Source organism: Pollicipes pollicipes, unplaced genomic scaffold (genome assembly GCF_011947565.3).
Source record: "Pollicipes pollicipes isolate AB1234 unplaced genomic scaffold, Ppol_2.1 Scaffold_3087;HRSCAF=3621_pilon_pilon_pilon, whole genome shotgun sequence".
Lineage (NCBI taxonomy): Eukaryota > Metazoa > Arthropoda > Thecostraca > Pollicipedomorpha > Pollicipedidae > Pollicipes > Pollicipes pollicipes.
The window spans coordinates 45,488,129-45,549,076 of NW_023596225.1; the positions used below are offsets into that span (position 1 = coordinate 45,488,129).

Here is a 60,948-nt window from a genome sequence, read left to right on the forward strand (position 1 = left end):
CGCCAAAATTCACTGTGGGCAAATGCTTGTGGTGTAATACGAAATGCCTGCCCATTTTGCTCTTGAAGTCATGTCGTGTGAAGGAAGGGTCGTCAGGCTGAATTACCAACACGTCAAAAACATTCGATATTGTGATTGATGACATGGTGACTAGATACTACCTCGTTAGATGCCACAAGACATAAAATACTTACATGTGCAAAAAAAACGTTTTCAGATAATAGCACCGCTGAATCTGCTGCGCCCACGAGAAGATTGCCCGCAGCTCGCAGACGCGTCGGTATTTTGAAGTTTATGCGCCAAGAAAGTCAACGTTCATGATCATGTATAGAGGTGGGCTACACGGATTGTCTTCATCCCAGCAGGCATCGATAAGCATGCCCAGGTTGCCCTAATGACCCAGTGACCTATGACCCACTTGCGAGACGTGTGCACGTCATCCGGCTAGATGCTTGCCCGCGAATGATGAATCACATCCTGCCAGTGCGCTGTGGCGAAAACTCGTCGCCAGGCCGTGTTCCACGGGCTACAGAACAAAGGCGCTACGTTGACAAAAGTACAAATGAGAAGACATCACAGAGCGTCGCGTAGAAAAATGTTTGATCAAATTGCCGGAACGAGCAGCTACCCCACCGTAACTGTCATGGTTCTCTTTTGCCATACAGCTTTCCCTTCATGATGCCTTCGACTGCGCTCAGTTCAACGCGCTTATCTTCGGAACTGATCGTGACATCTCGCAACTGGCCCGCACCAGTCTCCAGCGTCATGTGCCGCATGAGCAATTACCGCTGTTCACCTGACGCGCGATCACGAGCCACTGTTCACCCATCGTGCGGTCATCAGCCGTTGTTCGCCCATTGTGCGGTCATCAGCCGTTGTTCGCCCATTTGCGGTCATCAGCCGCTGTTCGCCCATCGTGCTGTCATCAGGCGTTGTTCGCCCATCGTGCGGTCATCAGTTGTTCGCCCATCGTGCGGTCATCAGCCGCTGTTCGCCCATCGCGCGGTCATCAGGCGTTGTTCACCCCGCGTTCGGTGATGAATCGTTGTTCAACCAACGCCCAAAGTATGTGACAGCCAGTCTGGAGTAATGGTGCTGGAGGACAGCTTCCAGAACCGAAGACCAACGGGTTTCAGACTTGAACTCAACACGTCAAGAATGGAAGGTTGTTGTGTGAACAACGGACGTGTTATATTTCGATTTCCTTCACAGCTACATCATAAATATTTCATGTTTAAGCCTTGCAACAAGTTATTACAAAGTTAAAAAGCACATTCATCATCAAGTTACTTATCATGACCTGGCCACTCACTCTGGGTTCTCGGCACCCATTTCACACGAGACACGACTGGTCAACGTCACTGCCACTGTCTGCTAAAATCCTTTACTTCTTGCTGCGCACAATTCGGTACGGCGTAGTGACAGCGAACGGCGGCACTCATCACTTTTATGAATTTCAGCTACAACACCACGAAACCTGCATGACGACAATAACCGACATGCACTGTTACCGGCATTTCGGATCCTTCAGCAGGAAACCGCGCAGCTCTCACCGAAACGAAATGGTAAAAAAAAATGTAAAAATACGAAAGCGGCCGTCAGTCTGAGGCGCACTCTCCTAGACCTGCTGCGAATGTGAAGTAGAATGTCTTCCGGCCGGGATCAAGGCGCGCAAGAGGCCGGGCCGCTGGAAGGGCTGGAGCCGCTACTGCTCGTCCTTGTCCTTGGCGCCGTGCTTCAGGATGCGCGTGAACTCGACGTAGTCGAACATGCCGCCCTTGATCGGCGCCTCCTTGTACATCTCGTCCACCTGCCAGGCCGGCGAGTCGGAGACGAAGGTCACGGCAGGGATTACCATTCAGCACACGCGGTGAGTATGGCCGTAACGAAACAGCAAGGTTATCACGACAGCCAGGCCTTTGTGAAGCGTGCCATTGGACATGTTGGTAACAATACCATCTGGTAGCAGAGAGCTATACAAACTCAGACAGTGTGCATACAATCAGTTTACATACGATAAGTAAACAATAGTTCGCCAGCCAAAAAGCAGATACCCTGATGAAACAGCCAGCCGAACAAACGATTACATTCACCCGGCTGAGATTGCATTGCTTAATTTATCGAAAAGTGGCATCAGCTACAAGACCACAGACAAAATCATATATATATATATATATATATATATATACACATATATTCAAAGGATCAGTGGCCGCCCAATAGGTAGATGATGAGATTTTTCTCAACAAAGGCACACAAAACCCTATTTGATCATACGTGGCACAGTGGTCAGCATCACTGTGAAGTGGCTGGCACAGCACCTTGGCGACGGCGTCCACTCACGTCGTCGTCGGTGAAGCGGTCACCCATGCTGGTTAGCAGCTCGCGCAGCCGGTCCTCCGAGATGACGCCGGCGTTGTCCTCGTCGAAGCAGCCGAAGGCGTTCTTGATGACTTCCTCGGGGTCGGTGCCCTGCAGCCGCTCTCCGAATAGGGTGAGGAACATGGTGAAGTTGATGGGGCCGGGCGCCTCTCCCATCATGCCCTCCAGGTAGTCGTCGGTCGGGTCCTTGCCTGCCGGCGGAGGGGCATGAACACGTGACAGCGGCCACTGAGCAGGCAGGTATGAGCAGGCCATTCTGGTCTGGGTCTGGGTCTGGTATTGAAACAATGAGCACTGCATGGCATGAATCTAATGATTATGAGCCCTGCAAAGTATGGAGCTGATGGTGATGAGCACTGCACAACACAGATCTAATGATGATGTGCAATGCACAGAACAGATCTGCTCAAGATGAACAATGCACAGTATGGATCTGATGATGGCAAGCATTGCAGAGTACAGATGTGATGATGAAACGCATTACAGGGTACATATACAATGTGGATCTGATGATATGAGAACTGCAAAGTATGGATCTGATGATGATGAACACCGAGCAGCTAAGCTGTTTTGATGCATTATAAACAACAGATGATTCACTGGCTGACCGGGACATGTTTAGCGTTGGATCAATAACTGCCAAACCTGGGAGATGGTTGAATGCTAAATCAGGCTGATACCACAGAAACCTAATGTTTTCACATTTTGAAAAGATGCGCATTTACAGTACCATCTCCCTCAGTGGATGAAATGAAACATCACCCCACCCACAGGAGGGTGCCACTGCCCACGCTCATACCCAGTGAAGCCAACATATCATGAAGGTCTTCCTTATCAACGAAGCCATCTCTGTTCTGATCAATCATGTTGAAAGCCTCCTTGAACTCCTGGATCTGGGCCTGGCCGAACATGGCGAACACATTGGAGGTGGCGCGCTGGGCGCGCTTCTTGGTGACCCCGCGGCGGGTGGCGGCACGGCGCGAAGACATGGTGGCTGACAACAGAGGTGTGAAAGGTCAAATTGGTGCAAGGCCATACAAATATACATACATACATATGTATGTGTGCAAGGTTATACATACAATTCCACTTTGTGGGACAGTGATCTGCCCAAGACCTGTTTTCAGCTAGTCCATGGGATCCACAAAGCGAATGGCTTCAAGAAATTAATGTGTAACATCTAACGTACACAGTGCAAGTATTGTCTGACTATGGCAGCCCGTTTCAGAATACAGACTAATTAAAAGTTTCAACTTGAAATGGATGTGGTATATGGCAGGGTAGGAGCCATGCTGTTTCCTGTTGAAACAATCACAATATTGTTGCACAGTTTCAAAAACTCAATAAAAAATTTCAGCCCTCTTTTAAAAACATGCAACTCTTCCCCCTCCCTCCTATGCTTTGATGCATGGTCCTTAGGGCATCAGGCAGCTGTTTGAGCCTATTAACAGCTATTATTTCTTGCTTGATATTATGACAGTGGTGCATGTAGAAATCCTTAGATGGAACATTGTGGCAAAAATTTTCAGTGAATTATGACAAAGAAATCTATCAAACCCAGTTAAACTAAAAAACCTTCTTCTTAAAAGTAACTGAACAAAAACCATAAAATGGTAAATTTAGCAACAGGATAAATGCAACACTTAGTCAATGCAATACCCATGCAACAGTGGTTATCTCTGTTTCCTTTTAATCATATTGTTTAAAGGGAGATCTATACATCTCAAACTGTAGTATATCCCAGCTAAAATGCACCCAGTTATTGATGATACAGTGGCAGCACTGGCAAATGCTGTGTCAAAAATGTTTTGAATGATTGGTGGACATAAGTGATAACAGTGGTCATCTTTGATTAGAAAAATGAGAAAAAAAATTGAGCATTGTGGCAAAAGCAATGGTGGCTGGTGCCAGGTGCCAAACCAGCCTATGCACAGGTGCAATTCCTTCACCACTCATTTCTAACAGCAATAAGAACATGAAGTGCACAACCCTGCATGCAGGAGGCTGAGTTCCATGTGACCATTCTACCATTATCACACATGATTATCTCAGATTTGACAGTGCTGACAATGCTTAATAACTTGACAACAGATTTATATTCATACACAAATGTGTGTTTGTAGCATTCAGGTGTTGAGGATAGCAGCATAAATCTTAACATGACTTTCTGCACCACTCCAGACGCTGCATTAAAACAAGATGACCTTAGACCAACTGCATCTCTATCATTGGCCTTTGAGTACTAAATGGAGGATACAAAGCCCAGCAAGAGAAAAATATTTAAGAACATAATTAGCCTGGCTCAGCCCATCTACCACATCTTCTAGAGCCTCATGCATGTACAAACATCAGCAGCATGCTCCCACAGCCTTCAGGTACAAGGATCATAACTCTTACAGGTTTTGCTGCCTAAGCAGGTAAGCATTTGCATGAAAACAATTTGATCAGGCTTGTTTTTCCTAAAAAAACAAGCAAAATCTCACTATTGCCTGTAAAAGATACATTCACTACACTGGATGCTCATACAAAATTGGTGCACTTAACATTATGCTTGTGTGTACCACACCCAGGCTGTGCCATATTGTCCTGGGTAAAATCCTTTAACATTAAAATGTTTATCAGGAGTATTTTTCCTTAAAACTGTCTGAAACATCACAGTTCCCTGAAACCTTTGCTCCCTCTGCAATGTAATTGATGGTGACCTGCTGAGTCAAAGGACTAAGATTTAAGATATGCATAATTTTAATTTTCCAGCAATTTGATGGCTATGTTGGACCAGCATCCTCTGCACACTCAATCATCTTGGAAACACAAGATTTCAGGCTGCACAAAGGTTGAGCTAAAGCGGGACAGAAACTGGGCCACAATATTGGCAATCTGCTGGTGATGACATGATACCAATTAGCCAATACCAACAAGAGAGAAGAAAACAAGCCCTGTAGGAGACAAAGATGGTGTGTTTACCAATTTCAATGTGTGGTGGTGGGTAGGTAAGAACTGAATACTTAAAGAATTGGATGTAAAGCCTAATGGGCAACAAACTTGACCATCACCTCTAGAGCAACGAAAAACTTCATGCTGTATGGACACAACTCAGAATCAAGATAAACCTACGTTACTGTTAGGCATGATGCAGCAACGGATAGAATGTAGCAAAAATGCATATAAGTATTGCGCACCAACCTGAAAATTGCGCTGTCGCTTATGACCCGAACTGGGAGCAACGAACCACGCCCAAACAATGGCAAGGCACTACGACAGCGCTTTTGTCGATTTCTTGAATGACTCAGGAGCGTCAGTTTGAACATCGCTCTCGAGCGCTTATCGATAATAATATGTGATTTTGTAATCGAAAATTTTATTGGATTTATCTATGAGCAGCACTTCATCAAAATACGATAAAACATATCAAACGAACCGAATATCTCCAATATCATTTACTTTATTCAAAAACCAAGTCGTTAGTTCGGAACCAAATAGACCTGGCACCAGTGCCATCCATAAAATACGTTGAATATTTTGGAGTCCTTTTCCCTTTATTTTCGGCATCACCCAAGGTTACGCACTACTTTATATGAAAGACATCGGTCTTTTTGTCACACTGGATCGGGTGAGACTCCATGAAGCTACTGTTCTTCCATACGAAACGTAATTTATTGATGGTCTACAAGGTCATTTTCATCGTGTTGATACGGCTAGCGAAAGCCCAATTACCTGACGCCAATTGGTGACTGTAGAAAAGGAAGATCAACCATTGGGTCACTTATTCCTGTGCTAGCAACATTCCTATGGCCGAATGGAGCCTTTATCCATAAGCTATCTGACATTAGAAACCTTTCAAAGAAGAAAGCTGTCTGCTCTCTCGGGGTGATCCTCCTGCCTGCGCTTCCGTCCGCCGTGCTGTCCTTGGTGAGGAGGCGGTCCGACCACGCGTGTTATAGGCAGGTGAGGCACGTGAACGCGCTTCTTGTGAATACTTAATGCGGATTGCTGTAGCTGCGTGATTTCTGATTCATTGCGAAAATATTGTGATGTTGGAAAACCTTTGATGACCTTTTGCCCTTTTAGACTACTACGGGAATGATTAGTGTGAAAGGTCACCTGTGTCAGTCAAGATGGATATTGTTGCTGTAGTAGATGCAGGTGACTTAACATCATTGCTTTCACGGGTCTACCACATTCACATCAAGGCCGTTTAGAGTTTGTCACCCCGCACAGTAACCCCATTCAAAGGAATTTCCCGGAAGTTGTTTGATATTTGGGAGGTGCCAAGGTGTTGAGATCTCTCAAACTTACCAACTGGCTCAGTGGTAGCCACTCTGACTGTTTGCTGTAACTGTAATTAACTGTAACTGCAACTCTTATAACTGTAACTGTCAGTATTTTTCAGTCTGTTCACCAGGTCATACTTAACCTTACCTTATGGTGATCAGGAACTAAAGGACCACTTGGCATGTCAGTTCTAATCTCTGAGCTTCCATTCAAGCAGTAGAGCAGTCTTGTTCAAGGAATGTTTTATGTGGTGTTATTCCTCCATGAGATATGCCTAGATTTAAACCGCCCACTGGCTGATGATACTGCTGTGTGTGGAAGTGCTCCAATCACTTATGTTTTGGGTGCTGTAATTCATATGTGCTCAGATTTTCTGAATTTGTATGTGCTCAGATTCATACAATGCTCTGAATGGCAAGGGTCAAGGTGGATGTTGTTCAGGAAAACAATGATGTTGGGGAATGACTGTGGACTGCCTTTGAAGGTTCAGAGGTCAGTGGGAGGTCCTTTCCAGACTGTGATTTCAGTACCATTTGGGTAGAAGGTCAGACAGTTGTGGGTTGCAAGTATCAGTATGCATTACTTTGCACATGCATTGATTCATTGAAAGGTCTGACCTGGAGATCTGGAGAAAGCAGCCAGTCAAGGTCCTTAGAACACATCAGTGCACCTCAGTATCATCCACCAGCATCTTGACCACACTTCATGCTGGATCTGGTGTAGTGCCAATGAAAAGATCAGACAGCATTGTTTCCCTGAGCATGGATACTTGAGGGATGCCACTGGCATCATCGTTCGGTCAGACCTTGAATGTTGCACCTGCAGTCTCTGCATCTAGTGGGTAAGGAAAGCCCTGATCCAGCGCTGTAGGTTATCCCTCACATTGTGAGCTTGGAGCTGGAAAATCAGTTGATTCAGGATGCATTATGGAATGTTTTGCTGAATTCGGCGTACGCTGCTCCCATTCCGCGGACGAATGACGTGTATATCACTACATTCCACTGCGGCACTCCGATTTTCTAAATGTTTGAGGCGTGTAAAGGAGTTCTCTGGGAAATGTGTTAAAAGACTGTCGGGGATGAAGGCTTTAAGAGTTTTGGACGAAACAGAGGTGAGGCTCACTGGACGGTAGATTCCTGGAGACTGCCGGTTACCTTTCTTGAAGGTTGGTAATAACGCACCAAACTCTCGCTCTTGGGGGAGTCCTCCGGATGCAGCGACCTTCGGAGCAGCATGCTCACTGGTACTACCAGGACGTCGGTGGACCCATGAAGAACTCCGGCTGTTCACTGTCCGACCCAGGGGTGCTAGATGCTTTCAGAGAGGCCAGTTTGTTCGCCACTGTCTTAAAAGAGATGGCTACGTGTTCTGGAAACGGTCCGTCGAAGCTGCAAGGCATCACAGGCACGACATCCGTGAAAGCTGAAGAAGAGTTTGCAAATATCAGTGGTCTCTCCCTCGTTGTTGTTGGTCAATGCCCTATCTTCGTCAAGAATGTCCCTTGTCCCGCATCTCGGATGTAGTCATGGGTTGGCGTGCCTCCAAAGGGCCGGGGGGTTTCTGCTGAGTTCTGTTGTCAGTTTCCTTTCGTATTCTTTCAGAAGGTTTTTGATTGTTTTCTAGGTGGTCAGGGTGACACCGCATAAACTGAGTGCGGCCCAGAACTTAGCGCGTCCGGGTGTATGCCAGCCGGTGCCCTCTCTGTCGCTTATGTCACTATGATCATGTCACTTACACACCTCTACGCGGTAATAAGACGCCTAGTACGTACACCTAGTATGCAAAGTATGCACACTGAGATGCGCCCAGCTGCTGAACGCCTCCGAGTCACGTTACCCCCAGACTCCGACTTGTTCTTACCCAATATTTATGACGTGGTGGCTGGTCCCCGGGACAGGACCACATGCACATTTCCAGCCTCAGGCAACCATAGTCGGCTTGGTGTTCAAAAGACGTCGCAAGTGTAGAATAATATAATCGAAAATCACCAAGTTATACCGCAGACAATCAGTTGTAGTATAACAGACACGCAGAAGTACCACATGTATCAAGGATGAACTCGAAAGAAACCGTAAAGATTTCAGTCCATGAAATGGTGCATCATGCAACTGTTTTACCTGGGGATAGGCACGCCGACGCTACCATTGAACTTGTACTGTAGAAGCGGTGTGCAAGCCGCGCTTATCATGCCATGCTGTTCTCATGCTGGTGAACACCTGCGGTATGGGACCGATCCTGACCACGGTCGTCAGTTGACCTTCAGAAGCCAGCGAGCATCAATGCGCAGCAATGCGCAATTTCGCAGCGATTAGATAGCGCCTGCTAGATTGGTGCCTGTTGGATTAGATAGATCCCTGGTTTTATCGGATATGGGTAAAATACTGGAAACTTCCAGAAGCATGTGCAAGACTCGCAACGTGAGTTTGTCCGAACGCTCGTGCCAGCCGAACTCTATGCGAGAAATCCCGCCGTCATCAAAACGTCTGGCCTAGGTCACGGATCGGGACCACGTTCTGACGTCCAGCCTTGATAACACTGGCGGAACCCCGTGCAGCCCTCGGCCTGGGCCGTCCCCAGCCGTGCGTTAGTTCGGGAATTCCCCGCCGGGTGCCGGGCCGCTCCCGACCGACCTCCGCCGGGCCGGCGCGGAGAAAGGGCGCCCGCCGCGCGCCGCTGGCTCCAAGGCCGACGCTGCAGCGGCCGCGGCGAAAGGCGTCCGCCGCCGTGACCTGGCCGGCCTGCATTGTCAGGGAGGGGACCACGCCCGCGGCACGGCGCGCCGCTGGTGCTGGTGCTGGTGCTGGTGCTGGTGCCGTGGCGTGGTCTGGTGCGGCTCTAGCCGGCTGGTGTATCCGCTCACAGTGGGCACTAGCGTCACTAAGCCTCTGACCATACTCTGCGTCAAGCAAAAACACACAAAAACGACTGGAGCTAGGCAGTTCGTGCTTGAGTGACTACTTAAGTTCGTTGCACTCTTATACAATCACGTTTCTGGCGACTCCACCCGTTGCGTAATCTGAGACGTAAAACTTCATGTCCGCGTCTGGCCGTTACATAAACCTAAGCCGGCGAGTTCGGTCACATGATAGTTTCCGTTGTCAGTGCAGCGAGCAAAACAGACATTGATTGGTGTGTCTCGCTCGTACGACATTCGTAGCCTGCGCTCTTGATTGTTGGCGTCGTTGAGTTGTTAGCGCGGTACATGGAACGGCCGGGCGGCCTACGTTCTACGGAAAGGTAACCAACTGGAACGGCTTGCTGGCTCGTCAGCGCCGCCAGCTTAGTCCGTGTAAGGTCAGCAGAATTGTTGGCCGCTGTATGGTAGCCTGCCGTGCACGAAGTTCTGAGAGTTGTCTGTACTCGATCTAGTAAAATAGCCCTACTTTTGTTTGAACCCGCCCTCGTGATTAGTTTTGGACGGCACTTTCAGTAAGCCTTAGCTTGGCTGACGGCGTGGCTCGTCTGGTCAGGTGATTACTGCATCAATGCTTCGAAGAGATCTCGTGAGTTCTGCGGCACCGCCACAGCTCGCCTGGGGCGATGTTTTTTCGTTGCAGTTTCAACTCATGATCCGACAGCCGCGAGTGTTCATGATAACAGACAGGCACTGCTCTGCTCTGCTCTGATAACAGACAGGCACTGCTCTGCTCTGCTCTGATAACAGACGGGCGCTATTCTGCTGTGCTCTGATAACAGACAGGCACTGCTCTGCTCTGCCCTGATAACAGACAGGCACTGCACTGCTCTGCTCTGGTAACAGACAGGCACTGTTCTGCTCTGCTCTGATAACAAACAGGCGCTGCTCTGCTCTGTTCTGATAACAGACAGGCGCTGCTCGGATGTGTCCTGTGATAAGCCGGCGTCTCCGGAGACACCTATGGTGAGTCGGTCTCTCGGGAGACGCACACCGATGGAAAGCCGGTGTCTCGGGATGTCCCGGGAGACGCCGATGATAAGTCGGTGTCTCGGGAGACGCCGGTGGAAAGCCGGTGTCCGGGAAGCGCCGATGGAAAGTCGACGCCTCTCGATTTCCATTATTGATGTTCAATAATGAGATCCAGGGGTGCGAACGGCAACCGCGAGGCCCTTAAGTAGGTCTTTCATTGCAGGCTCGCTCAAAGCTCTGTTGCCCCTCAAGGTTGACGTCAGCACCCACTCGCGTCGGAGTGGCATTGAACAGCGTGGGACGGCGGTGCTGGAGCACCTCAGTAAAACACCAGCCCTTTATTGACGAGCGTCCAAGGTCAAGGGCTGCTTTCCAGCCGCTCCCGGCTGCCGGGTCTCCTCAGCCCGTATCCCTCGGGTCCCTGAGTTCGTCCCCCTGCCCTCCCGGGCACCCGCAGCTGGAGAGCGCTGCTCTCCGCCCGGCTACTGCCGCCGCCGCTGACGTCATCACGAGCTGCTGGCGCTGCTGCTGACGTCATCAGCGGCGCCAGCACCGCCGCCGGCAGCACCTGAGCGCCGGCGGAGGCGGCGGCGGCGGCGGCGGCGGCGGTGAGCAGTGTGCGGCGGGCCGTGGCGTCGTGAGCACCGCCCCCTGTGCTGCCGCGAGGACGGGATCGGTGTGCGAACCTCGGATCGGGCCGCCTACCTGCCGACATGCTGCTCTCGTGAGTGAGACGGGGGTCAGTGGGGTGCTGGCCGAGTGCGAGCGACGGAGAGGTGGCGACGGAAGCGCGGCACTTTTGCGGCCAGGACGGACTGGAAGCCGTTTTGGTAGTGTGGACTCCTTTTTTTCTGGTGCCAGAGGGCAGGTACAATAGATGATTAGGTTGGATCTGTGGTTTTCCGGTTGGTTTCGTGGTAGCCGTGTTGCTGTGAAGGACGTTTAGAGGATGAGGCGGATATCTACCTTCCATAGGACACTGGCTATTCAGGGGCTAATTGGCCCTATTGTGTTCGTGCTGATTGAGATGGAGTGGCAGCAGTTGTCGGGTTATCCTGGCTGGCTTCCCATTCCTACGACACTGATCAGCTATCTCGCTCTCGTGCTGATTAAGACCAGGTTTTGACAACTTCCCGGGAGAGCCCGATACAGGTTTTCGTCCCAACAACATCGAAGATCCCAACATTGCAAAGCTAGTCGGTGCGTCCGGCAGCTCTTACACTCGCAGTATCCAAGTTTGGCCTTGAGCAGGGTCGTAAACGCACCACGTTCAGCTCGGTCGGGGCCGGGCGAATAGACGAGCAGTGAGGGGAGAAGTAGACGTTGCCACCTGCTGCTCTGCCGTAGCTGACTAGTTCCACATCATCACCTTATCGCTATCCAGTGACGCGATCTGGACATATCGGTGCGTGTGCACTGTGATGCATAGGGCTTCGGGCGGAGCAGTTTGTCCGGTATCGCTTGGCATGATAAACAACTTATTTCCGAGCCTCCGGCTTTCTCTGTGAAAAGCTCAGCGGGTGCGAACCGTCCCCACCCCCTGAGCTGGCCCAGTCGCTTTCCTCCCATCTGGTGTGCGTGGTTTCCACACCGTCTGATGTGTTTCATAATTCCTGGGAGCTTTGGCGAAAATGCCGTAATAGCTGGGTAGGGCTTCACTTTTACGGCACTTTTAGGCCGCGATGATTGATCATATTTGAGCGGATGCAGTGGCTTTGGAGTCCGCAGAGCGTCCGGAATTAGTCTTCGCTGCGGAGCCGGCTTTTTGTCACGGGCACAGCCGCTCTCTGCTCGAGCGGCTGTGGTGGAAAGTTGCGGAAAGCTCATTTTAAGGGGTAACAATGGTAGGTCGAATTCCAGCGCTGCTGTTCCCATCCTGTGGGGCTGAGGCCAGGTCTCCCCCGTGAACGCTCCGTGGCTTTGATGTCCCAGGTCTCCCTGACATACGCTGTGGAAAAGCAGCGGTCTCTGCGGCCTGCAGCGCACGCACGCGGGGCTCTCGGAGCCTGCCGCGGGCGCCGGGCCGTCAACGGTCTCCCGGCCGCCGTCACGCTTGCGCCGCTCCGGTGGGGCTTGGCCCTGGCGGTGCTGGGCCGTCAGCGGTCTCCCAGCCGGCCGGGGTCTCGCTGGCGCCGCTCCGGTGGAGCCTGGCCCGCGCGGTGCTGGGCCGTCAGCGGTCTCCCGGTCGCCGTCTCGCTCGCGCCGCTCCGGTGGGGCTTGGCCCTGGCGGTGTTGGGCCGTCAGCGGTCTCCCAGCCGGCCGGGGTCTCGCTGGCGCCGCTCCGGCGGAGCTTGGGCTGCGCGGTGCCGGGCCGTCAGCGGTCTCCCGGTCGCCGTCTCGCTCGCGCCGCTCCGGTGGAGCTTGGCCCCGGCGGTGCTGGGGTGCCGGTCGCGGCCGGCCGGGGTCTCGCTGGCACCGCTCTGGTGGAGCTTGGCCCTGGCGGCGCTGGGCCGTCAGCGGTCTCCCAGCCGGCCGGGGTCTCACTGGCGCCGCTCTGGTGGAGCTTGGCCCTGGCGGCGCTGGGCCGTCAGCGGTCTCCCAGCCGGCCGGGGTCTCGCTGGCACCGCTCTGGTGGAGCTTGGCCTTGGCGGCGCTGGGCCGTCAGCGGTCTCCCAGCCGGCTGGGGTCTCCCTGGCGCCGCTCTGGTGGAGCCTGGCCCGGGCGGTGCTGGGCGCGCCGGTCGCGGCCGGCGCTGTACTTTTCCCGTCGGCCGGCGAGCGTGGCCCGCGGGCTCGTGACAGGCGGAACCGACCGCCACCGCTCGGGTGGCGCGCGCCGTCTCGCAAGCCCGCTCTTAGGTGACGGGGGGGGGGAGGGGGAGGTGACTGCTCTTGGTGCTAGCGATAATTGCCAGACGTACAGCGCTGGGGTAGTGATGGAAACGAATCATTTCGAGCAAGGCGTCGTTCAAACCGTGCGGCCATATCTAAATCATGCAGCTGCAATTTATGGGCTGCTTTTCCCCATGATTTTCTTACGTCATTGGTCATGGTCACTAGTGCTTCGCCGTGGCTGGAGCCTTGGCTTAACTCGGATAGCGTGCATGTAGTCCAAGGCTGCCGCCATAGGTGGACTGTGTGCCGCTCACGACGACGACAAACGGGAGGCAGGAAGCGAAGGCCGCCCGTTGCTTGTCGGCCAATCAAGTCAAGGCTGCCGAAGGGCCGGCAGTGATCACTTGGCGTGGGGCGTGTTGCGTGCCGCGTTAATGGCTGGAAGGTCAGCACCACGCCCTGCGCCGTTGGTTGAAACTCGGCGGGCTTGTTTTTAATCGATAACGGTGTGCGTGATTCACATGTATGCCATTAGTGGGACATGATCAAAGCGGTTGCGAACTCGCTTTGAACGCGTCGGCTTGAAGTCTGGCACCGGCCTCATCACTGCCGTTTGTCATTTATGAGGTGTTAAAAAGGCAAAATGAAACGGCGATGCCGAAAATGTTTTAACTGTCACGCCTTTTTGGAATAAAAAACAAACCAAGAAATCTATAGCGGGTCTTCCCATACACTTGTGTGCAGCGAATGGGTCCGCCACTCCCACTACCTCCCTGCTTCGCCGGCCGTCATTATGTAACGCGGTCCGCCGTATTGGCACGGCCGCCGGGCGGTGCCGGCGCCGGCGCGTGCCAGCCTCTCCGTCCTTTCCGTCAGCTGTGGGAGAGCGCCGGGCCGAGAGCAGCGAGAGCAGAGCGTCCCCCCCTCTCAGAGGCCTCGCCTCCTCGTCCTCCCCGTCAGCTGTGGGAGGGCGCCGTGCCGAGAGCAGAGCCCCCCGTCTCCCCCCTCTCAGAGGCCTCGCCGTGCTAGCCTCCTCGTCCGCCCCGTCAGCTGTGGGAGGGCGCCGTGCCGAGAGCAGAGCCCCCCGTCTCCCCCCTCTCAGAGGCCTCGCCGTGCTAGCCTCCTCGTCCGCCCCGTCAGCTGTGGGAGGGCGCCGGGCCGAGAGCAGAGCCCCCCGTCTCCCCCCTCTCAGAGGCCTCGCCGTGCTAGCCTCTCCGTCCTCCCCGTCAGCTGTGGGAGGGCGCCGTGCCGAGAGCAGAGCCCCCCGTCTCCCCCCTCTCGCCGTGCTAGCCTCTCCGTCCTCCCCGTCAGCTGTGGGAGGGCGCCGTGCCGAGAGCGGAGAGAGGAGGTCTCGCCGTGCCAGCCTCCCCGTCCTCCCCGTGAGCTGTGGGAGATCAGTGGGTCAAGAGCGGCGAGAGCGGCCGCGGGCCTCGCCGGCTCTCGGCCCCGGGGGCGGCGAAAGTGGTGCGCTCAGCCGGCCGGCGCCGCGCTCGGCTCCGCCGCGCACGTGTGGAGGTCTGCCCTGTGACGGTCGGGCTCCGCCGGCGCGGAGGTGGCCCGCGCAGTGGCGGCAGAATCCTGAAAGGTGGTACCCCCCCCCCCTCCGCTCTCCGCGACGTCGATTTGGGGCTTTGTCGGCGTCGGGTGCCCCCCCCCCCCCCTCTCCCGTGTCGATTGGGGGCGTCCCATCGTCAGTTGTCTTGACAGCGTTGGCTGGGTCCTCGCCGGGTCGACTGGGGTTCTCCCGGTGGCTGCTGAGCTCCCCCTGGTGGCATTGGCGCCCGCAACATTTTTGGCGACGGCAGATTGATGTCGGGAATGTCAATACCTACTACTTCCAAACCCCCCCCCCCCCCCCACCCCGGTCCACGACGCACCGCTGTTAAAGGTTTTGGTGGACCGTTCCTAGCCAGCCTGGGCTCTTACGAAGTTGCTTCAAACCTTTGCTAAACATTCACCTGCCAAGATTAAACCATTCAATGAAGTGATTCACAAGCTGGCTGAAAGTCGACGCCTGTCTTAAGACCGCCCGGGGTAGGAGATGCGCGCGCCGTGGGCTGCGAGTGACTGGCGCGATGATTCGTTTTCACTGGTCCAGCTCCGCCCAGACGGGTTTTCGATGAAGTGTGCGAAGGCCAAGGGCGGTCTTGTCCCGTCCGGTGTCTACGCAGCTGTTCGTTTGAAGGCTCTTCCAGCCCCAGGCGGCGTCTCTGCGCGGCATTACGAGTGAAGGAGGCAATTGTGACGCGCTCTTGTGATCTACATTTGTTATAATTTGCGAGCTGATTTATTGATATAATTAAATTATTGACATAGACCTGAAGGTGAGGAAAGTCATGCCAGTACGTATGCAGTGTAAATGCGGATGTTCACAGTGTGAATCCGTACCCACACGTGTATAAAGGCATCGAAGAACAGAAAAAACGTGTTGCTCGTTCAGAATTCGACGAAAATTACGTTAGCGAAGGAAGGTTGGACCGATCCCAACGCGATCCATTCATCATTGAGGAAAACACAGATGTCTTGGCCATTTACACAGGTGCGTAAATGGCCGTGACCGCCAAGTAAGGCCTGTACTGTGATTACTCGGTATACCACTAAGCCTTCGGCTTACGAGCAAATCCGCTCAGTTCTTGAAGTTTCTTAATGCTGATGACGTTGGACATAACCAATGTCAGAGTCGTATCATCTCCACCGTCGGGATCAGAACGGAATCACCTGAAGCTGAGCACCACCTTGGGCTCGCCACCGGCGGCCAGCGGCACTAGATGGAGGCCATCACGTGACCGGCCGCTAATGACGGGGCTGGTTTGTGTGCAGTTCGCTGAGCCCCCGCAGCCCGGCCGTGCGAGCACTGGGATCTCGGAGCTCATCTTTGTCTCATGTGGGGTCTTGTAACGTTGTGCAGGATGAGGCCGCGCCGTTTGACCCCTTTGACAGAGGGATGCGCATTATAAGGGATCATGATACTCGTCTGGAGGACATACGGCGAGATTCTACATAGTTTGTAGCCAGGCCATGCCTTTCAGCGATATTCTAGGCGACGTGAGAGATTATTGCGACGGTCGGTTCATGACTCCCTGGCGCTGTACAGTAAGCAAGTACACAAGTATGCATTCATTCTGCGTGCATGGCGGGTGCATGCGTGTACTTCTCGTTGCGTCACCAAAATATCCGCGTGTAAGTCCCATCGGCCTCCCCTGCAGCCCCGGCGTACCACTGCAGCTCGCCCCCGCCGCCCCGCGTGCCGTAAGGTGTGTTAACAGCCTTCGCGTTCTGCCGCCGCAGGGGAGCCATGTGTCCGCTGTGGCCGCTGCATCTGGTGCTGATGTACCTGGTGGCCCTGGTGCCGCTCTGGATGGCCTGCTGCGGCGCCGCCTCGGCCGCCGCCAGCGCCATCAAGTTTGACCCGGCGCAGGTGAGTCCGGTTACCTGTCAGATGGGTCACCAGGCGGGAGGTCGGGGGTCGCCACACGGGGGATAGTCACCAGGGGGGGGGGGGGGGTCACCAGGCTGGGGAGGGGTCACCAGGCGGTGGATCAACAGGCGGGGAAGGGGTCACCAGGTGTGGGGAAGGGTCACCAGGTGTTGGGAGGGGTCACCAGGCGGGGGAGGGGTCACCAGGCAGGGAGAGGGGTCACCAGGCGGGGGATCACCAGGCGTGGAGGGGGGGGGGGGGGGGAGTTGCCGTCGGACGGGCTTCTGGCTCAGAGTCGGAGCCGACTCGGAAGTCATCGAGGCTTTCGTCGAGTGTATGTCAGACCTATCGCTATGAAACTTGGTGAGTGTGTGTTTGAGTTGGAGTTGAGTCGACGGCGTTGACTGAAATCATAGGTGGGTCGGCGCAAAGATAAGTTGGGAAATAACCGATGTTCTCCTGGTAATAAATCCTGCATCTTTCGGGGCAATAACTCAAATAATGCATCTTGTCTGCAGGAAATGCTACACAAGATGCATTGTTTGATTGATAGGCAAATCTATGACGCAAAATGTTTTAGGTAGCTCAAAGTGGTTTATTGAGTAAGATCTTCTCACTGGAATCGACACCACCGGAACCACTACGGAATCAAATCATGTCCCTTTGCATCCGCGCTACATCACCCCCAAAATCGTGTTGTGGCACTTGGAGTCAGATCCGAGTTCTGAGCCAATCCACGCTTTGCGAGTCGGAGGCGAAATCCAAATCGGCAAGATACGGAAGGCCTTACACCCTCCTTAGTTGGTCAGTCAGGCGTCAGTTGACGCATCACCCATGGAGCATCGGTTACCACCCGCCAGTGCAACCAACGCGGCGGTGGCTCTGCGCTGTGGCGGCTTGCGTGTTTCTGCGTTATGGCGTGGCCGCCCTATGGCCGGCGCGTCTGTACGAAGCCGCCAATCTGTCGGCATCGGAGCGGTCGGTCAGGAGGAGGGGCGACGGACAGGCTTTCCTCAGTACCCGGAAAACAAAACACCGGTGACGAAGCCAAACATCGCCCAAACAGAACAGCATCCATCGGTGTATTGTGCCATTTCCCAACAGTGGCCGCCTAAGTCACCCGGTCGGCGTATCTGTTTCGCCATATTGACCACCTGCAGGTGTTCATAACCGAGCGACGTGTCTCATTTCTCAACGTTCGCCACCTGTGGGGCAGAAGTTCCGACACATCCAACATGTTCGCCATCGCTGCCGGCATGTCCCGCGCGACCCGCCAAGTCATCGCGTTTGTCCGTGCCGTCCAGCTGCCGGCCGGTGTATTGCTGCAGCGACATTGGTACAAAGACCGTCCGGAATGGCGCACCTGTGCGGCCTTTATTGCTGTCCGCGGCGCCGGGCTGGTCCCGCTGAGCTGGCGCTGTCGACCACGGCCGGGAAATGACGCGTGCCGACGGCTGGTGAGGGGGGGGGGGGGGGGGGAGAGGGCGGTCAGGTAGTCACGTGCCACCGACGCGTGCAACCTGTCAGGTCAGGGGAGGTGGGAGAGATACTGCGGCGAGGCGGCGACGGGCCTGTTTTAACGCGCTCGGGTGGGGGTCATATTGACCTCCCGAAGGGTTTTCGGAATGGTTTCCGAACGGCGCGGCGTAGCTGCACCAAATTTTGCATAGGTGTAGACAATTAAATAGCGGATCGTCTGACATCAGAAATTTTGAATTTGCCTTGTAAGGTCGCTGACCTATGGCAGGTCAAAATAAGGCCATGGTTTCAGTGAAGGCAATTTCTAGGGAACCGTTCAATATCAAACAACGGAATGTTAGACGAAGCCATACATCTCTGAGATGCTTTCTTCGGCAACACAACAATTGACTGAACAAAAGGCCAGGTATGAAGCCTGGAATTCCGTCTTGTTTGACCTTATTTGACTCGAAGATCATGACCTGGGAGGCTCAAACTTTGACCTAAGAGAGTTCACGTACAGGTCAACACACTGTGCCATTCGTATATCTAGCTCTCTCAGTTCTTGAGATCGTAGGGGGTCAGATTGACCCCCCACCCGAGTGAAGGGTATCCCACCGGCCACCCGGCGCGTGTTAAGAAAGGAAACGCTGCGGCGCGTCGCCACACATCCCTTTATGGTTCGCGAGCGACTGCAGTAGTAATATCAACGCCCAGGGGCCTGGCGCAACCGGGATTTGAAGCCGGATCTGCACGTGGGAGCCAAAGGCACTAGCCTCCCGGCCATTCGGCCAGCGCTTTTGGTCGTGGCAGGCCGCATCTCTGTCATGTGGTGTGTCAGTTGGGTCGCTTCCCGTGCGCGGATGGGTGTCCGGAGGTGATGCCGCTGCTGTTGGTCAGGACGTTACCACGCTGCGCCGACCTCCGCCGAACGTCGGCCCGGTCAGCCTGGTGTGGTGCAGCTGGAGCCGTGTGCGGAGCGGTTAGGAAGGGCACGTGCTGTCCTGTTGAGCGAGCCTAACGTAATTGTAACCCCACCCCGCTCTGACCTGACCTGACCTGACCTAACTTGATACGCCCTGACCAGTCCCAGACCGGTCCTGATCTGTCCAGACCCGCCCTGACCTGACGTTACTCGCCCTGACCCGTTCTGACCCGCTCGCATCTCCCGGCAGGTGGAGCATCTGATGGAGGGCAACTCGACGGCGGTGCGCGTCGAGTTCGCCGACCTGCCGCCGGGCGACTACCAGTTCCGCGTCGACCCGGTGGACGCGTCGGGCGGCGTCGCCGTGGCGCCGCGCGACATCGTCTTCCGCGTGGACGGGCCCGACTCGGTGTGGCGCGCGTTCAACCTGACCGGCAAGTACCTGGGCCACGCGGCTGTGCGCGTGTCGGGCGGCCGCCGGCCCGCCGATGCCGCCGACCCGGCGCCGGCGCCGGCCCCGGAGGCCGAGCAGGAGCTGCCCGTCAGCGTGGTGCGCAGCAACCGCCGCTTGGACAAGATCTTCGCCTACTCGGTGGCGACGCTGGTGTCGCTGACGTACGTCAACATGGGCTGCACGCTGGACCTGGCTGTCATCAAGCAGTCGATCGTGCGGCCCATCGGACCCGCCATCGGCGTCATCAGCCAGTATATCATCATGCCTCTGGTGAGTGTGGCGTCATCAGCCAGTACATCATCATGCCGCTGGTTAGTGTGGTGTCATCAGACAGTTCATCATCATGCTACTGGTGGGCGTGGCGTCATCAGCCAGTACATCATCATGCCGCTGGTGAGTGCCGGCCTGTGGCGTCATCGCGTCTCCAGTGAGTGTCTGTGTCTTCGTTCGGCGGAAGTATCGCGGGTTTTTATCGCGCCGCTGGTGGCATCTGACGAGTGGTCGCCGTCGCGACGCGTGGCGAACGGAGCAGCTTCGTGGCGCTGATCGTGAGAAGCGGGGCAGAGATCGTGAGAATCGGGCCAGAGTCGAGGGGCGGGCTGAACGCGCGAGAGATGCCCGGCGAGACGAAGCCCGCCGGAGACTGCTGGCGCGTGCTGGCTGGGCGGACGGGCATTCTCAGACGCCGCATTGCCGGCCAGCGCGACTTTCGGATGAGCTCACCGGCGCGGGGCGGGCGAATGTCGGGCGGAGCGACCGACGCGCCGCAGCGCGGGTGACGTTGCGTCACACGGCTCCCGTGACGAGGCCGGCGGTGACGACCCCGCCGCGGGGCCCTCCGGACCGATGTCGCCGGCTGGCTGCGCGCGCTGCGTCACGCTGATGGGACAGGCTCGAGAGACGGGCCATCTCATAACTGCAAGTCACCACCGCTGGCGTCGGGGGGTGGGAGACGCGCTGGAGCTCCTGCCCTGAAGCGCGCCTGACGTCCGGGAACTGTTTGTTTATGCTGTGATGCTTCTCGGTTATGGGGTCCGCTGTTGTCCCCATGTAGTGTTGACACGCCCGGCAACGAAGCTCTGCCACGTGGGGCCACATGGCCCCATGGTTTATTGGCACATGTCCACATGTCCCGAGGCTTATTCAGTCGCCACGGTCACGAATTGCGCGGCCTTGTGAACTCCGTGGAAATCGGTGGCGAGTTGGTAGGCCAAATCGTTTCCTCCAGCTGGTAGTGGATCACGTATTCAAGAACAGCTTACCACGCGCAGTGCTGTCTTACCGGCGCGAATTAATCGTCAGGAAATGATCTTCGGATTGTGCATTGATCGCGAGACGGTCTTGAGACGCCCCCCGCCGCTGCGCGTGCGGCCGGACCCGGCGGACCGGGCACGGCCGGCCGATGGTCATGACAGCGCGATTGCCTCGTGCCGCCGAGTGATGGCCGGCCGGCCCTCTATTACGGGCTGTCGGGACGGCCGGTGGCGGTATCGAGCGACGCGGCGCGGCCGGCGCTGAGGGGAAAATGACGGGCCGACGAGACGGCCGGTGACATCTGTCATTGACTGTCACCCGCAGGCTGCCCCCATGACCGGCGGTGCGGCCGTGTTTAGATGATAGGTGTTGGGATTGCGGTTGGTTGAGGTGATACTGGGCTTCCCATCCCTCTCCGTTGTTGCGCGCTACCGCTTTGGAATCGTCCACGGAACATTTGCGTTTCGGTGGTCGTTCCGTAAAGGCCAAGTGCAATAGATGATATTTATGCACATTTCGGTGATGTATTAGTTAGTCATGTGTCGGGGCAGTTCATAGCCAGTCCGTGTCGGTCTGTTTTTAGAACGGCGCGGTAACGCTAGGTTTAGGTGAAACTAGACGCGTGCGACATTCTGTCCGAACATATCCGTAGCGTCTTTCCAGGATAGTGCATCCGTCGCCATACGGCTGCTCGCAGCTTCGGAGCGTTGTTCTCCGTCTGCTTGCATGCGTCAACAGGCGTGGGCGGCGCTGATTGGTGCTGCCGGGCGGTGCGAGCGGCCGTGCGCACAGTCCGGACACGAGTCCCTCGTGCCCGTGCCCGTGCCCGTGCCCGGCTGCGGTTGGTGCCCGGACGGGCCCGCGCCGCAAGTCTGACGCGTCCCCGCATCACACGGGAAGCCGTCTGGCCGCGCTTTCTGCCGGCCGCGGCTGCTGGCAGAGGACCTCCCGGTCCCGGTCGGACGACGCTGGGGCGTCCGCACGCGATAGAGGTTCGCAGCGTGAGCTGGTCTGCTGCGATCGCACAGCCTTAGCAACGAGGGCGCCTGGGAGACATCAGCTGCGTATCCAGCATAACGTAAACGCCAAAATTCTGACTGACTGAAATCCTGATATTCAGTGTTCGTTGTCCACCGTCGGAGCCCATAGACGTGGCCTCGAGAAATTTGCGACGTGTGCGTCTCCAATGCCTGGCGTTCTCGGGCTTTTGTGATGAGCCTCGTGCATGAGATGGGTTTCGTCACAACTGCGGCCCAGAGCCATGGGTCGAGATAAGCACTTCCGCGCCGTAGATCACTTGGCGCCAGAACCTCATTCCGAGGTCGGGGATTTGGGAGGCGAGGTACGAAACCGCAGCAGGCTGGGGCCGCCACTCCCCGGTGACATGGAGACCGCCTCAGCGTGCGACATCGGCCACAGTCCCGGCACAGCCCCACTGGAGCCGTTCTCACGGCCGCGGTGCGGGCTGGTGCTCGGCCGGGCCGCCGTCGCACCGCTGGCCGAGCCGACCCGTTCTCGGCCGGCCGCGAGCTGGCCCAGCACACGCGCCGGGCGTCACCAGGAATCTCCGGGGCCACCGGCAGGCCGCGACGGCTGTGACGTCACCGCGGCCGGGCGTTATTTCCCGCCGGCCGACGTCACGGGCGTGTGGTAAGGCTCAGAGGTGACCTCTGCGCCGCTGGAGGTCGCGGGGAGCGTACCGTCGCCGCCGGCCGGACGGTTGAGAATCGGACACGTCGGGTTGTGTCGGAGGCGGGATGGAAATGTGACCTGTGCCGGGCTCCGTGTCACGCCGGCGGCCGGGGTTGATTTGACGTGGCCCCTGAGTCACGTGACACGCGGTCGTCGGCTCGTGAGGGGGCCACCGGGCTGAACACCGACACCGACACGCGTGCTTCAAACGCGCTGCCCTGTCAGGCCCGGAGTAAAGGGCAGCCGCGCCGATCTGGAGTCGCGCCCCGGTCGTGACGATGTGACGGGGAAAGTGCGGCGGTTTTCGGCGCTGGCTATCGACCGCACCACCTGCGCACTTCGACAAAGCCTTTAGCGGAGGGCTGCAGCGTGCTGCCGGCGGCTGTATCGGGCGTCCTGACCACCCAGGGTCCCCCGGGCCGGCCCGCTCCGCAGCCGACGGCGTCTGTCGGTCCAGCGGGGTTGTCGCGTCAGCGCTCGGATGAATCTGACCTCCATGGACCGAGCGACGTGCGCGGCTCAAGGCGACGGGCCGAGCTGTTGCTGCTGACTGGCCGGTGGAATCCACGCTGCAGGCGCGGCGCGGCTGGGCCTGAGGCGACCGGCGCTCCACCGGGGTGAACACCCTCAGGCCCGGCCATGACCTGGCGAAAGAGAGCGCCTTCGCCGCCGCCGCCAGCCGGGGTTGTGTAACTGACTTCCGTCCGTGCCAGGCACGCCCGGAGCGAGCCTCCGCTGCCGGCGGTGCACCGGTCCCGCTGGCCGCCTTTTCCGGGTGAGCGCGACGGTGGTTTTCCTCGGCCGGCGGACACTATCGGCCCGCTGAGCGGACGTGCTGACCATGGCCCAGCCTGCTGCCATAAGCGACCGGGACAAAAACGCGTTATCGCCGCGGTCTGCTTGCTTTCACTCTGCGCACAGGCGATCGAGCTGAAGCAGCATCCAAGGTTAGCACCACTTTACTGAGCAAATATAAGCTGTGTTTGGTTGTAGTAGTTTTATTATACGTCTGGCATCGCCTTATGCCGCCGATTTGCTTGCAAAATGCCCACACAAGGCGTGCTGCGATTTGGCGCTGCTGTAACACGCCGCCGCTCTGCTCGGCCATAATGACGCACCCTGGTCTTTGGTCAGCGGGAGCTCTCGAGTACGCCAAATACCGCGGCGCAATCACTATTTCGGTTCACCTGCCGATTCTACGTCGTGATTCACCGTGACTCACGCCCGTCAGCAGGCGTCGGGGCTATCAGCGAGCCTTACCACGAGCCGTTCGGGGCGACACCAATGACCACGCCCTGATTGTACCGTCGAAGCGAACAATCAGGTGTGGTTGTTATACGGGACTACCTCGTGGCGTCCCGTATAACATCCGCACATCTTCCTCGTGGCGTGGCACGTTGTGCCGTGGTCTTAAGCCGTGCGCTGTAATACCACACGTACAGGGCAGCGCGGTGTTCGTCGAGTAATCAACGGCAGTGACAATCGTGTTTGATTCCGTTTGTACTGAGCGGACTTGCCGTTTTGCACGTCGTCTTCGCTGGTGGTAGTATTGCTTGCCGGTCCCTGCTGCCCTAGTAGCAAGGAACGGCAAGCAATACTACCACCATATCACCATATCATATAGTGATATATCATACAACCATCATATCATGTAGCCTGCCGTTCCCCGTGGCTTGTCCTGTTTCAGTCGAGACTTGGGCATTGGTTTTATCCGCGCGTGCACGGTGAGGTGCCGCCACAACGCGACCGATGTGGCTGGAAATCCCTGGTTATATTCTGCGCCTCAGTCCTGGATTAAGAACTCGTTTGGTCTGAAGCAAACCCGCTCGCGTACATAGCTAAGCCGCCACAGACTGTGGACGGGGAAGCTGTGACTGTCATGGGAGCGAGCTAAGCGAGGGGCAGGCGGGTCTCTCATAGACCGGGAACTGGCCGCGGCCCTGATACGGCAGAGTGCCAGGCGGTGTCGCCGCTGACTGACTGAAAGTTGCATATGTATGAGGTTGGCTGAGCACCCCTTACCTTTCTATCCCTATTACACAATGCGTGCTACTGAGCGCTGCCAGAAGCTGCCTTGCACTGGTTCCCATTTCTTGTCCTGCAGAGCCAATGTCATCAAATGAATCAACGCCACACACCACAGAATCGGACTGATGGAGCGTCTGTGAAAGGGGTCAGCCTCACGAACCCCTCCCGTAATATAAATTTTGTCATCCCAAGCAGATGCGAGTCGTCGCCTGTATGAAACAAACCGACGCGGTCACCGGGGAGGTCGGCGCCGGCCCGGAGCACGCCGCTGAGCGGATGGCGCGGTCGGTGACGTCACGGGCCGGAGCCGGCGGTGACCGCGTCCGCGGCGGCGGCGGACGCGGGTCCCGGCCCGGCGTGACGCCCGCGCGCCGCCAGTGCCGACTCGCCGGACTGGCGCGGGACGCGGCGCCGTTCACGAACTGACTTGGAAAACGCCTGCGGCTGCGGAAAGCAACGCCGACTGGGCCACTGACGGTGGCGGGAGGTGGCGCCTTTCGCGAACCGACGGGGATCACTCGCGGTTGCGGAAGGCAGCGCCGCTCACGAACTGATGTGGATGAGTGAGGGGTAAAACCGGTGAGCAGCAGTTCGTACAGTAGTTTCTATCAGCGAACTTCAGTGGATTTGGAAGGAAGTTTGTGGGCGAATGTATTCTAAGGCAGGTGATCCAATCCCGTTTCGAACAGGATCGATCCATCTGTCACCGCTTTCTGCCAGTCCTCGGACTCGGCCTTTGTCTGCAACCGCCCGCGCTGCAAAGCAGATCCGTGCTTGCTCTCGGTGGGCGGGATCTGACCTCTGTTGCGTAAGCCGTCGGAGTCACGGCAGTTTTCAGCGGATCCAAAGCTAAGTGCTCCAGGCTTTGCGCACATTTTGCGTGATGAGGGCTCACCGTGATGGCGTGGAATCTTTTCAACGGATCCGAAGCTAAGTGTTCCCGGCTTTGCGTGTATCTTGCGTGATGAAGGCTCACCATTATGGCGTGGAATCTTTCAGCGGATTTGAAGTTGTATGCCCTAGGCTTTGTGTGCACTTTGTGTGATAAAGGCTGACCATGGTGGCGTGGAATCCGTCAAAAAAATCCCGACATCGGCGCATTGATCCGGTTTGCACTTATTGGACACGTGTTATATCCCCCTCTCTATCACTGACGGCATTCCCAATTAAAACCAGATTTTGCAGCGTGTATCAGACGTCCATTCGATGTCATGCGTGATGTACGCGTCAGCGTGATATCGAACCTGTTACTGAACGCGGCAGCAGCAGCCCTCTCCCCGTTGTCGGCGGCTCCAGCTTGGCCAGCTGGCGGAGCCGCCGGCTGTGGCCTGTGACGCCCCTCTCACCGCTGCGTCCGGTCCGGCAGGCCGGCTTCGGCCTGGCGATGGCCCTCTTCGTGGACCCGGGCCTGCAGCTGGGCCTCTTCCTGACCGGCTGCAGCCCGGGCGGCGGCGCCTCCAACATCTGGACCTACCTCTTCAACGGCAACATCAACCTCTCCGTCACCATGACGTTCGTCAGCTCCCTGGCCGCCTTCGGTGAGACTGTGGGTGGTTCACCCCGGCCTGGGTTGGTAACACAGGGTACGATGTGCCCCGGGCTGTACAGAGCGCGTTGTCGGTGGCGGTCTTCGAGAGGTGCCGAGATTTGAAAGACAATTAGGTAAGTAAATGCGGTTTCTTTTGCGTGGAAGGGGCCCTAAAACCGCCAGATGTCCGCACCGAAGCCGAAGAAAACCTCACGAATGTATTTTGGAAAACAGAAGGTCGTGGGGTTGTCACATGGGGGGGGGGGGCTGTGACATAAGTGTAGCAGGCGTCTGCACGCTCGCTTCGCTGCGCTTATCTTAAATCGTAGGCAATGGTTTGGCGTAGGTTTTGCAGTCTGGTTCACGCCTGTAGATACACTAGGAGCCGACATCTGGTGCAAAACGCAAAGCCATCGAAAACGATACAATGATCTTGCCAGCTCGTGCGGGCATACCACGGCCCCCGTGCGATCACACACTTCGGACCACCCATTTGCCCGTTTGATTCCTTATCGAAGCATGCCACTCCCGACTTCGCTTTGTTCCGAAATGCCGAGATCTGACACGAAACGTGAAAAGCTGTCCAAAACTGCAAAATTCGTGTTGCCAGTTCGTGTGTTCATAACACGTGACACGTGCGACCCAGCACTGCACAGCATGCGATCGCCAGTTCAGTTATTTATCGAAGCGCGCCACTATTGGATCGTCCCGACCCGTCGCCATCGAGTAAGGCGTCCGAGAAGACGTGCCTCGCCGGCTGACCGTCGATCGGTCGCAAATGCCCTTCGCCAGTGGTGTGTCTGCGGCCGATGACGCCTTCCGAAATGTTGGGATTTCCCCTATTTTCCGACGATGTGCAACGCTGCTGTACGTCGCGCATTGTGGTGTACACTGAAATTGTGGGCGGTACATTGGCAGCAGATTTCAAACTGGATTCACACCTCTGCCTGCACTGGATGCCGCTAGTGGCACAAACGTGAGTAGACTCACGTAAATCGATCTTGCCAGCTCGTGAGCACATGGCACATGGCATGGGCGACTGCGCACTTGGCACAGTGCGATTCCCCGTCCCATTCCCTATCGAAGGTCTCCCGGGTCGCTCCGGCCCGTGGTTGTCGAGATTTCGGCCTGGGATGGCGAGCAAAGGGGCCGTGTAATGTAATCGGTCGCCACCGTGGCCCGCCCGCTGTGAAACAGCTGGTCGCCGGCGGCCTACATACGTGCCTCGTAGCGATGTTGCTTGAAAAAGCGAGTGATAATTTGTCTTGTGCGAAATAAGGCTCACGTATGCCAAATTGCTCATTTTGTGGTTGTTTACGTCCATATGTGGTAGTTACGCAGATCTCGCAGGGGACAACCGGGAGATCGGCTAGCGGATTTTCGTCGCCGGCGGGAAAGCCGTGTTGCAACTCTTTACTCGAAGTTAATTTGCGAACGACATAGAGCAAATAACGATCAGCAGAAGGCTGGTGAAGAAAGGGAACGAATCGGCGAGCACGTTGGTGTAATTTTTAGCGTTAAAATACGCACGGTTTTCACGGCAGCGTCTTTTATTGGCGTTTTTTAACACGGCATTTTCAAGTTATCAGACGGTTTGTGGCTTCATCTGCGTCGCACAAACTCGCGATACAGGGGGAATATGACCGGGTACATTTTTGGCCTGAAAACGGGACAGAAGAAATAGCGGACACGCACACATATATGCATACATACATCTGTTCCTGTAGTGATATAAAGATTACCAGGAAACGTTAGTATATCCCGGTCACAAACCCCAAAATCATCGGTTGTTGGACAGAACAATCCAAAAAATTTCCACTTGTATGGTTGAACTACTTATTAAAATCATGCTTACGTACGTCATAGTTTACTCAAAGTAGCCCCAGGCCACAGATACCTATTCACAGATTCTTAAATGTTGGTTCCCTCTGACTTCGTCATGCCATTTTTCTTCGCCTGCTAGCCAGAAACACGCGTCTTTAAACGCTCGCTTAACCGTTGCCAGCGAACTGTTGTCCAGAAGAGATCGACGTTTTCTGAATGAATTATGGCTAGTGGTTTCGTTTGTGGCAGGTGAATTTTGCACTTGATGGCCCGAACCTCATGTTTACCGGTGGTCCTAACGTTGATCGATGTGAGCTCCTTGAGCCACATACCGAGTTCTGAAGTGTGTCGTGGCGTCTGGCGCCGTTGAAAGGCCGCGAGCCCATAAAGCTATAACTGAACGGCCTCCTTAAGTACTGTGGATTTAAAGGATTTAAACGGGCATTATTCGGCTGGAAAATGAGTGCTCCCGCCAGTTGAGAATATCCCCCAGCCATTCCGACGGCCTATTGAAGAGTAAGCCGTTTAAGGCCTTCAGAAAGGCGTTGGCGCATTGTCGTGCTTAATGCGGCAGGCGCACGTGAAGGTCACAGAGGCCGAGCGCTCCCGTGCTTAACAGCTTTGCCCCCGCTCAGGCTGCCCGACGGTGCCGCGCCCCTCCCCCCCGGTCGATGATCGTGCATGCGTACATGTCTTACCACTCAGCGTCGATCGGCGCTGGACGCAGGCTCTGCCCGGTCAGGCTGTCTCGTCCCGTGCCCTGGATTGGTCCGTGCCCCCTCCCCCTTAGGCGATCCGTACGCGCTCTGTGGAGCGCCGGTCACCGCCTGAGGGCGAGAGCGGCGCTGCCACCCGGCGAGTGCGCTCACGCCCGCGGAGCGCTGGGGTCTCCTGAGGGCGAGAGCGGCACTGCCACCCGGCGAGTGCGCTCACGCCCGCCGAGGGGCGGGGTCTCTTGAGCCTGGGACGTCAGGGGAGGTTCAGAAATAGCAACAGCGCGCGGAGATGGTGGACACGCATGCTGGTGCGACACCTGATTACGGCGGACGTCATTGCCCTTTGCGAAACTGTCGGAAATGGCGCGCGTTTTCGGAGCGCCTGCGCTATTCGACAATCTTGTATACCCTTTAGGCGTCCTTTGGCGCGTAGGCTCTCCCGTGCTACTGTGATCTCGCTGACACGTCTGCTTCGGTGCATCTGTCGTGCACTGTCCTCGCGCTCTGCCGCGACGTCACAGCCACCTGGCAGGGACCCACACGACGCACCCTCACGCACACGCACTGGTGGTCGTCCCCCGCTCCGCGCAGTGCTCGCGATGATGCCTGCCTTGACCGCGTCTGACCCCGGTTGCAGCGACGGTGCCCGGCTGGGTGTACTGCCTGGGTCGCTTCATCACGGCCAACACCACCCTGGTGATCCCCTACCGGAACATCCTCACCGTGCTGCTGTCGCTGATCGTGCCCTGCGGCATTGGTCTGCTGATCAACCGCTTCCTGCCCAAGGTCAGACGAGGTCACGCCCGTCGGCGCGATAGTCGTCTGAATGGGCGCGGTGTGACGCTTTTTGCTCCGATGATAGGCATCTGAGGCGCGTGGCTGACCATCGGACATGCGGTGTCTGCGGGGCTCCGGTATTCACCGGTGTTGACGCAGTCACGTTGGCCCATTCAGTGCAGAGCGTGTTCTGTTTCCCGTTCGCTGCACCGTACACGTAAATGAACTCGGCGCGTTGGGCGCCAAATGACCACCGCGGCCCGCGCGCCCGTAAACTCCAATAAACAACAACAATTAACTCGGCGCGCGCCCGGAGTTTTAGTGTGCTGGTGAAAGCACGTGCACGCATTGGTTGGAAGCTTTTGTTAAAAAGGTGTCAAGTTGCCTGCAAATAACAACCTGTTACTCACCGCGGATCAGTAGATATGCGGCCCTCATGTGCCCGGCCTGGACCTGAGGTGATGTTGATCTTTAATGTGTGTATGATCTCTTCGGCGATCGCAGGTGTGCTGACCGGTTGTGCGCCTCTCCAGGTGGCCGATGTGTTGCGGCGCGTCCTTAAGCCGTGGTCGGTCATCCTGTTCATCTTCATCGTGGGCTTCGGCATCTACACCAACATGTACATTTGGCGCCTGCTGACCTGGCAGGTTAGGAGAACTTCGATGTCGTGATGATCAAAAGTGCAAAGCTCGACCTCTCAGCACCCGTCGACTTTTCTATTCTGACCCACGGATGCTTGTGCTTCTCAGCCGGAAAATAATGTGTGTCGTTTTGTCTCCAGCACATATTCTGTGAGACGCGGCATTGCACCCAAGGATTGTAACCAAATTCGGGACTGGTGTTGAGTATCGAGCGCAAATAGGTCGTTTGTATTGTATTTATGCTCAAGAGCAACGCACGTGACGTATCATATGGTGCAACCTTCCAGGATCATGCACCAGTCCAGCTGGACAAGGTGTGTCCCGACGTTTCACTTGCATTCCATTCGCCGCTGCAGTCTGTAATTCCCATTTTCTCTGATAGATGTCGCTATCTCGTAACCAGTTCCCGCCTCCACCGCCAGCTGTTGCTGGCGTCTGCCATTCTGCCGATGGCCGGGTTCCTGGGCGGCGCGGGCGCCTCCTGGGCCACGGGCCGCAGCTGGGAGGACGCCATCGCCATCAGCACCGAGACGGGCGTTCAGAACACGGGCGTGGCCATCTTCATGCTCAAGTTCTCGCTGCCGGAGCCGTCCAGCGACCTTTCCATTGGTGAGCTTTCGGCCGCCGGGCGCGTCCCGACAGGCATGTGCGCCGCGTCATCCCGACAGGCGTGTACGCCGCGTCATCCCGACAGGCGTGTACGCTGCGTCATCCCGACAGGCGTGTACGCCGCGTCATCCCGACAGGCCCGTACGCCGCGTCATCCCGACAGGCGTGTACGCCGCGTCATCCCGACAGGCGTGTACGCCGCGTCATCCCGACAGGCGTGTACGCCGCGTCATCCCGACAGGCGTGTACGCCGCGCCACCCCGACAGGCGTGTACGCCGCGTCATCCCGACAGGCGTGTACGCCGCGTCATCCCGACAGGCGTGTACGCCGCGTCATCCCGACAGGCCCGTACGCCGCGTCATCCCGACAGGCGTGTACGCCGCGCCACCCCGACAGGCGTGTACGCCGCGTCATCCCGACAGGCGTGTATGCCGCGTCATCCCGACAGGCGTGTACGCCGCGTCATCCCGACAGGCGTGTACGCCGCGTCATCCCGACAGGCGTGTACGCCGCGTGAGAGTACACGACACGCAGTCTCTCGCCGTGACATTCGATGACTTGACGCGTCTTGGGAGCTGTCGTGCCTGACGGAGGCGTTCATTCGGAGCCGGAGAGCGTTTAAGATGCTCGGACGTTAGAACCGGGCCGCTAATACATCGATTCGATTATTTATGTGCTTATCGGAGACGGTATACTGATCCGGCTAGCGTGTACCGTTACTGAAAGATGGCCATGTCCTGTACCATGACCGTGATGTGCGTGCGTGCGCACCGCCCGGTGTACTGACCCGTCGGCCGCCGCCTCCGCCGCGCCCAGTGACGTCACCTCCCCCTCCCTCCAGTGGTGCCGATCGTCGTGGCGACGATGACGCCAGTGCCGTTGTTCGCGGCGCTCATCTTCCGCCGGCTGCGCGCCTGCTTCTGGCCGCGGCCGCTGCCGGAGAAGCAGCCGGCCGGGCCCGGTGCCGTCGCCCTGGGCGACAGCGAGAGTGCCCGCCAGCTGATGAACGGCGAGGAGGGCTCGTTGGCCGCCTGACCGGCCCGCCTGCAGCGCTGCGGGCCGCGCCACAGCTAGCGAGGTCACGTGCTGGTGACTCGGTGGGAGCCGTGTTCGGGCTGGGGCGCATGTGCGCGGATGTAGTGATCGGACGAAAGAACGCAGAGAGCTATATTGGGCCATGTGTGTCGTCTGTGGGTGTTTCGGCGGAGTTTGGGCGGTGGGGTGGCTGGTGGCCGTGTTTGCCGCCGCCGCCGCCCGCCGACCGTGCGCAAGAGGGTCTGCCCTGCCTGCGAGCGATCCACGCCACCGAGGCCGCGCGTGGCTGTAATCCCCCCCCCCCCCCAATTCCGATAGTGTTAGCTACCCCCGTGGTCGGCGGCGGTGGGGCAGCGTCAGGCGGTGATTGGAGCCAGGCATGTGCCGTGGGCGGTGCCGCCGGCGCCCGATCATCGGGGTCGTAGGTCGCCGCGCCGTGGGTGGGGCTCGAGATCACACCGACCGGGGAGGGGCGTTCGAGCAGCCCCGTCCGATCGTGTTTCGTGCCGCCGTCCTCAGGTGGCGCCACCGTCGGTCCCGCACCCCACCGCATCGTCGATCCAGGCGTCCGGAAATAAAGGTTGCAATAGGGAACAAGTACCCACCTGTTATAGGTTAAAGACTCTATGTTCGGTTACGTGTCGGAAGCATCGTGCATGAAGCATCTTCACGAACTAAAATACAGATGTTGAGATACTTTTAGTGCGTTTGAGGCGCAATGTGGACGTACGGACGTTTTCGTTTACGATCAAATCGCAAGTTTTCATGGCATACCCACGCCAAGTTCCGCAATAAGTTGCATAAACCTTCGGAGTCCTAGAGCCGGGACAGCTTGCCGTACCACAGCCATTAGTAACCCACCCGCGATCTTCTACACGCCACATCCTGCCAGCTGAGTCGGACAGGGAGCTCCGACGCGGGTGGGCCGACCCGCTCACCCGCCGACCTGGCCAGAGGCTGGCGGCTGATGACGGCTGTTGCAAGTCACCTGAGGCTGCAACTCGTGGCGTCCAGCCCCTCCACCGTCGCTGAGACGGACCGACGTTCCTCGTTCCTCATTCCTGGCCTGACCACCGCTCGCGAAACCATCGTCGCTAGAACTCGCGATGGGTGCAAAATGAACATGACAGCCGGCGCGCCCCAAAAGGCCGGAAGAGCCGAGGCTCGCGAACACGCGAGGGGTCAGCGTTAGCCAGGCTCCTCTACTCCTCCCCCCATCAAGACGGCATTACCACCCCGAGACCCACCATCACTCCCAAAGACGGCCATCCTCTCACCGACTCACGCGTACCAGCGCTACTCCCGCGACTTCTTATCGTTTCTGGTCAGCATACCTCGGAACGCGCCATCACCGCAGAGCCGCCGCTTCTCCCCAGTTCCGCACAAACTCCTGAGATCTGTCATCCCTCCAGACACCGGCCGCTCGTGCCGAGACCGGCCATCTCTTAATGACGCACCTCCACTACGTAGGCCCGCCACACTAGCGGAGCGCCCACACGCCGCCACCGCATAACACGTTTATTACACGCAGGCTGTAAGTACACTTAAAATGGGCTGCCCGGTCCTGGCTTCCGGCGGCGGCGGCGACCGACGCAGCCCGGCCGCCGTATCACCAGTGTTAGTAGCGGCCCCCCTGCAGCCTCCACCCCGGGCGCCGACCCTCCACGCCGAGAGTCGCACGGCTGAAGGCCGACAGACCGCAGTGGGCGCCGCGGCGGCAGCGGCGGACGCGGCGGACGCGGCGGGCGCGCTGCCCGCACGCGAGTGGGTCGCCGTCAACGGAGCAGGACGCAACGCAAACCCGCCGAACGCCATGCAAAGGCACATTGTAAGAAAAGGGCGGACGAAGCGCAAAACGACGAGCCGATTTTGCCTCCCTGGCCGAAATGGATCGCAAGCGAGCTCTTTAGAGCGTGAACCGGTGCTCCAGACGTGTTATCCATGTAAGACGGGCGTTTCAGCCGCGACGGGTCTACCGAAACAAGCTACGTGCTATGCCCAGCGCGCAACGCCACATCACTGGAGGCTGCCACGGCGTTGCCGCTGCCTCTCGCGGACACCGGGAGCGAGAGGCGTCGGACGCCACGTGCGCCGGCCACCTCCCGCCTGAGAGGAGGGCACCACCTCGCGAGTCCCACGCCTCGCCGATCGGGGCGCCCCTGGCGGCGGCGGCGCGCACTGGCCGGCCGCCCGGCAGTGTCCAGTTCCGGCCCGCGGCGCGCGCTCAGACGTTGTGGATGGCCAGCCTGAAGACGTCGTGCTGGCAGAAGAAGCCCTGACCGTTCGGCACCGGCTTCAGCACGAACGTCTGCGAGAAGCCGTGCACCGGATCGTCGTCCGTCTGCCGAGGCGGAGGGCGGAGCGTTACCAGGGGCGTGGCACAAGCGGGCTGGCCACGGAGGCTGGGCCCTGTCGCCAACCAATGGTGGTGCGCTGGGCCCTGTCGCCAACCAATGGTGGTGCGCTGGGCCCTGTCGCCAACCAATGGTGGTGCGCTGGGCCCTGTCGCCAACCAATGGTGGTGCGCTGGGCCCTGTCGCCAACCAATGGTGGTGCGCTGGGCCCTGTCGCCAACCAATGGTGGTGCGCTGGGCCCTGTCGCCAACCAATGGTGGTGCGCTGGGCCCTGTCGTCAACCAATGGTGGTGTGCTGGGCCCTGTCGTCAACCAATGGTGGTGCGCTGGCCGGCAGACGAGAGCCGCCTGCTGGCAGCCGCCGAGCACAACACTTTACGACCTCGTGGAGCATCAGCCTGTGCATAAGACCACTGACAGTGAGTGTAAGCATCAAATGTGCGACAATATCGCGTGAGCCACGCCGACAGGGCAGGGCGGGGGAGGCCTAGCCGGCCCACTTCAGGCGGTGATGCCTTGGTGTGAGACTAACCTTGAGCTGTCCAACAACGTTGATGAGGATGCCGCCGTCGAACATGGGTTGGCAATCCACTGTAGTGACGATGTGCTGGATCTTCGCAAACGTCAGCGCCTGCAGAGCAAGCGCGTTTTATACCGGGACGGGTAAGAGCAAAATAAACATCAGCAGCTAGCTCATAGATGTGTCCCAAAATATTTTAACCTTGAACAGACACCACAGAAAATACACAGGATATAAAAATTACATTACCTTAAAGTTAAAACGTAGGCACGTTTGCAGACCGGTCAAAACACAATTGCAAACAAAACTAAGCAGTCCATGTCTGATTTTAAAGCAATAAGGAGGAACAAAATGATGACATGAACTGAAAATTGCACACAAAAGACGGCGCGGCTAAATAAATGCGTGAACGGAATGGCAAGGACACACTGCATACTCCCAAGCTGTTTCATCTCAATGGACACGCCGTTCTGTTCAATGTTTCGTAATGCTGATGTCATGATTCATGGGTGGCTGTTAAGATATCATCAGCTGGGAATCACAGCGGCCAGACCAGGCCGGGCAGGTTCATGAGTGTCGAACTTTGCCTGCGGTCTCGCTAATGTCACAGATGCAGGCGGGGAAAAGCACACATCACCTCACCTACACAACTTCATTCAACAGGCTGTGTTTTGCTATTCTATCAAACGACAGATGATTGTCCAATTTAATGAGACGACTGGAAAGTATTTGAATTTAATAACTTTGATGTTCACAAGACGAGATGGGAAATATGTCCCACATGAAATATGTAAGCCCCTTGATGTGCACCCTCTTTCCGCGTTTACCGCGCTGCTTAGTGTTCCGGTCAGTCAGTCAGTCATTGGGGCTTTACGACGCATTCAGCTGCTGAGGCCATATGGCGTCGCCTGCATCTCACCCTGGCAGGAAGGGCGGGCACCGCGGGGAATCGAACCCCGTACCTCTGGTTTCCCAGACGTGCAGTGACTAACGCAGGCGCGTTAACCACTGCACTACCGGCACCCCTTAAGTGTCCCGATTCTGACAATTGCATTTGACATAAGATTCTGGCTTACGTCGTTTCTTTGCCAGGCATTCAAAATTTTGGCCTGCATAGGCTTCCTGTGATAATGAAGCTACGAACCATTACAAAGAAAGGGTAGCTACAAGCAGGACCTATGACAGGAAGTGTCATACTTACAGCAAACTTTTCCATGATTTTTTGTGCTCCTCGATGTTGGGAGCCCTCAAAGCTCATCAGGCTCATCTCCGGCTGAAAAACCAACAAGCAATGTAGACACCGCGAAATGTACAAACCACTGCAAATCAGTAAGCAATATGGACACACTTCAAGTGACAAAAAACCTCAATAGTAAACTGCAAATAATATGGACATACTTCACATTACACCGAAAACTGAAGAGCCACATGAATGAAAACACTGCTTACAACTGAGGAGTGCTTTGAAGTGAACATCTTTCTTGACATTGACAAATCTGACGAAATGTCCCAGTCTGTTCCTCAGATAGCAGGGACAATGCTGCACAGAAGGATATTGAATTCTGAAGTATTCTTTTGGCAGAGGCTCAGCATGTATATAAATCAAAGTCATTTTATAATGAGGTCTCAAAAAACACAAACATGTAAACTAAAAAACACAAACACAAACACAAAAATGTTATGAAAAACATGATCAGAAAAGGAAACTAAAATACTCCAGGCTCTCGAGTTTGTTGCGAACATTCCCGCAGAAAATGCTGCCAGCACGATATATCTACCTCAGATGACATTGTGGTAACTTGTCACAAAATATGGAATCGATCAAAATTTTCAAAACTTTTGAGCTATACCGACCATCAACAAATCATATGAAAACGCATGACACAATGAAAAGAGGCGGGGGGGGGGGGAGTAATTCATTTTTCTCTCGATCCAAACGTCGCACAGTGCTCTCAACCTTGCAACGTTTTTTGGAGCACTTTTGACTACGGCGGTCATATATACCCCCAGAACACAGCATCAGTTGGAACTAAAACACAAGCATCCCACATGGAAGCAAAGCACTCAGTCTGACCTCGGAGTACGGGGACGGGGGACAAAGCTCTCGGATGGTGTTATCAGACCTTCTGGATTTATTGGGGCCTGCGGCAATGAATGTCCTATCTAGGTCAAAGACCACCCATCACGAACGGTCAGCCCTGTGCCAGTCAGGGGCACATTGCCAAAGCCGGGGCAATACCGGACCGACAAGTATCAGAGGCCTCTTGCGTTGGACGGGGCCACCCGAGGCATTGGGATTGGGGGCCTGGTCAAACAGGGCCCTCAATGCCTAATAGACAATCATGTGACTCTGTGGCCTGTAACTGTCCTGTGACTGGATTTAGCAACAAACAGGGCCACGCCGCATTCCAGTCATGGGCCCCACAAGACAAATCGGGATCCCTGTGCCAATTATGGTTATGGGACCTCCTGTGACAGTAGAGGACCCTTTTGCGTCAGTGAGGGCCTCTGCATGGATCCGGGACCCACTGCTTCGGCGAGAGGGCCTCCTGCGCCAGGGAGGGGACCATTGTGTGATATATCCCACTAAGGACATCCCGATCGTTCAGGGGTACCGGCTCCCGAATCGCCAGAATGGTAGCTAGCAACTTACCTGGGCTGGGATGGAAAACCTTTCAGCCCTGCAGGAAAAATGATGGGTCCCTAGTGCTCTGGCCATGTGACCCCTGCCTGGGAGAGGTAGGTGGTCTAGCCTGGTAAGTGGCCCTGCCTGGGAAAGGTAAGTGGTCTCCCTGGTGCTCACACTATGGGGTCCCTCATGGAATGCGTCTCCCGACATGACTGAAAAATGAAGAAAGCTGTGCCCTCGAAGAAAAAAGGCTGAGTTTAACTAAAAGTCAGACCTTACAGTGAAAGATTAAAACTGGAGTTTGAGGAGTCTTCTATTATCAGGGACAACCATTTACTTTTGTGCACCCCCCCCCCCCCCCCCTCCTCTCGCTACCAAGATTCTGGCTGTGCTCTTGTTTTGACACATGTTCTTACCATGGGCGTAGTTACGCAACAAGACTGGGAAGGCGGGGGGGGGGGGAGGAGTAAGCAGCGAAAAATTACGAAATCTTCCACTAAGATGTGCCCATAAACCTGTCTGTTCCGGATTTCACCATTCTACTTCTCAAAGTTGAGGACTGGAGCCCAAGTTGGGGGGAAGGGGAGGGGATGCAGGGGGTTAGAGTCCCTTCCACTGTCACGATTTCTTCACCTTCAGCTGTCTAGAGCCCCTCCAACTTTAAGTCTGCCCCACTCACTGAAGTGGTTAGAGTGGCTGCCTTCTGATTCACCCAGCCATAGCAGGGTGAGTTCAACTCACTTTAGGCATTCGCTCTTTGTCCTTGCCAGACATGACCTGTGGCTAGTATCAGTGGCAGCGCTTAAGGTCAGATGACGTCAGAGGACGGAACGGATCGTGCCGAGCATTGCGGCATGTAAAGCTCTTGTCACCAAATTCTGCTATTGACCTGGAATTGTGTGATTGGATGGTAGGGGTTAGGGCTCATACAAGTAGTGCTTAGCATGAGTTCTGATCCTAGAAGTATGTCACCTTAAAAAGTTTGGATTAAAGTTGCAAACAATAAACTGAATAGGAAACCTCAACCCTGGTTACTCAGCAAGAAAGTTCTTTAACACAAGTTTCAGCTACATTCTCCATAACACATCACATCTTGAATTCAGATGACCATGCCCTTTAACTTCTTTCAAACAATTACAAAAGGTCAAACCAAATGTGGAGTACCAGCAACCACAGTACCATACTTAACATCACGGATATACACATGTAGGGCCCCCTGGCCACGTATTCCGCTGTCATCAAATTTTGTGTGTTTATGTAAGCACAACTAAGCGTTAGCACTCAAACCATTGCGGAAGACATGTGAAAAAAGGAGATGAAGAATGCTCGCTGACGATATATACCCAACAAAGAATTCTGCACATCAGCCACAAAGTTAACCTGTTTTTTGTGAAAAATTATGGGGGGTGTCCCCACCCCACAACAAAATCTTGTGTATGCTATTGATTAACACTTATGGTCATGGCACAAATGGGGAATCGAGCGCAGGTCCCCCATATGCAAGCTGGTTTAAACCACCCAGCCATTAGGTGGCACAACAGCCCCTCATGGCCTACACCCAGTACCATCCCTGTCAATTTTTAAGTTCTGGCTTTTATACTTTTAAGGAGAATAGAAAGATCAATTTTGTTCTTCCTTTAGAGCAATGGATTTTCAGAAACCTTCTGGCACTCTGGTTATAATTGGTAGGTGCTTGTCCCTATTATTCAGTTGGATTGTTAAACACATTTAAAAAGTGTCAAGACAGCAGGTCTAACTTCAGTAGCACTAAAGAACAGACAACTCCAGGTAGACATTTACCTTGGCAAATTAAAGATTGCCAAGAAAATTGTTTGTTTATATATGCTGCTGTGTTCTACAATACTTCCATGCATTGATGTTAAATGTGTGGCAGCCAGGCAACCAAAATCAAACCTAATAATAGTGCTGATTGGCATTTAAGGTATTTGCTCCTGATCATTAAACAATGTGTTCCATAATGCAAAAAGGCACATCCTGGCAACCTGTGAGGTAAGTTGGTGATCTTCATAGAAATAAAACCTTGACACCTTGTATTCTATGTATATGGTCCAGACGAGTCATAAATCATAGCTAAAAATTATTATAATTAGAATCAGGCAGTTACTGGAAGCACAAAATTTTACTCATATCCCCCTTGCCCTGAATACTCAGATCATTTTTCACATCCATTGCTGAGAAAATTAATTAGTCCACAAATTGAGACATTTTGCAATAAAATCAGGTAACACCTCTAAATAACAGATCTCCCTGCTTGGAAGTCACTATGTTATACAAGTAAGATTACCTGGGTGTTACAAAGCATTTTATACACTTTCTCTTGGAATGTGGTAAATGGATTAACAGAGTGTTGAGTGTGACTCATGAGAAACATATCATATATTCCAGAAAAATTATGTGATGAACAAGATGAGCATATCAGGTAACAGGACATAACATTATGCAATGCAGGAATGTTCCTAAGAGTATTGCTGCCATTTGGATTTTGAGAGCCCAGAGTCTGACACACAAGCACCATCAATTTCAACATACAATGTTATTATTCCAAGAAAATATGATGTTCAGTTGATTTCACATGAAAACAGAGCAAAGCATATTTCAGCAAACATACTTTGATAATTCACTGCAACCTGGCCTGGCCTAGGCTCCTGAAAGTGTGCTCCAGGCTCAGTCAAAGAAGTCACAAGGGTGTCCAGTGCAGTGGATGGATTTTATCAAACAGATCTAAGAATAAGCACACACAACCTGATCATTTATCTTGAAAATGAAGCATTCCAAGCATGGTAACAATTGCCATAGCTGACCAGCTGAATTTCCCCAATCATAAATTAAGGTAAAGCAGGAGACAATACCAAGTCATGATAACTTACACTGTACAAGTTGATCAGTTGCGCTCTGCATGCTGGGTCATCAAAGAGCGTGTAATACTGTTTGGCGAACTGTTCACCGATGGCTAGGTACTGGGGGTTCAAAGCCATGTCCTTGGTCTGATGGTAACCAATCCACACAAACTGTTAAGATATTCTCTTGCAGGCAGCCACGTGGATATCGTAGCACACGCCCGGCAGGATCAAACGCGCCTTCGTGGGGATTAAACGCGGCTCCAGAAAAGTTCCCGTCGCCCTCCTCGCCTCCCGCGCTTTATGTTTTAGGCAAAAGGATAGTGAATTTGATATACCACGAGTGAAGCATGTGCGCCACCTTGGCGCTTCTTCGAATAAAGGGTAAGGTCAGGCAATTTGTATTTGTTCTTGGTAGAGTGAAATAGTGGCTAGCGCATTTAAACACTTCGCTGTTTTTCCTTCTTAGGTTCGCACAAAACGTAGTTGGACTTGATGACAAGCATCCATCTCCTAAATACAATGAAGATTAAGGCTATATGTACGTTAAACTATCGAAAAACTAGTTTTTATTTTCGAAGTCTTCATGGCGTTCGCAGAAGTGCCATTTCGTGGCCTTGCACCTCAAGGCATTGTACCACTGGGGATAAGCTCTCGTGCGTTGTATTGCGCTGTGTTGCATTGTGACGGTCGGTACAGTGGGCATTGGGCGCGGAAAAGGCCTTAGAATTAGAAAAAGAAGTACGTAAGGTTGTGTCGTTTGCCGAGGGCGGTATGTTACGACATCTGTTCGTAGTCTGATCGCAGCGAACGCTCCGGGCTCGGGGTTCGGGTCTGGGGCTGCTCGACCTTTCGGGAACTGCCGGCTGGTATGGTTGATTCCATCCCCAGGGCGTCCGCAGCTCATTGCAAGGTCGTGTAAGAACGAGAAGGTCACGTTTGTCAATAAAAATTTGCTACATGAAAAGTAGACCCGTACCACCTATGCAAGATTTCAGCCAGGGATGCAAGTTTTTGAAAAGTATTCCAGGAGAATGCGGCTGTTACAGAATGCTGCCTGAGAGAGCAACCTTGTCATCGGGCCAAAATCAGTGAAGTGTCCTGATTTTCTAAATGCAGTTGGATTTTACTTTCTTGCATTTCAAGGAGGGTTCCTAAGCAAACTTGTCTTAGTGAAAGTGAGTTAGATTTGCTCCAAAATTCAAAAATGTGTCTTGCCCAGCTTGGTGATTTTTGGTTTGAGGCATGACTTGGATGACCCTCTCCCCATCCCCCTTGGATATCATAAAAGACATTGGATATGGGCTGATCTGTGATACTCAGAATTGTGTTGAGCTGCTGAGTCAAGAGCTTAGATCAACCCATGCATTGTGAATGCAAAATAAAATGTTCATGTACCGAGGTATTGTGGCTGATTTAAAGGCTTGTTGTGGAAAAATATTTGTAGAAAAAGATGAGAGCAAGCAGATATTATTGGACAAACAGCATGACTGCAATTGTTTGAACAATCAGTTATCCTCCAGTTTGGCCAGTGGTTTAGCTGAAATCAATTGAATGTGAATAGATAAGACAGAACTGTAAGCTGTACTCCTGGTAAAACAACTGGGAGAAGGAGAAAGAGATAGACATAGCTGTAAAGGTTATTTTATTTTTACATGCTTCTCAATATTCACATTATTGTTCTACCAAGACATTCTGATTGTATGAAAAGTGAGCTATGAAAACCTGAAGCCCAAAATGATGATATCTTAATATTTCTCTATGGGGAGAAGGGATGGTTAAAAGTCAGAAACCATGGCTGAAAGAAATCTTGGACAGGGTTGTCAGTTTTTAAAATCATATTTTTTTCTGACAAGAGCCCTTGACTAGGCCAACCCCAGCAAAATCACAATCATATTATTGTGAAAATGGCTTAAATGGTATGGAGCATACATGCAATGTTTTGAAGTGTTACCTATTTACATAATTGTCAGAGCATTGCCAGAGATTTATTGTTTTGATAGCATGGCTAAATGTCAGTTCAGCTGTCCTACAAACTGAGGCTTATTGCACTCAGAGTGAATTCAATTCTGGTTTGAAAGAAGAGTAAGCTTTATTTTTGTATGCCATATATGCACATAGAAACATTTAGAGTGTCTGATTCATCTTCAGTTGTTGACCTCATGATGGACATGTAAATCCCCAGGGGATTGTTCATGTTATCTGTGCCATCTTCACCCATATTAATTCCAATCCATATCAACCATTGCCAGATTTAGCATGCTTCACATCTGATCTTGTCACACTATCTGTAACATCAACCAAATGACATTGGTACCTTGGTCTTCTGCCTTGTCTCCTGTTTCTGTCCTGTATCTGCCACCAGCTTTTTTCTGCACTTGCATCACACCTTCTGCTGATACAGCCAACAATGAAATATGCACCACGGTCCCGAAAGAGCTGCTGTCTGCATACATGCACACATTGCCTGTACCACTTCCCATCTGACACTAGCCCTGACAAAGCCTGCTTGTGCCCAGTAGACACTCAGCATGCCTGCGGACCTGCCAGCATACTGCTTCGCGGCCATCGTGGCGGCCGGCGGAGTCATGGGCTACGCCAGGGCTGGTGAGTCACGAGGCTCAGAATACTGACGGGCTGTGGAGGGACTCTCCCACCATGCGTCACGTGCTGCCACCTGTCTGTGCGTCCACCAGTCATTGATGTGCACCTGACCAATCCATGCAGCGTCTCTGTGACACTCTAACCTGACTTAACCAGACCTGTAGACAGCGGCCCGTGTTTGTGGGATCAGGCCGGGACTTAACCAGACCTGTAGGCTGCGGCCCGCGTCTGTGGGATCACGCCGGGACTTAACCAGACCTGTAGACTGCGGCCCGCGTCTGTGGGATCACGCCGGGACTTAACCAGACCTGTAGACTGCGGCCCGTGTTTGTGGGATCACGCCGGGACTTAACCAGACCTGTAGACTGCGGCCCGTGTCTGTGGGATCAGGCCGGGCGCCCGGAGCCTCGCTGTGGGCACGGCGGTTCGGATCGAGGCTCGTGCCAGGGCTTTGCTGCCGTTGAGAGGCTCCTCAGCCTCGCTGGGTCGGGTCGGCACTGGAGCGGCAATCTCTGCCGCGTGGCGCCGCAGTGCGTGATTACGACCGGCGGCCGGGCTGCAGCGCGTACAGCGCACTGCGTGATCCCGACTCGAGAGATCACCTGCGTGGGATCATCTCATGGCCACTGCTGTTTCCAAGTCCTTACCAACTGGGACTTGTCTGCTGATTGGGGGCCGTCATTGCGCACCGGTCAGAGTGCGCGAGTTGTATTGTAAGGGGGTTATGTTTGTGCGCTGCTGTTCTAGAACTTGGGGGGCCTGTGTGAGACAATCAAGTCCCCGTTACTTATGTGCGGCCGGAGGGTGCATGCGGACAGTTTGTCCTCCATGCTGGGCTCAGTTTGTTGTATGCTGTTATGCTCTTGTTCTCGTGGTATTTGACCGTCCCTTTTGTCTCGAAATTATCAGCTTCACGTGCTGTGCACAATCCTTCAAAACTTGTACATCCTGTAATTATTGGCATTGCATGTACTCGCCATTCGGATGCACAGTAGTGTTCCGGCGGCCCACGGAAACTCTGACATGTACTTTGTTGTTGTGTATGAGCCTCCGTCTGGCCCACGTATCCTGTTTGTCCGGAGTCGCGGCGGCCGCTTCCGCCGAACTCATCAGAGACCTTTCATCCCTCCACCTCTCACCCGCAGCGCAGACATGTCGCGGGCCGCTGGCGGCGGGCGCGTTTTTCACGTCGTCCGCCGCCGCCGGGGCATTGGGTCACAGGCGGCGGGAGGTCGGCACCCGGCCGCCGGTGCCCCCCTGAGGGCCCGTCGGCAATCCGGCTGCTATTGACACCCGGTATTGGCGGGGCTTCCTGCGACGGGCCGTGCCGGGGCCGCCGGCATCGGCAGCTGTCGGGGAAGGGTAGTCGTGTGACGGACCCGGCGGGATGATCCGCTCGGAGTGGCCCCCCCCCCCCCCCCCACACACACAACCTACTGGCCGCTCAGTCTGACCGCGGGTGTGCCGTGGTGTGCGGCACTGAGATCTGCGACGGGCATGTGGCGCTGTGAAATACGCCGTGTCTCGGAGGTGCCGTCACCTTCTTAGCGTGTTCGGCATTGTATGTTGATGTTTTGAAGTCACTGTAAAGCTAGAGGCCCGTTTTTCCGCGTCAGATGTATTTGTAAGACTTCTTACGCTGAATATGTCTCGAAGCCTGCGTACGGCACGTGCGTTTGCCTCGCGCCGGGGTCATTCAATGGCCAACAGGATTCTATGGCCTACCAATCCCCTTCATTGTGCCGGCTGTCTGTCTAGGCTCCCCTGCTAGTGCACGGCCTTCGGCGTTCCCGATGTTCCATGCGAAGACGGGGTTCGGTTCATCAAAGTGCTGCTGGCCCCGATGTTCCACTTCGGCGGGGTTTGGTGCGGCAAAGTGGTGCCGTTTAAACTGCTGGCGGTGTGGAGTAATGCTTCGTTAATTTAGTTGCCTCACTTGGTTTAAGGGGTCTTGACCTGGACAATGGTGGTGTTTAAGCGTTCAGATAAACAACTTTGTTGAATCGATGTGCCCTAGTCCGCCTCACTATTCGGCTGTTCATTCTGCTGGCTCTATCGATTGTATGAGACTCGGACGGTGTTGCTATTCGTTAGCGGCCAGTCTTATACCAGTCTTTCATGACAGGCGCTGCGTTCTTTAGAGCTTTATTCAGATTAATGTGGCGCTTTAGCGTGTTGGGGATGTGTCAAAGCCTGTCACTCTGGAGCGATTAATGGAGCGTGTTCCTGCATTGTTAATTTTCAGATCGGGTGGGGTGTCGCAGCACGTGATTAATGCACGCAAAGAAAGTAGCCAACTAGAATACGAATGTGTCGATTTGACAGCGATTAACACTTGGTTTCGGAACACCGGCCGTGTTCCAGCCCTCTGTCCCCTCCCCCTGGACCAGGCGGTGTCATGTGCTTGATCTACACGTCGTTCGCTCAGTCCCAGGTGGCACAACATGTGTGGTTAGCAGTCTTACTTCTCAGCCTCACTAAAGCGGTCATGTCTTCCCCTCCCCCAGGCAGCCTGATGTCACTGGAGCCCTGGCTGAGGTTCGACTCCTGACCTGCTCCCCCCCCCCCGGCCCCAGACAGTCTGATGTCACTGGAGGGCGGGCCCGGGCTCGGCTCCTGACAGGCCCCTCCCCTCCCCCAGGCAGTCTGATGTCATTGGAGGGCGGGCTCGGGTTCGGCTACTGAACTGCCCCCCCCCTCCCCCAGGCAGTCTGGTATCACTGGGGGCCGGGCTCGGGTTCGGCTGCTGGCGTGTCCCTCCCCTCCCCAGGCAGTCTGATGTCGCTAGTGGCCGGGCTCGGGTCCGGCTGCTGACCTGTCCCTCCCATCCCCAGGCAGTCTGATGTCGCTGGTGGCCGGGCTCGGGTTCGGCTGCTGACCTGTCCCTCCCATCCCCAGGCAGTCTGATGTCGCTGGTGGCCGGGCTCGGGTCCGGCTGCTGACCTGTCCCTCCCATCCCCAGGCAGTCTGATGTCGCTGGTGGCCGGGCTCGGGTTCGGCTGCTGACCCGTCCCTCCCATCCCCAGGCAGTCTGATGTCGCTGGTGGCCGGGCTCGGGTTCGACTGCTGACCTGTCCCTCCCCGCCCTCAGGCAGTCTGATGTCGCTGGTGGCCGGGCTCGGGTTCGGCGCGGCGCTCGGTGTCGGCGCGCAGCAGGTGTCTGACGACCCGTCCAACCTCCACCTCTCGCTGGCGGTCAGCGCCATCCTGCTCGCAGTCATGGGCGCCCGCTTCCGCAGGAGCGGCAAGATGATGCCGGCCGGGCTGGTGACGGCCATCAGGTGCGATGCCCCGCTGCTGGACAGCGCCGTGTGCCCGCCACGCCTTTGCCGTTGTGTGGGGAGCTGGTGGCGGTGGTGCTGGATATATCGTGTAATTGATAGCTGTTCGCGAAACATTATTCCCTGTTTAGTTGCGATCGTTGTTAATGTGTCACTGACGCGGGGTGCTGTGTCACTGCCACCTGCCGCGTCCGACTTGAAAGGCTGCCACACTAAGCGGTTGAGCGGTTCAATTTCATGCGCCGTAAGCTCGCCAAACAAATGACCGCCATTATCAAAATCCCGCTGTGCTTCTGCTTCAAGCGCGTCAAAGCTCGAAATGGCGCGCGTGTGCGGAGGAGGTTTATCTTGCTGTCGCAAACGCTGCACCGGGAGATGGGCGGGGCAGGTTCCCGTGCCACTTCAATGCGGCGGATTTGCAGAATTTATCGCCGGCAGGTAGTTGGGCCGTGACCGCTTCACCCGGCTCGGAAAGTCGGCGCACTTCACGCAGTGCCGACTAAATTATGGCTGGGAAGTTCGCCATCTGCGGGGGACGAGCGTGGGCGGCGCCCAGCGCGAGGCCGGCGGCGGCTCTGCTCCAACTGGCGCCCGTCCGGTGACTCGTGTCCCGTCTGTCTGACCTCCGTCCCGCTGTCCTGTGTCCGGCGACTCGCCTCCCGTCTGTCTGACCCCGTCCTGCTGCCCTGTGTCCGGTGACTCGTCTCCCGTCTGTCTGACCCCCGTCCTGCTGCCCGGTGTCTGGTAACTCGTCTCCCGTCTGTCTGACCTCCGTCCTGCTGTCCTGTGTCCGGTGACTCGTCTCCCGTCTGTCTGACCCCGTCCTGCTGTCCTGTGGCCGGTGACCCGTCTCCCGTCTGTCTGACCCCCGTCCTGCTGCCCTGTGTCTGGTGACTCGTCTCCCGTCTGTCTGACCCCCGTCCTGCTGCCCTGTGTCTGGTGACTCGTCTCCCGCCGGTCCTACCTCCGTCCTGCTGTCCTGTGTCCGATGACTCGTCTCCCGCCGGTTCTACCTCCGTCCTGCTGTCCTGTGTCCGGTGACCCGTCTCCCGTCTGTCTTATCCCCCGTCCCGCTGTCCTGTGTCTGGTGACTCGTCTCCCGTCTGTCTTACCCCCCGTCCTGCTGTCCTGTGTCTGGTGACTCGTCTCCTGTCTGTCTGACCCCGTCCTGCTGTCCTGTGTCCGGTGACTCATCTCCCGTCCGTCTTTCCCCCCATCCTGCTGTCCTGTGTCCTGTGACTCGTCTCGCGCCGGTCCTGCCGCCGTCCTGCTGTCCTGTGTCCGGTGACCCGTCTCCCGCCGTCCTGCCGTCCTGCTGTCCTGTGTCCGGTGACCCGTCTCCCGCCGTCCTGCCGTCCTGTGTTCTGTGTCCGCGCCGGTGTGACGGCTTTCAGCTTCGACAGTGTTAGTGCTAACGCTTGCATCAAGCACGGGTAATAGCCCACCGGCCGTTCGCGCGAGGCGCGCTGACACATTCTTCGATGTATCGCTACATGTGACCGGAAAGGCATCGCAGGTTGCGCCATTGCTCTTCAAACTTAAAGCTATTTCTTTCTCAGTGCTGTCATTTGCTTTTGATGTCCGATCGTGCGCCGTAGCCACCGCCGTCATTGTTATCTTGCCTATCCAACGGTTTTACCCGCCGCTCCTTTGTCTTGCATCTTTTGCTTTCCCAGCTCGTGTTGCCGCGGGATTTGCATCATTATCGATTCAGCCCTTCTGTCTTTCTTCAGTTTCCTGTCATCCGGGTTCTCCGCCCCTCCCCTTCCCCCCTACATGCCCACCCTCTGGTGCTTGTCAGTTTTGTCTTCCTTTCCTCTCGCAAGGATGCCCCGCATTATTCTGGACGGCTGACTCCTCATCGCGGGGTGTGTCTCCATCTGTCTCCCGTCGCGTCCCGCTTTTCCTCCACATGTCCGTGGTCACCGTCTACCGCGCTGTGCCCCCCCCCCCCCCCCTCCCGTAGTGCCTTATTGTCCCGTCTCACTGCCGCTGTCTCGCTGTCCCAGCTGTCCGTTTGTGCGTCCCCGCCCCCATCTCGGCACTGTGATTTCTCCTCCATCTCCCTTCGCCTGCTTGCTTCGCTGCTGTCTGCCCAGTTCCGGGAGGTGTCTGGTCCGTCGGCCCGCTGTCCGGCTGTCCGGCCGGTCGGTCCCCCTGTCCGGCTGTCCGGCCGGTCGGTCCGCTGTCCGGCCGTCGCCAGCAGCCGGTCTCTATCGCTGGGCGCGCGGCGCCGCCGTTTTATTAAAAGAGAAAGGGCCATCTTTATTGGCGCCCGGGGGCAGTGCGATTTGTCTCGGGAATTGTGCAATTTATCCGTGTCGGCCGTGCCGTCGGACGCCGCTGCCGGCGACGTCGCCGGATAAGACGGCGCCGTGCCGAGGTCATGTCTGCAGGGCGCTGGACCGTGACCCAGCCGCCCTGGCCGGCACGGCTGGACGGGGGCAGCGGAAGAGCGCCGCTTCCGCAACCGAGGATGAGATGTTAATGCCGTATTTTAAATGGTAATTAATTCCGCGCACGAGTTGTGTGGATTTTTGGCGCTCAGGCTCTCCGGGAGACGGCGCGAAATCGCACGATCGGCAAGTTTTGTGGGGCGGTGGCGAGGCTGGATGGATGCTTGCGTGGTAGCCAGTAAATCTGGGACGTCGCGTGACCCAATATTTATTGTTATTGCGCGTCAGATTTTATCCAACTAGGCCTGGGAACAAATCAAGCATGAAATTTACGATGACGCTGAAATGTGGCCGTTTTCATAAAACTTGATAGATTTAAATGGCTGACCAGCCATTTCGCTGTTAATCGGTGGATGCGTTGTCAGATAAGTTTTTGTCCGTTCTTTTTCAATTGGGTATGCCGTGCGCCGTATGCGCGGGCACAGGACCTTTCACTCTGTTTATGTTGAGCGTGCAAAATTCCCAACGAAACAAATTCTCAAAGCTTCCCTGCTGAAGCAAAGCGGGCCTCGGTGTTTTTGTTTCCCCGAGTCCAACACGTGACGGCACTCTTAATCAAACGAAAACCGTTACAGAGTGCGCTGCGTGTCGCGGTCCATTCCAGGGCCCTTCCGCGACCGTGGGCGGCCGTTGTCACTTGGCCGCTTGGCCGACTACGTGTCCCGTCCTCACAATCCGGTGAAGTGGTCTCTAGTGGTCCTCGCAGTCCACGGCCGTCGGCCCACCTAGCAGCGCAAGGACATTCGAGACGGGCGCCGTCCTAAACAAGCCTGCGGCGGCGGTCTGGCGGCGGCTTTGCTGAAGCTTTTTGAAATGGGATGCTTAAGGCATGATTTGCATGAAGTGGCAGCCCCAAGCGCACGTGTGACGAGAGTATTAAAACGCGGCCAGGTAGTCATGGTAACGAGAGACTCTTCTCGGCCAATCGCTGCAGTTAATGGACAGACACCCAGGGATGAGCTGCCAGCTGGACGCCCACATCGCACTTTGTGCCGATCCGCTGCGTGCTGTAATCGTCTGATCTGCGCGCGCCGGCCCTGTCACGTGCAATTTTGTCCATCCGTTGGTTAACGGGTAATCTATTTCAATGCGCTGCAGTGGATGTTGTGTAGCGAGCTGCCATTATCACGCGTGACGGGGCATCTGCCGTCCTGCGGTGCCCTGTGCTGTTGCGGGCGGCCGTCCGATGGGCGAGGGTTCGTCTGTGCTCTGCTGGCTCGCCATCGTGTTCTGTCGGATGACTGATGATGGCATGTCAGGCGTCGGCCTGTCCGCCAGTCTGCCGGCGGAGGACAGTGTGTGATGTCGCAGGGCGTGACCTGTCATGTGAGCCCAGCCCGGCGATCTCGCGTGTCGCCGGGCCGTGCCGTCCGCACTGGGACCGCCCCTGGCCCCCGTCCGGCCCCGGACGCCCTCCCAGCGGTGTGCTGTCCCCTTCGATGCGAAGCCGGTCCGCCGGTGACGATGCTGACGGACCGTCTCTATCCGCCGCCGCAGCCTGCTGTTCGTCGTGCGGTACGGCTGCCGCGCGCTCACCGGCTCGCGCTGGTAGTGCGGGCGGTGGCGGCCGGCCATCCGACCACGAGGACGGCGGAGATCCGGGCCCATCGGACGGCGGGCCGGCGCACCCTTGGTGCGTCGCGCCACAAGCTGGCAGCCGGAGAAGCACGCAACGAGTGCCAGCATCGTGATTCCCCACCAGGACCTGTATCATTGTTATGCATAACGCCCGCGGCCGTCGCGCCCCATCGCCCAGTTTTAGACGATGATTTCGTGTGTGCCGTCGGCTGCCGCGCTGGCACTTTGTGTGCTGCGCCGCTCCTGCCGCGCGCTAATGAATCCAATCTAAACACAGCTCGTCAGAACGAACCGACTCTGACTCTCGCCGCTCCTGTTTCACCGCGCCCCCGGCCGCCGGCGGCCGGGTCGGCCGGGTGCCTCCCCTCCGGTGCTGTTTGCCTCTCGCCGTCCGTGCGCGCGGCGCGCGATCTCCCTCGCACCCGCCTCCGCCCCGGGCGGCGGCCGGCGGGGTCGATTGGACGGCGGTCGCTGATGGAGATTGTGTTTTGTCGCGGGCTCCTCCGCCGCGTGGGATCAAGGTTGTGGGTTTGTGGCGCCGGGCGCGCCTCCTGCGGCCGCCTGGGGGTGGCTCCGGGGGCGCCGTGCCCTCCGTGTGGTGCTGGTGTGGGGGCTAGTCTGGTATTGACGCATGGGATGCTACGCTGTGTATCTTTGTTGATGTTTAATGGTGATTTATACGCCCCAAGGGACCACTGCCGCGCGCTCGCGCTTTTGCGAGATGGGCAGCGCGATGCGAGCGATGAACGGGTGGGGCGACCGTCGCAGCCTAATACACACGTATCAGTTGAGCCGCTATCTCACGGATGCTGAACGGAGGCCATCATGGCCGGCTGGCGTGCCGCAATTGCTGATCCTATCTGGCAGCTGGAGCGGGGCTCCGTCTCCGCCGCCTCGTGAAGCCGCCCGCCCAACCGGGTGCCCGACACGTGGACGTGTTGCCGGCCGGAAGGAGCTCGTGGCGCCGGTGGGAGGGAGCCGTGGCGCCGGCCGGGAGGGGGTCCGCCAGAAGGGTCGCCATCTGGCCGGCTTTGCCAGGGACGTCGCCGTCTGGCCGAGTTCGCCAGGGAGGTCGCCGTCTGGCCGGGGCCCATCAGGGAGGTCGCCATCCGGCCGGGTCTGTCAGGGAGGTCGCCGTCTGGCCGGGTCCGCCAGAAAGGTCGCCATCCGGCCGGGTCTGTCAGGGAGGTCGCCATCTGGTCGGGGCCGCCAGAGAGGTCGCCATCCGGCCGGGGCCGCCAGAGGTCGCCATCCGACCGGGGCCGCCAGAGAGGTCGCCGTCCGGCCGGGGCCGCCAGAGAGGTCGCCATCCGGTCGGGGCCGCCAGAGAGGTCGCCATCCGGCCGGGGCCGCCAGGGAGGTCGCCATCCGGCTGGGTCCTCCAGAGAGGTCGCCATCCGGCCGGGGCCGCCAGAGAGGTCGCCATCCAGCCGGGTCCGCCAGAGAGGTCGCCATCTGGCCGGGGCCGCCGTCTGGCCGGGGCCGCCGTCTGGCCGGGGCCGCCGTCTGGCCGGGGCCGCCGTCTGGCCGGGGCCGCCAGAGAGGTTGCCATCCGGCTGGGTCCGCCAGAGAGGTCGCCATCTGGCCGGGGCCGCCGTCTGGCCGGGTCCGCCAGAGAGGTCGCCATCCGGCCGGGTTTGCCCCGGATTGGGTGATCACCGCCGGAAGCTTCCTCGCATCAGCCGGGCGGCGGGCGGCCGTCGCCGCCCGATGGCCGGCACGTGGAGCGTGCCCGGTGTGCGCCCAGATGATCGCGTGCTTGATGGGCGTGCCGCCCTGCCGACCACAGAGATCCGACGACGGCCGCCTGGTATTGATCACTCCAGGCCGTGTTTTTCAGCCGGGTTTGCGTCCGTACGACGGTGGGCAGCTGTTGGCCACTGGGCGGGTATGCTTGTGTCGCAGGGGCCATTATCGCCCCGGCGTGCTATTGTTGTAGCCCGACGCTAATGACGTGTTTCACGTTCTCGTTCGTTGGCATGTTTTTCACTTCGTCGTCCCTTCACACGCGGCCATGTTGTGTGTGACCCCATTGTGACCCTCCGCAGAATGCATCGCGTGCTGACTCATTATTTCTGGTGGAGCTAGTGAGGTATCGGATTGCTAACTGTGGCTGTAAAGTTCCCGAAAGGATAACCGTAACTTCTTTATTACTCGTAGGTTAGAGTTGGCTGATTTTAGTGCATGTTTCCCCCAGCATGGAACCTGTAGGCTGGTATTGGCGTTCGGGTCAGTCCAAGGAATCGGTCCCTTTTCAGTCCAAGGAATCGGTCCCTTTTCAGTCCAAGGAATCGGTCATAGGTTCGCACGTAGACTTATCATATGTTATTATTACTCATGCTGGATGTCATTTTAACGCGACTTATCCGGACCGTTGACATGCTACAGCTCGCTTTCCTCTCGTCTGCTGGCCCGCAAAGCGTTGCCATTAATTATGCCACGCACAGCCGGGTTGAGCTCCGTGAACCGAATTCAATCTACCCCTTTGCAGTCAGCGAGAACCCATGTACCCGCAGCGACGTTCCCGTCTCGAGTAGGTGCATAGGTGTCCAAAGCATCCGCGGCCTGTACGGACCCCGTGCGTGTCAGCGCGTGGTTCAACGGCGGCCAATGCCGTGGCGTGCGGTGCCGCGGCTCCGCTGCGGCCTCCGTGCTCGCCGAGCCGCGGTGTCCGGGCCAGACGAGAGCCGACGGCGCTGCTCGGCCGCCACGGCCGGTGTCTGCGCTGGTCGGCACCGGAGCTCTGTGGCTTCGCGGCTCCGCAGCTCCGCGGTTCCGCGGTTCCGTGGCTCCGTGGCCCGGCGCGGCCGGCGGGCGTGATGACCCACCGGGTTTGGCGTGCTGTAGATCTGGCCCCAGCTGGCCCACAGGCAGGAGGCGGGTGCAGCCGCAGACCCCCCCCCCCCCCCCCCCGCCTTCCCCGCCTGTTGGGCAGCGGTCCCCGCCGTGGCGTGGGCAGTGATGTGGCGGCGGGGCGTGCGGTCAGCAACGGGTCTCGATGCCGCCCGTGCTTCTGCGGGGCTTTGGCAACGTGATCCCGCCCTGGCCTGGTAGTCGCCCGAGGCTCAGGAATGTGCTGTGTTCAGCTGACCCGCTGCATTACTGCCCGCTATGGAGGCAGCGGGCCGGCCGGCCGGTCGCGGATTGCTGCGTCAGTATTGGCATCCGCAATCCGGCTGTATCTGCGGACGTCAGCCATCTGTAAGCCTGCGACTTTGTGAGAATGCTTCAACCCCCCCCCCCCCCGCACCCATATGGACCTTGCACTGAATGCGCCAGCTTGTGGAAAAAGAGGTCTTCATACTTTAAGGTATGTTTACGAAGACCTACGACACTGTTGATTTGTGGAGTTGAAAGCAATTTGCGTGGGTTGGTGTTTTTCTTCCCAAACATATTTCGGACATGAAAACAGCGATAGCGACACCCAGAGACGGAAGGGCTCCGTTTGGCCTGCGGATGGTATGCACAGCGCATCCTGGCGGCGACCGGCCACGCGGCGCAGGGGCGTAGGTTCGCAAAATGAACTGGGTAGGTGGGGGGGGGGGGAGGGGGCGAGGACTGAGTAGTGAAAAATGAAGAACCGTACCCCATAATACGCAAACAGTAGTTTCTCCACGGATTTGGCAGCTTTCATTTCAAAGTTGAGGGCCTGGAGCCTTCCGCGCTCGACTGAACAGGAAAGTGTTCCCCTGCCTCCACGGTCGCCATTGGTCAGCGCGCAGCACTGCTCAGCCAGCCCGCAAATACAGGACGCTGGTCTCCATACGCTGTCGACCAGCTGTTATCAATGACGACTGCAGGGAGAAGTATCAAACTGGTTTCCCGTACATGAGCAGAATACAAATGGGGAAGATTGTGTGGTGGAGCGTCAATGCCAAGGTCCAGGACTGAAATAAATGCCTAGGTGAATTCCGGATTCGTACGCTTCCGATACCCGGCATCCCGACATTTGAAAATTGCAACAATCGACTGATTTGTGTGGAACACAAATAATTTGTTTCCTGTGGCAAACTTAAGAGCTAGCTACATGAGCATCAAAAGTCACGTGACCGCCCCAGAAGACGAGTTAGCAGGAAGGCGGACAGGCAGATTTCACTAGCCGGCCATAGCACGATGCGGCAACCTTCGTCCCAAGCCTGCGCAGATTGGAGGAGGCCGGCGCCCGGCAGGGAACTGGGAACGAAGCGGAGGGGAGTTAGCAGGGATCACCGGGGAGCAGCGAGGGTCCGGAGGGATCACCGGGGATCACCAAGGGTCCGGAGGGATCACCGAGGATCAGCGAGGGTCGGAGGGATCAAGGGGGTCAGTAGTGATGAGTGGACGAGGATGGGAGGGTATTCAGCGTGGAATGGAAGTGTCTGGAACACATGAGATTCCAGAGAGTGAATAGATTCCAGACGGGTCGCACCATGAGTTTGAATAGGCCATTTGCGGGCCAGCAGGGGTCAGAGGAGTGTTGGATCTGAACGGGACCCGCGGCTCGGTCTCGTCTCCCCCTCCCCCCTCCCCCCTCTTCCCAGAGCAGCGGTGGCTGCACCGGATCAGATGGTGCTAGGTGGGGCGCGGCGCCGCAGGGCTTCGTCGCTCCCGACGACGGCGTTTGTCTGTTTTCTTCGTCGATGGCAAGGAACGGTATTAAGGTGGCCTTTGATGAAAATGTGTGCTGTGGTCAGTTGTTGTTGTGGGACGATGAAGGAAGTGGCTGCTGAAAAGAAAGCTTGATGAAAGCTGTGGCTCGTAGCGGTTGTTATTAAGGAGCTTTAATTCACCGTCTTGGAGAAATAGTCGTGGAAGCTGTTGTTAAAGGAACTGTTCCATACTTTTATGGGTTTTGAACTGAAATTGCCATCTTGAGGGTCTTTCAGCGCCGTTCACAATCATGCCTTTCTTAAGACCTAAGCCCCTCTAGTTTCTGGACTACACGCCGCAAAGATGGAGAAAGGTATATTGCGGAGGGTATTTCAAATTCACCTTGGCATTGATGGCGTCATGATAACGGCACAAATCCAACCATTTCACAAGCCATGCGGCGATCAAGGCCAATGAAAATACGGTTGTCGAGGCGTACATATCTGGCGCTTGTGAGCGCGATTTCCAGATATAACGGCCATCAATTGGCTCTCAATGTTGTGGAGGGTACGGTGACGTAATCAAATCATGACGCATGGACGAGCACATTTACTACACAGAGAATTGTGCTGTCTACAGCAGTCTTTTCCACTTAAAAAGTACAAAAATAGTTAAGGTAAGCCTGCTTCAACACCTTCAAATGTGAAGCATTCTCTTTAGCTGTTATAACTCCTAAGTTTTGTTATTTTGAGCAATGGCAGACTGAAATCGTATGTTTTCGGCTTAGGTCATCCCTCGGTTGGTGAACCAAGTACAGCTGTACGGATCCCAGTGGCATAACTGCATTTACGCAACCAGGGGCAGAAACGTGGCCAAGGCCACATGCCAAATTTTTCCCCAACTACCGCAAACTTGCATCGGATTCCTGCGAAATTACGCAGTATCCTGTATAAGCACCTTGGTTCAGGGGAGGGGTCATGGTCCTGTGGTCCCCACCCCCTGACCATGTTCTGTCATGGTTGATCCCAACTTAGTTTTCCCCGCCCATGTCACGGACTCCCGCCTTTCAGAGCCATGGACGCTTAGACGAACTCCGCAAAGCCGTGCCACGAGACTAGCCATCTGCCCGGGGACGAAAACGGAATTTCGTCAGAGGGGAGGGGGAGGCACGCAACATTGTGGGGCCCTAAGAATTGGGGCCTTCCCCCCCAAATCATAGCATTTCGGCGATGGGATTTTAAGATACTCACACATACTATTTTGTGTACGGGGACCCATCTTACCGTGCGCAGCCCTAGCAAACCAGACGTGTTACGTTTGTAAATACATGGAGGTTGTTTGTTTTCTCCAAATAGTGGTGGATCTTGTCATTTTAAGCCTGAGTATTTCAGAGAAAGCATGGCAAAATGCGCTGACGTTGTCTGCAAATTCCATCAAAATCAAGCACGAACTTGATTTCTAGCCAGCCGGCTAGTCGGCTGGTCGATGCAATGAGCTGATGGCTGATAGCCGATGGAGAGTTTTTGGTTAGACTATTATGAAGGAGTACAAAATATCCTAGCATTCAAAATGTCTTGAGAACGTGATATACGTATAGATATAGTAATGGTCTTGACTTCTACAGGCAACGGAAATGACGTGCACGACGTCGGCGGCGCGTAAAATTACGCTCCACAACTGCGCGTGAAAATTCATCGGCGCACCTTTAGAAATTCATCGACTGCTGCTTAAAGGCTAACGCGTCAATGCAAATCGCCATCCTGTACTCTCGGACATATGCACGTGAAGAGATGTGGCCAGGCCCGTACACACGAACAGGCGAAACCGCTCTGGCGCTCGTACGCAAATGTTGGGCTTTCGGCAACAGGGTGAGATCCTTCTGACTTCATGGGAAGAGCCCATGACCAGCGTGGAGGGCCCCGGGGCGATCAAGAGGGCCCGGCCGATTATGACTGAGATCCGGGGTGGCGGTGGTTTAATGGTAAGGGTGCTCGACTCTGTACCAGGTCTTGGGTTCGAGCCCCGGCATCGCCTTCGCCTCATCCCACACGATGACTTATAAAGGCATCCGTCGCGAAACACCCCCAGCAGTCGGTGAGACGTAAAGCCCCAATCATTATTATTAAGATTTAGGCCTCCGCCAACAGTAAAGGCCCTCCTATAATGTGGAAAAGTCCAAGAACTTCAGGGACGGCACCTGAGCGCTCGAGGGTACCGCGGCAGGTCGGCAAAGAGGTTCCCATCAACAGTGAAGAGACCTCTGAGCAAGCGAGAAGGACCTGATACTAATATGGTGGGGCTCCTGAACGACTAAGGGTACCCCGGTTGGCTGACAAATAGGATCCGGCCATAGCGCAGGACCCTATGAACAAAAGGAAATGACTCAAGGCCAGCGTGCGTGAATTAATGCCGCTGTGCGATCAAGATTGCCTGGGCGGGTTAACAGAAAATGCGCTGACGAGAGTAAGGGGTCCTCCGTAAATGAGCTCAAAGGTGTGGTGTTCATGCTCGGGTTTAGTGACGTCACGTGTGGGCAGCCCATCCTGCCGTTCGATATGCCGATTACGGCAACCTTGTCTGTGAGTGTGGATGCGCCAAGTCGGCGCGGTGTGCATGGGTCCGGAGAAGAATGGATTGGTTTAATCGTGTGTGCCAACGAACCAAGGACTTGACGAAAGGGAAGCCCCAGACCAATGTAGAGGATCCCCAAGCATCGAGTGCTACGGTGCGTGCTATTTACCCTACCTGTGCCCAACAACGACACAGGGCCCTCCGAGCGAGCAGAAAAAACCCGATATCAGCATGAAGGGCCCCTGAGCGACCGAATGTGCTCTGGCGCATGAGGCCCCTGCAGTGGCGTATAAAGTACTTCGGGTGAATGTGAAGAATTCGTGGAGAGCCCTTGATCGGCGAACAGTGCCCAGGCATGTTAACAGGTAGCAGGACCCTAGTATGGTAGCACCCTGCATTCAAATAAGAAGTACCCAAAATCTAATGTACGGGGCTTCGAACAATCGGATGTGCTCGAGCAGGTCGACAGGTGGGTCCCCGATAAGAGCGTAGGACCCTCAGTTCTTATAAGAAGTACCGAAGGCCCAATATGGAGGACCCCCGTAAGATGGAGTGTGCCCGAGCGGACTGACAGATGGGGTTCCGTCAAAAGCGTAGGACCCTCAAAAGCCGATGGGAAGTTCCCAAGACTGGGCGTGATGGGCCCCTGAGAGTTAGAGTGTGTCCGAGCAAAGCAACAGATAGGGTCCCGTCAATAGCGTAGGGCACTCCAAAAAGTTAGAAGTGCCTAAGACCCAATGTGGAGGGCCTCCAAGCGATTAAATGTGCCCGCGCAAGTTAACAGATGGGGTCCGGACAAGGGCGTAGAGCCCTCCGCAAATGACCGGGAATTGGAAGGGCCCTAGACCACTGTAGAGAGCCCAAGAGCATGTCGCGAGTGCGTCGGTAGATTACCTGAAATGAACGTGAAGGGCCTCTGAACAACCTAGAATACATCGGCACTTAAACATGTGCGGCCCCGGCTATAACGTATAGGGCCTTGCGAGGGAATGAGAAGGATTTGTGGATGCCCCTGATGATCCGTGGAGGGCCCCTGATTGACAAGAATGTCCCGGCATGCATGGGCAGAAAGGGCCCCAACAAGAGCACTGGGCCCTCCGAACAAAGGTAAAGAAATCAAGGGCAACGTTGAGGGCTCCTTAGTGATCGGGTTTGCCCTGCAAGCAGACAAATAGGGCCATCAGGGACAGCGCAGGGCTTCTGGACATCGTAATGAGCCTTAGAAATATATCAGTTGTCACCCTCCTAATCAGCGAGAAGTTACTGCCTGCCCGCGGGCCCTGCACTTCCGCCTGTGACTGCTTTTGGTCGCCTGGAGGCCCAAAGGCGTCTAATTTTGTTGCGCTTCGTGCTTTAAAAAAACTGCGTCTGTTCGGTGGCTTTGGGGGCCCTCGTGAGTTTTTGGGCTCATTTGGGGCCCAAGGGGGGGCTTGGCCCTCTCCCCTGCATCTGCCGTTGTGAACGGAATGAGCAGACGGCGTTGGTGGTGTTCTGTGTTCTCAGCATGGTGTTCTTATCGCTGGTGCTACGATCCTTCACTCGACTGCGACTCTCCTTATCCTTCAACGTGCGGTGGCACCCATGCCCGGCGTCCTCGTCCATGCCCATGCCCGCCAATCAATGCGTAACGGGACCATTCGTGGCCGGCTCATTTCCCATTAATTGACCCGGCATGTCCGGTCCGGGCCCCCCTTCGGAAACCCCGCCGGGCGCGCGGTGCGCGGCGCCTTGCTGCGTGGGCGTGCGCATCAGGCTGGATAGCAATCTTTCCCGTACTAGGTAATTAATGGCGCGAGAAACTGGGCCGCAATGGTCGATCAGTTGTCGTAACTAGACTGCCTGTTGCTAGTGGAATGGAACCATTGGCGCCTCTGAACGTCGCTGGACCGGTAACTGTATGGGTCATCTCGACACAGGTCACTTACGCCGCGATGTGGCATATGGCGGCATCGCTCATGCGTAAAAGATTTTGGCGCTGAAAGGATTGGGACTTTTTGTCGCCGCTTCGATGATTGACCTAAAGACCGACAACAAAGCAAACTGAATTGATCTGCGACTGTCACACCATGTTTGACAACGACAAAACATGCTCGCTACGGTATGTTTTGAACTCGAATATAGTCGCATCTCGCTCTCTCGTGCATGCATTAGCGCCTGGAATGCGCAGCAAGGCCGTCCGAAGTGATCTGTGAAGCCGCCGGACGGCTGCCCGGCGTCTGAGGGCACCTCCCGAAGCGGGGATGACATCGCAGCCTTCTCGGCCATCTCCTGTGAGAACGTTAGCGGCTCTTGTTCTCCGGCGATGCCAACGCCACGCCAGCGTGCCATGCCCAGAGTTCCCGGATGCCCAGTGCGGTCGTCGTCCCCTGCCGTCTCATAGAGCACCTCGTGGCTCATGACCAACAATAGACGAGATGCGAACGCAGAGCCTCTGGAGGCGAGATTACGAAACTATGAATTGGCTTACCGGGAACGCGTCGAAGCGGATGTCGGATTCGTCGGGCTCAGGGCTTTCTGCTGAATAAAAGATGGGTCCTCTTCATAACGTGCATTTTAGGATATCGGCAGCAGCGTGTTCCCGGATCCCATTTCGTTGTGTCAGGATGTTAGCCGCCGATTGCGTTGGAGGAAATGGAACGTAATCGATTTTTGCTGATAGGCTTGTGTGTCCCCTGACAGCAGATAGCGAATTGAAAGTCCGTCTCCAATGGTGATTATTGACAAATAGGGTAGTTATCGCCATTTTTGTAACCACCCCCTAATTGCAGGCATATGTCTTAGAAGAACGATCGACGCTGTTGCCTTCTTGGCCTTTGGACGTAGAATATCTTCGCGGTTTGTGTTGCATCTTCTGTTTGCAGGTCCTTATCTGACGGCAGCGTAGAGTTGACAAGTTTTGAGGCATCAGCGTCCGAGGCCTCTGGGTCAGTAATGACTATATTACCTCGTCATTCCAGGACTTCTAAAGCCATTCAGTGCGTCCGACCGTAGAACACTGGATGACGTCATCGGTTATGGTATAGTGCGTATAGTTGGTCATTTCTGAGTAGAAATGATCTTTTCTTTGTTCGCCTTTTACTTAAAAAAGCATGAAACCTAAATGATCACCTCGGCGCTTCACACCAGCCGTCATGGAAATATTTGAAACACAGCTGAGCACGTCCAAAACCCAAACCCTTGCGGTCAGAGTCCAAAGTATCAAGTCACGGAAACATGTCTCCACAGCATGGATCTGCTTGTCTGGGCTGTGCAGCGGTACATGCCAGTCAGCCAAGATGTCCATTCCGCCAATGGTCTGCAGTTGTACTTATCAAAAAGACCCGACATTTCCACCGCGGTGGTGCTATTTGTATGTGTAATGCACCGCGAGGCACAGACCGCAATCACGCGCGGAAGGCATTGGTGGGCACCGTCACCGAACAGTAGTTTTACTGCCGCATCACCACCTTGCACTGGTCCCGAATTTCTGCCTGCGTTGGGCCCGTTAGTCTCATATATTGTGGCCCAAAATTGAACTTAAGGTGGAGACAAGTTGGGAAGAAGGGCCGCGAGCATAATCGTCAACCTTGTGGCCAATAGGAGGCATTATTTCGGAGCTATGGGTGAATGTATGCCTACTCACGAAATCAGACGGGAAGCAAGCACCCGTACTCGGAAACCTACATGCTGTGGTGCCGGAGATTAGCGACATTTTCTTGGAGAAATCGCAATGTGCCCTTATGCAAACTGTGGCATCGCAACAGGCTCAAAACAATTCACATTTCCTGGGAATAAAACTAAAGAGCCACCAAGCCCGTCACGATTGATGCCAATGAGCCTTTGTTGATGAATTTTCTTTTGTAACTTTTGATGG

The 60,948-nt window shown here is 55.9% G+C and overlaps 5 protein-coding genes across 8 annotated transcripts in view; 2 read left to right on the forward strand and 3 right to left on the reverse strand.

The window, feature by feature from the left end:
- LOC119090252 (G patch domain-containing protein 1) overlaps nucleotides 1-258 on the reverse strand; it is a 7,335-nt gene extending 7,077 nt beyond the window's left edge. Inside the window, exon 1 of the mRNA XM_037213037.1 lies at nucleotides 195-258. The gene's annotated coding sequence lies outside the window, so the exon portion shown is untranslated. The remainder of the gene's footprint in view (nucleotides 1-194) is intronic.
- An 899-nt stretch (nucleotides 259-1,157) lies between these two features.
- LOC119090340 (myosin regulatory light chain sqh) lies at nucleotides 1,158-5,654 on the reverse strand. Its single transcript, XM_037213133.1, has 4 exons — nucleotides 5,566-5,654; nucleotides 3,182-3,376; nucleotides 2,344-2,573; nucleotides 1,158-1,810 (listed from the first exon to the last, which is right to left on the reverse strand). The coding sequence occupies exons 2-4, from the start codon at nucleotides 3,369-3,371 to the stop codon at nucleotides 1,706-1,708; spliced, it is 525 nt and encodes a 174-aa protein (XP_037069028.1). The 5' UTR covers nucleotides 3,372-3,376; nucleotides 5,566-5,654; the 3' UTR covers nucleotides 1,158-1,705.
- Nucleotides 5,655-11,166: 5,512 nt separating this feature from the next.
- On the forward strand, nucleotides 11,167-32,373 carry LOC119090572 (ileal sodium/bile acid cotransporter). Its single transcript, XM_037213400.1, has 8 exons — nucleotides 11,167-11,264; nucleotides 16,603-16,732; nucleotides 19,366-19,839; nucleotides 25,910-26,081; nucleotides 29,249-29,397; nucleotides 29,922-30,035; nucleotides 30,452-30,638; nucleotides 31,481-32,373. The coding sequence occupies exons 1-8, from the start codon at nucleotides 11,254-11,256 to the stop codon at nucleotides 31,672-31,674; spliced, it is 1,431 nt and encodes a 476-aa protein (XP_037069295.1). The 5' UTR covers nucleotides 11,167-11,253; the 3' UTR covers nucleotides 31,675-32,373.
- Nucleotides 32,374-33,178: 805 nt separating this feature from the next.
- Nucleotides 33,179-40,354, reverse strand: LOC119090690 (putative nuclear transport factor 2). The gene is made up of 4 exons (XM_037213542.1): nucleotides 40,067-40,354; nucleotides 35,751-35,822; nucleotides 34,562-34,660; nucleotides 33,179-34,015 (listed from the first exon to the last, which is right to left on the reverse strand). The coding sequence occupies exons 1-4, from the start codon at nucleotides 40,172-40,174 to the stop codon at nucleotides 33,899-33,901; spliced, it is 396 nt and encodes a 131-aa protein (XP_037069437.1). The 5' UTR covers nucleotides 40,175-40,354; the 3' UTR covers nucleotides 33,179-33,898.
- Nucleotides 40,355-40,654: 300 nt separating this feature from the next.
- On the forward strand, nucleotides 40,655-50,746 carry LOC119090479 (transmembrane protein 14C). 4 transcript variants are annotated; one of them, XM_037213298.1, is made up of 4 exons: nucleotides 40,655-40,692; nucleotides 42,559-42,643; nucleotides 45,732-45,921; nucleotides 49,875-50,746. In XM_037213298.1, exons 2-4 carry the CDS (start codon nucleotides 42,568-42,570, stop codon nucleotides 49,927-49,929), a joined length of 321 nt encoding a protein of 106 aa, XP_037069193.1. In that variant the 5' UTR covers nucleotides 40,655-40,692; nucleotides 42,559-42,567; the 3' UTR covers nucleotides 49,930-50,746. The 4 variants fall into 4 exon arrangements, with proteins under 4 accessions (XP_037069193.1, XP_037069192.1, XP_037069191.1 ...); XM_037213297.1 differs by having other exon boundaries at nucleotides 40,665-40,777; nucleotides 42,556-42,643; XM_037213296.1 differs by having other exon boundaries at nucleotides 40,665-40,777.
- The last annotated feature ends 10,202 nt before the right edge of the window (nucleotides 50,747-60,948 follow it).

What these genes read in the sequence shown, in the direction of transcription:
- LOC119090340 (XM_037213133.1), bottom strand. Translation starts at nt 3,371, where the DNA reads ATGTCTTCGCGCCGTGCCGCCACCCGCCGCGGGGTCACCAAGAAGCGC. An exon ending in TGATATGTTGGCTTCACTGG is followed by an intron (nt 2,574 to 3,181) that starts GTATGAGCGTGG and finishes CTCCGCCGGCAG; the next exon opens with GCAAGGACCCGACCGACGAC. An exon ending in ACCGCTTCACCGACGACGAC is followed by an intron (nt 1,811 to 2,343) that starts GTGAGTGGACGC and finishes CCGGCCTGGCAG; the next exon opens with GTGGACGAGATGTACAAGGA.
- LOC119090572 (XM_037213400.1), top strand. An exon ending in AGTATATCATCATGCCTCTG is followed by an intron (nt 19,840 to 25,909) that starts GTGAGTGTGGCG and finishes CCGGTCCGGCAG; the next exon opens with GCCGGCTTCGGCCTGGCGAT. An exon ending in TCAACCGCTTCCTGCCCAAG is followed by an intron (nt 29,398 to 29,921) that starts GTCAGACGAGGT and finishes GCGCCTCTCCAG; the next exon opens with GTGGCCGATGTGTTGCGGCG.
- LOC119090690 (XM_037213542.1), bottom strand. Translation starts at nt 40,174, where the DNA reads ATGGCTTTGAACCCCCAGTACCTAGCCATCGGTGAACAGTTCGCCAAA. An exon ending in AACTGATCAACTTGTACAGT is followed by an intron (nt 35,823 to 40,066) that starts GTAAGTTATCAT and finishes TTGGTTTTTCAG; the next exon opens with CCGGAGATGAGCCTGATGAG. An exon ending in ACGTTGTTGGACAGCTCAAG is followed by an intron (nt 34,016 to 34,561) that starts GTTAGTCTCACA and finishes CCGCCTCGGCAG; the next exon opens with ACGGACGACGATCCGGTGCA.
- LOC119090479 (XM_037213298.1), top strand. Translation starts at nt 42,568, where the DNA reads ATGCCTGCGGACCTGCCAGCATACTGCTTCGCGGCCATCGTGGCGGCC. An exon ending in CATGGGCTACGCCAGGGCTG is followed by an intron (nt 42,644 to 45,731) that starts GTGAGTCACGAG and finishes CCCCGCCCTCAG; the next exon opens with GCAGTCTGATGTCGCTGGTG. An exon ending in GGGCTGGTGACGGCCATCAG is followed by an intron (nt 45,922 to 49,874) that starts GTGCGATGCCCC and finishes CCGCCGCCGCAG; the next exon opens with CCTGCTGTTCGTCGTGCGGT.